This window comes from Mauremys mutica, chromosome 3 (genome assembly GCF_020497125.1).
Source record: "Mauremys mutica isolate MM-2020 ecotype Southern chromosome 3, ASM2049712v1, whole genome shotgun sequence".
Lineage (NCBI taxonomy): Eukaryota > Metazoa > Chordata > Testudines > Geoemydidae > Mauremys > Mauremys mutica.
Window position 1 is genome coordinate 207039109 of NC_059074.1, and position 71598 is coordinate 207110706.

The window sequence follows — 71598 nt, forward strand, 5'->3', positions numbered from 1 at the left end:
CTTTTTTTTTCTGAAACAATTATTATTCTGAATATTCTTGTTATCCATATAAATATCCAATCCCCTTTTTAGTCTTATGTTCTTGATGTCAGTGACATCCTGTGGCAATGAGTTCCAGAGTCTAATCATACATTGTGTGAAAAAAGTATTTCCTTTTATCAGTTATGAATTTGCCAACTTTCCATTTCATTGAATGGCTCCTTGTTCTTGTGTTATGAGACAGGGAGAACAGAAGCTCCCAATCTACCTCATCTAGCTCATTCATCATTTTCTATACTTCTCTCATGCTCCCTCTTATCCATCTCCTTTCTAAAGTAAACAATCCCAACCTTTTCAATCTCTCTTCATATGAGAGCTTTTCCCTGCTCCTAAACAGGTTTGTCACCCTTCTCTGAACATCCTCTAATTCTGCAATAGCCTTTTTGAGATGAGGTGACCAGTACTGGGCACAGTATCCCAGAAAAGGCCGCACCATTGATTCGTATTATAGCATTATAATATTTTGGTTTTATTCTCTATCCGGTATCTTCTGCATCCTAATTATTCTGAATCATTCCGGGATAGAAGAGGTATCTATAATAATGCTGAATGATTCTATGGGGAAAGAAATAGCCATATGGATAATGATAGTACGGAATCCGTCTCTAGCAGCGCCGGTAGGATGTGATTTATTCTGGCTGTAGTGCTATTTTTTTTTCAAACTTCCCTTTTTATTTTATAAATAATAAAAAAAAAATTAAAACTGTTCGAGAGACGTACAAAGCATTGGACTTAGCTGAGCCCCTACAGACTGAATCAGTATTACAAATATTACTAGAGATTTCTGAAATCCCAATTTAATGCGTGCTGGGGCATTACTGACAAACCCTGCCTCCACGGGATAGTTTTGTGGAACACAAAGGTATTTATTTTAAAGGTTGGCTTATATGTTGTAAGCGGGGCAGTGAGGCATTTATCATCTGATCCAAAGCCCATCAAAACCAGTAGGAGCCTCACCACTGGCTTTTATGAGCCTCGGACCAGGTCCTCCAACAGGCGATCAGACCACTCCTAATCATGCTGACTATCATCAAATCCCTTCTCCGCGTGCCACCATTAGAGAGAAGGACAATGAGATCAGGGAAAATACAACTTATCTCCCCACAAACAAACCCCCTTCTGGGTCACACCGTGTGTCTTGTTTTATCTGTTTCTGCGTCTTATGTCTACACTGGAATTGCAGCTTGAGTAGACATACCTGAGCTTGCTGTGATCTAGCTAGCTCCCATACCGGAGCCACGTGGAATTGTTCCCAAGCCTACCCCATGGTGGTGTGTGCCTTTCCGTAGCTTCACTGCTCCAGGATCCAAGCTAACTCGAGCTGTGATTGCAAGACAGACGTCCCCTAAGACTCTAAGCTCCTCCCCTGGACATGTGGCTCCAGAAGAGGACTCCAATGTTTGATGAACATTTGGATGCTGTGAATACAGTTGCTATCTACCTTTCCCAGAGTAGCCATGCATCAGATAGGACAGACTAGGCAGCACTCCTACCTACAAGGGGAGATTGGGCTGCCGGGCAAGGAGAGGATAACCAATCTCCAAATCTCAGCCTGTTTGTTTTAATTCCCCATTGCTGGAATCTGGAACTCACATACATCTTCAAACCCGAGGGAAAACATTTCCCATTTTCCCAGCCGAATGCTCTTATAGGAAATAGGCATTTTTCTGCTGACTACCAAGGCTCTTTGAACTTATGAGACTGAAGATTAGTTGTTGGAAGTGAGGGAAGAGACGACGGGGAGTGGCTGTGGGAGAGGGAGCCTGATAAGAGAATGTACCAGTGGGGTTCATCAGTTCCCCCTTCCTGCAGCCAGGCTTGCAAAGCATATCGACCCTGAGACCCAACCGAGTTCTATGGGTTCCGCATTAACACGGCTTTGTAACTCTTGCCCCTTGTTAGGGTGATTCATGATACACTGTCATAGCTGGACACAAACCTAAATTCATGTCCGAGATGGAAATGGATGGCTTTGGAAGGAAAGGAGATTAAGAAGGGTGTGACTTAGCAGCTCTGGTGTTGTCTGGAGTCCAGACCCCTGGGTTACAATACAGAGACTCTGCTGGTTTCTCTGAGCAACAGTCTCTTTCTGCCAATGCGTAAAAATCATCTGTCAGTGCTAATCCTTTTGGCTCTGTCATCTGATGACCAGGGGTGATTTTCTACTGTGTCAGAGACGGATGGTGTTGTGCTGCCATGGCTGTATTCATGGCTTTTGGAGATTTCACTCAGCTGTTGTAAAGGTTGCCTTGTTGGGGATGCCACGTTCTGTCCTGCTCGTTGGGAGACCATGAAGGGAGATAGCAAGGTGGTTTGGGCTCCAGGTCTCTTTATTTCTTCAGGCAGGAATGGTGCCCTCTCTGCTTTACCAGTGCTGAGGTGTGGATGAGGCAAGTGGGAGCTAACCAAGCCTCTGTCCAAACAAAAGAGCTGGGATGGTGGCGGGAAAGAGCAACAGAAAATGCAGGGTATTTGATTCCCATAGGTCAATATGTTAACTTCCTGTCCATGTGCTCGAAGGCCTGATCCATGTGCACTTTACGAAGCTAAAACCACATAAAATAGCTGACTTAATGGCCAGCTTTCTTGGGTCAAGTGAATGTAAATCTGGTGCCAGGCACCCAGATGGCAGACCTGGAGACTCAAATGCCCAGTTCCCATGGACTGTAATGAGAACTGGGTGCCCAAATCCCTTAGGGAGCTTTGAAAATACCCTACAGCATTGTCTTTATTTACAGAGCGGATCAAGCCGAGAGCACAGTGGACGTAGCCTCACGTTGCCCTTCCAATGTCTCAGCTCTGAATGGAGAGCGACAGAGTTGCTCCCTTTATAACTCCATTCAGTCCCTACTTATAGGCAGCTGAGCTCATTTAGCAACCAGCTTCAGTGGCGGTGTCTGTATCACGTCCATCTGACCACTAGGACCAAACTCATTTCACGCAGGCCACTGAATACCTGTCAGGTGGTTTAGGACTTTGGTCACTACTGCTCTGGATTTGAAATTGACACTTCAAGGTGAAAAGCACCAGCTCCCACTACCATTCCACGGAACCATCCATTTCTTTTTCCAGGGTCTTCTTTTTTCTCCTCTCCTGTCTGGTTTGGCTTCTTGATCATAGAAGGGCCAGGGTGCTCCTGTTGTGAATGTGCTTCCTCCAACCCAGTCTCAGAGACACCTGTGTATAGGATACAGTCCTGCTTAGAAGCAGAACTGCTTAATGCAGAGAATAGTTTATTTTTAATTTCACCATTTTAATAATAAAACAGGCCAGGTATGGACTGTCTCATTCAAAGAGGTGGTGCCTCTGGGGGGTTGTCTACACACAAAAATTGTACCACTTTACCGATTCTAGTGTAATTAAAGTGGGACAAGCCCACCCACCCGTAATGTGGACACAGTTATACTGGTATAAAAGTGCTTAAGCTAGTATACCTCATTCCCATATGTGCAGGGGAATAAATTATGCTGGTCTAAACCAAATTCACACCGGTGTAACTGCATCCTCGCTAAAGATCGTGCTAGCCCAGGGGTAGGCAACCTATGGCACGCATGTCAAAGGCCGCGCGCGAGCTGATTTTCAGTGGCACTCACACTACCTGGGTCCCAGGGCTGGCTCCAGGCACCAGCGCAGGAAGCAGTTGCTTGGGGCGGCCAATGGAAAGGGGCAGCACATCCGGGTCTTCGGCAGCAATTCGGCGGCGGGTGCCTCGGTCGCTCTCGGAGGGAAGGACCAGCCGCTGAATTGCCGCCAAAGAATGCGGCAGTGCAGTAGAGCAGCCGCCGAAGTGCCGCCGATCGCAGCTTTTTTTTCTCTTTGCTGCTTGGGGCAGAAAAAAGCTGGAGTCCTGGCCACCGGTCCGGGGGGCTTTGCATTTTAATTTAAATGAAGCTTCTTAAACATTTTAAAAACCTTATTTACTTTACATACATACAATAGTTTAGTTATATATTCTAGACTTATAGAAAGAGACCTTCTAAAAACATTAACCTGTATTATTGGCACACGAAACCTTAAATCAAAGTGAATAAATGCAGACTCGGTACACCACTTCTGAAAGGTTGCCGACCCCTGTACTAATATAACTATATTGGTAAAAAAAAAAATCACACACACATAATCAACATAGTTATATCAGTAAAAATACTGTAGAGACCAGACCTAAGATAATTTTGTAGCACATCAGCCGCAGGGCACAACCCGCCAACCTTAAGCATATTCTCACCAGCAACTACACACCGCACCATAGTAACTCTAACTCAGGAACCAATCCATGCAACAAACCTCAATGCCAATCCTGCCCACATATTTACACCAGCGACACCATCACAGGACCTAAGCAGATCAGCCACAACATCACCGGTTCATTCACTTGCATGTCCACCAATGTAATATACGCCATCATGTGCCAGCAATGCCGCTCTGCTATGTACATCAGCCAAACTGGACAGTCCCTACGTAAAAGGATATACAGACACAAATCAGATATTAGGAATGGCAATATACAAAAACCTGTAGGAGAACACTTCAACCTCCCTGGCCACACAATAGCAGATTTAAAGGTAGCCATCCTGCAGCAAAAAAACTTCAGGACCAGACTTCAAAGAGAAACTGCTGAACTTCAAAAAGAACAGGAGTACTTGTGGCACCTTAGAGACATAGGCCTGGTCTACACTGCGGGGGGAGGGCTGTCGATGTAAGATGCGCAACTTCAGCTACGGGAATACCATAGCTGAAGTCGAAGTATCTTATTTTGACTTACCTCTCGTCCTCACGGTGCGGGATTGATGGCCACAGCTCCCTCGTCGACTCCGCTACCGCCGCTCGCTCTGGTGGAGTTCCGAAGTCGACGGGAATGCGTTCAGGGATCGATATATCGCGTCTAGACAAGACGCGATATATCGATCCCAGATAAATCGATTGCTACTCGCCAATCCGGCGGGTATTCTGGACGTACCCTAACAAATTTATTTGAGCATAAGCTTTCATGTGCTTCAGCCCACTTCATCAGATGCATGCAGTGGAAAATAAAGTAGGGAGATACACAGAGAACATGAAACAATGGGTGTTACCATACACACTCTAAGGAGAGTGATCAGTTAAAGTGTAGTTCATTTGCAAATTTGACACCATCAGCTCAGGATTAAACAAAGACTGTGACTGGCTAGCCAACTACAAAAGCAGTTTCTCCTCCCTTGGTGTTCACACCTCAACTTCTAGAAGAGGGCCTCATCCTCCCTGATTGAACTAACCTCGTTGTCTCTAGCCTGATTCTTGCCTGCATATTTATACCTGCCTCTGGAAATTTCCACCACATGCATCTGACGAAGTGGGTATTCACCCATGAAAGCTCATGCTCCAATACGTCTGTTAGTCTATAAGGTGCCACAGGACTCTTTGTCACTTTTTAGGGGAAAGTTTGTCTGGCTATTTCCCAAAATCTGTCTGTTCTGCGGATAAATACACAGCCCAGTAATTTGGCAGTTAGTACCTTTTAAAGGCACTAAACTCACTTTAAAAATAAAATGAAATTGCCAAGTATATTGTTCCAGTAAGGGTAACAAAAAGGGGTGTGGCTCTTGCCAGGTTAAGGAGCTCCAGTTAAGTAGCCCCTTCAGGGTTACAGTTAATACCGATTGTTGTTCCAAGCACCTATGTTCTGATTCAGAAGCACCCAGCTTTGAAGTAGGTTAGGCAGTTTTAAGTGCTTTCCCCACCCCCAAAGCCCAAAGTTCATGATTTAGGCTAGAAACAGATTGTTCAAAAGCAACAGGGAAACGTTGGCAGGAGTTAACAGAATAAATCAGATTTTAGTACAAATCATTTTACAAGCAGCATTTTCAGTTGTCTTTATTAATGTCTCCTTCAACTGAAAAAACAATTGGAACAAAATGACCAGGGCTTTCGTTGGCCTGTGATCCAAACGTTAGCTGTTCAGTATACAGTGGCAGTTAATGTAAAAGAAAGCAGTTTGCTCCTGGGACAACAAGAATGAGAGTTCATTCCAGGAGGGCCACTTCTGACTCCCTTTATGTCAGGGAAGGGTTGAAGCAACCTTTAATCCAGACAGCCCTCTGTCCTGAAATCAACACAGGATTGTGGTCTTTGTTCGTCACCTGGAACTGGGACTGCATGGAGATTAAATCAGTGCAAAATCTGGCCTACTGGTTGGAATCACCCTATGCTGCTGGGCTGGTGTCTCTCCAAAAGACCAACTCTGTATTCCTTGTTCATCCCAATCCAATCATATCAGCAACACTAGGACATAGCAATATTCACAATAGTTTATTAGAATACAGGAATATTAGCAAACATAACAATATTGCCAATAAGTTGTTAGGAAAGGTGGCCCAGTGGGAGGGGAAGGATGGTCCAGTGGTTCAGGGTAAAGCCTATGATTTGAGAGACCAAGGCTTAATTCCCTCCTCTACCACACATTTGGGCAAGTTGCTGTGCCTCAGTTTCCCATCTGTAAAATGGGTTAATAGCACTGCTGTACCTCACAGGGGTGTTGTGAGGGTAAATCTATTAAAGATTCTGAAGCACTCAGATACTATGGGGAGAGGGACCTGGTAAGTACCTAAGATAGATAGATAAAGCACATTAGCAATAGTTTAATAGGACATAAGAATATCAGCGATAGTTTACGAGCTGTGGCAAACATGGGTTTGATCATCATTTTTTAAAATTTCAACCTTTTTTTTTTTTGTAAAAGAAGCACAAAATATTGAGTATTTTTAAGTGACCACTAATTCACCTAACAGCTTTCAAATGGTGGGCACGTAGCTTAGGCCTGCACCATTCAAGTCAATTAAAGCTTTGGCATTGACTTCAATGGGCCCTGGATCAGGCCCATGAATTGTAATCAGATCGTTCTGGGAAACAATGACAGAGGTTAGCTTTGAACTTGGCATTTCTCACAATGAAGTAAAGTCAAAGGTGCATCAGTGGTGAATTACAGGTGTGTGCTGCTGAGGCGCCTTGATCCGATGCCCATTGAAGTCAATGGAAAGACGCCCACTGACTTACATAGGCTTTGGATCAGGCCTGAGGAGCCAGTGAACCAAAGGTGGCTGTGAGGGTAACCGTGTGACCACTCGAGCCAGTCAAAAATAAAAATGGATTTTTGTGAAAATGTCTGAAATTTAGAAGCTGTTCTTGTTTGGGGGTGGTAAGAATTTTTTTTATTTTGTTTACAAATATATCCTCCCCCCAAAAAAAATTGTGTTGGATTTCAGCCAATAATTTTTTTTATAATTTTCAAAAAATAAAATAGCATGGAATGTTTAATCAAAGAATGAAAAAGTCAACGATTTTGTAGTTTGAAAAAAGGCTGGGTTTTGAGGGAGTGATGGAATACACCCCTGTATTCACACACTACACACTATTGCAATAATCTTGGTACAGAGTATGCCTTGTAAGGTATCATTTGAAAACTCATAATTTTCTGGTCAGTATTCTCCTGGTAAAATATGTGTGGCAACATTGCATGTAAAGTTGTAGGATTCTCTGTATGGTATTATTAATACATGTTCCAAATCCAACAAACCTGCCCAGGCAGAAGGCAGCTCTGTCCTAAACAAAAGAAGGAAAGAGTGCTTGCCTTAATTTGCATTTAAGCCATAAATAGAGTCATCAAGCAGGAAGGGAAGACAGAGGAAGTTCAAACAGGTGAAAAAAAAACAGCAGGGAACATCCTTCCCCATAGACTCTTTGTCTCCTGGGTCTCAACTGGAAATGTTTTTCAAGAGGGAGGCTGAAACACCCCAAGGCACCGCCCTCTCTTTCTCTCTCTGCCCCTGAGAAGACAAAAGGAAACTGCTGTTGGACTTTGTGGAAGGGGTCCTGACATGAGGAGTTTGATCAGTAACCTTGCTGGTAGCATGTGGTGAGAAATTTTCTCACATCTAATATAGTTTAAGTTAGGCACTAGTAAGCATTCTATCTCTTTTTCTTGTGACCATTTCTGACTTTTACACCTCATTACATATACTCACTTAAAATCGCTCTCTTTGTTGTTAATAAACTCGCTTTACTGTTTTATTTAATCCAGTGTGTTTAAATTGAAGTGTTTGCATAAATATTTAAGGTAATAAACTGGCATCTTATCCCCTTAAAGGAATAATGGACTTAATGTATTGTACTGCCCAGGGGAGGGCTGGGCAGTACAGGACATACATGTCTGGAGGAGGATCAAGGGCTGAGCGGGAGGGGAGAGGGTGTTGTGGTCACCTGCAGTATAACCCAGGCTGGGCAGGCTGCAGTTACACACGACACCCAAGGTGTGTCCTGCATGCTAGAAGGCTGTTTGTGAGCAGCCCAGATGCGGCTACCAGAGCAAGGCATCAAAGGCATCCGCAGTTGCAGGGCAGGGGTGAGACAGACTCCCACTAGTCTGGATTGTGTCCTGGTATGTCACAGATGGGAGGGAAAACACTGTTACCATTAAAACCATTGTAACTATTCACTGAATATGTGCTGAAGGACTTTGATACTGGCCTCCCCAAACTTTGGTGGGTGTTAGTGATGATTAGCAACTTGTATTGCATTGTGTACATGCACAGCACTAGGCGAGCGCTGAACAGATAGTGTCCAGTCACAAAGGGCCTGAGATCTACAATTAGTTAATTCTCATGCTGTCTGGACAGCAGGGTGGCCACCAAACGCATTTTGTGCCTTCATGATGATCTGTCCAGAACCAAATCTAGTGCATAACAAGATGTTTTACATGAAGGGTCGAAACTAAGATAATTCTTGCCAGGAAGCTGGTATGCATTCGGAGCAGGTGACCAGACCGCTTTAAAGAGAATTGGGCAACCATTTGAGAGCACGGGACATGTTGCGTTAGAAGATGGATCTCTTCATCCAACTTGAATTCGAACCATTTGATATTTTCAGTCACTTGGAGATACTTCATCTGAGTGGCATCCAGCTTCCTTTCAATCTTGACCGTGAGGGTGGCATTGTGTAGGCACAAGACAAAGAGTACGTGGGAGAACATGGACAAAGGGCCAGATTGTGCTTGTAAGAGAATGGGCAGAGAAGGCAACCCAAGCCACGCTTCCCCAAGGGGAGCTCAGAAGGGGATTGTGCCCCAGGAGACTCAATTTCTTTCTCAACTTCCCAGCATGCAATGGGAGTGCAAAGGCTGCACCATCTCTTAAGACCACTCTGCTGGTTGTGCGGGGAGATTCCATGATCTGGGTTCCTAACCCTCCAAGGGGCATGAAGGGAGAGTCCCTGAGCTAGTGACTGGCCTAGTCCTCCCCTGGGAAGAGTAGGAAAGGGACGATTTCTTGCACTCTGTCTCCCACTCTGCACCTGCACAATGGCCAAGGACAAGTGAGGAGTGCCCATTAGTGAGCAGGATCCTGAAGGAGAGCTCTGTGTAGCTCAAAAGCTTCTCTCTCTCTCACCGACAGAAGTTGGTCCAACAAAAGATATTATTTCACCCATCTTGTGCCTCTAATATCCTGGGGCCAACATGGTTACAACAACATTGCGTAAGTGAGCTATTCATTTCTGACCTAATTGACTAAGATGAGCACTGGGCGAGATTCAGGAAACTTGGGTTCTAATTCCTGGCTCTGCCACCGGCCTGCTGGGTGACCCTGGGCAAGTCACTTCGCCTGCCTGTGCCTCAGTTTTACCATCTGTAAAATAGAGATAATGATACTGACCTTCTTTGTAAAGCGCTTAGAGATGTACTGATAAAAAGTGTTAGATAAGAGCCAGGTATCATTATTATTATTATGCCTAATTTTGTGTTCAAAATGGAACAATTTTTTTCATTTTCTTAGCATAATTTCTGAAATCAACTTTTCCCACTCTCTCTGCCCATTTTTGCCATTGAGTGGGTTAGCCCACTTTTTCCTGTGTCCTAGCTTTTCAAAACTTCTCCAACTTTTGAGAAGTAACAGAATGGCAAAGTTTCTGTGTTTCACTTTTCCATTTGCAATTCTGTAACTTTCAAATTTGAGAGACTTTTGAAAAGTTTCGGGGGTGGGGGAAGAGGAAAAATATCAAAAGGCAAAAGTAGGCGGAAACCCCCCAAAGTCCGTAAAACATCCTTCATTCTGTTGTATTCCGAAAGCAGAAAAACACAAACAGACTTTTGAAATTTCAGGTTAGCTTTTGAAAAATAAAATGAAAGGAAAATTCCAATTTAAAACTAAATGAAAGGTAGGGTTGTTGGGGGTTTTTTTCATTTCCAGATGTCCCATCCAAAAAATGAAAAATGTTCATAAAAAAACTTTTCCCATGGAAATTTTCATTCTGGATTAAATCCAATTTTTTTGGCTGGAAAATATTTTGAATAAAAAAGTTAAAACAGCTCTGATTTTCAGCCGCGCTCCCTAACTGTACAGAGAAGGAGGAATTCATTCAAAGAGAGTCAGCAGCCCTACTCAGCTGCTTGTATCAAAGCTCTTGCACACAAAAAAAAAAAGATTTCTTATCCCAGAGCTAGCAGGCAGTCAGTCAATCCTCCAAGCCTGCCTGGGTTCTTTCATAGATTACGGTTCATTGGCTTGGTCCTGCACCACTGATGTAAATGGCAGCTTTACCACTAACTTCAGTGGGAGCAGCATCAGAGCATATTAGATCTAGTTGAAAAACGGGAGATAAGCTTGGATTGCTGTGTTCTGGTCTAAGATGAGCCTCTAACAGAGGGTGTGAATTTAAAGTGCACTAGCTGTTCCTGAATAACTCCATTCTGGACAAAGAGTGCCTTCTTCCCTTTTCACTTAGTGAAGTGCAATAACTATTCCACATATGGACACGTTTGAGGGAAACGGGGGGCAGCTTAATTCCCCTTGAAAGTGGATTAAGCTAAAGTGGACAAAGGCACTCTTGGTGCAGAATAGGAGTGTCCACATGGGGAGTTAGTGCAGAATGGTTAGTCCGGGTTATTTCCCGTGTAAACAAGCCTTTCTTCAGGAATAGCTATTCCAGAATAACTCCATCTGTGGCTAAGCAGTGTATAAATAGCTGTGAGTCCCTGAAGGCCTAAAATGTCCCTCTTTCCAGGGCCTATCCTGTGTTCCCCCTCAGTTGTACTGGAAATATTTTGGCCTTGACTCAACAGAGGAGTCCTGTGAAGGAGAAGGGGGGTGGAGGTGTCTCGTAGTGAAGGCTCAGCTGACCTGAGTTTAATTCCCCACTACAGCAGAACATTCCTCTGTGAGGTCTTGCGTGTGTTTCTATGTCTCAGTTCCCTGGGGGTGATATGGGGATGGATACCTACCTCATGGGAGCCGTGAGGCTGAATTTAGTGACATTGTTGAGGTATTCAGCTCTTCTGGTTGTATAAGCAGCAGGTGACAGAGGGCATGGGTCACTTTCAGCTTTAAACTAGTGTAAATGGGGGATTCTCTGTCACTTGAAGTCTTTAAACCATGATTTGAGGACTTCAGTAACTCAGCCAGAGGTTGGGTCTATTTCAGGAGTGGATGGGTGGGTGGGGGAGAGTCTGTGGCCTGCAATGTGCTGGCGATCAGACAGAGGATCACGGTGGGTCCCTTCTGACCTTGAAGTCTGTGAGATGGACAACTGGTTCTAGGGGAGCAGCGAGGATCAGAGAGACTGACCCCAGCTGTGTTGTACAAACACGTTGCCACCTGGCACCACCCAGGGAGTGTCTCCTCGAGCCCCTTCCTCCCACTCAGTCAGGTCCATGCGGAGTCAGTCGCTCTCAGCACTGCTGTGAGTGCTGAGCCTCCAGGCCGCTCACCAGCTGGCAGCCCCTGGCATCCATGCGGGCTCTGCACCACCGGGGAGCTTGGAATCAGGACAGGGTATTGTAGGCGTGGGAAGCAAGGGCCTGAGGGTGGATGCGCTAGAGAGAATGAATAAACGTGGCAGAGGGAGACGGGACAGCAAGGGGCTGGAGAGAGGTAGAAGAAATAAATGAGGAAAAGGAAAGAGAAAAGGATTGTATAAAGGAAGGAATGGGCAGCCTCGTGTCTCCTCTCCTGCCCCGCCCCAGCTCCCTCTTCACACTTCCCTAACCCCACTAATAACAGCACCTGGCTCTTTCCATCAGTAGGGCTCAAAGTGCTTGACAAAGGAGGACGGCAGCGGCATCCCCCATTTGCAGAGGGGGAAACTGAGGCACAGAGTGGGCCAGTAAGGTCACCCAGTAGCACAGTTGCAGAACCCAGCTCTCCAGAGCTCTGCCACTAAACCACACTGTCTCCCCAAACCCGCTCCTGACTAACCTTCCACCCAGGACAAGGGGACCTGGTTTTCCCCCTTAAAAATCTGGCCACCCTATAAATAAATGAGTTTTCTTTAGTAAACGCAAACCCTGTCTCAGCCGATATTCCTGTCCCGCGCTGCCCTCAATTCTTCAGTAAGTTCACTTGCCCACCTGAGCTGGAGAACGCTAGATCCAGGGCAAGTGCTGAGCTGGCGTCTCCAGGGCCGCCCAGAGGATTCCGGGGGCCTGGGGTCTTTGGCGGCGGGGGGGCCCTGCTTCGGCAGTAATTCGGAGGCGGGGGGTCCTTCTGCTCCAGGACCCGCCGACGAAGTGCCCCGAAGACCCACGGCGGAAGGACCCTCCCGCCACTGAATGACCACCGGAGACCCGGCTGCACTTCAGCAGCGGGTCGCCCTTCGGTGGTAATTCGGTGGCGTGGGGTCCTTCCGCCCCGGAGTGGAAGGACCCCCCCGCCGGCGAAGACCGGGAGAGGAAGAAGCTCCGGGGGCCCGGGCCCCGCGAGAGTTTTCCAGGGTCCCCGGAGTGAGTGAAGGATCCCGCTCCAGGGGCCCCAAAAAACTCTCGTGGGGGCCCCTGCGGGGCCTGGGGCAAATTGCCCCACTTGCCCCCCCCTCTGGGCGGCCCTGGGTGTCTCATTCCCTTGGGAGAACTGAGGGTCCAGGCTCCGTCCCAGTGCATTCTGGGCATCTCGGTCCCAGGTTGACAAAGGGCAAGTGCAGTGGCTGTGTGCGGACCAGAGGGATATTTTGGGGTCCCGTTGTGGAAGTGTGAAGGGGCTGGAAGTCCTCCCACACCCCTAGGAGATGCAGAACCGTACAAGCCCACCAAAGCAGCAGAAGAAGGGAATAGTCCAGATGACTGCCCCTATATCGCTAGGAGAGTAGAGACAGCCAGCCAGGTGCTGCCTGACGGATACCAGAGCGGAGGAGTGGGCCACTGCTGAGGATGACCAGATGTCCTGATTTTATAGGGACAGTCCTGACATTTGGGGTTTTTTCTTATATAGGCGCCTATTACCCCCGCATCCCCTGCCCTGATTTTTCACACTTGCTGTCTGGTCACCCTACCACTGCTCCTCCAACCCTCCTTCCCCCAAGGCAAAATAAAGATCAGGAAGGGATCTCTGGAGTGTCAGTGTTTGTCTGGTAGCTGGAGGGTGGGCAGAGTTCCGGCACCTCCCTCTCACATGGGAAAAAAATGGGAAGGTCCCAATGTATCAAAACATTTTGAAATGTCTGAAAGGCTTGGGTCAGTTCAGTTCTAAAAGGGTCACGCCTGCTCTAGTGTGTCTCCTCGAGTGGGAATCACCTCCCCCCAGCCTCAAAATGGAGACACAGCCTAAGGCTCCGTGTGCCTCAGTTTCCCATCTGCTCAATAGGGACAATAGAACAGCCCTACCTCGCAGAGCGTTGTGAGGATAATTACATTAAAGATTGGCAAAGAGTTCTGTGGCACCTTATAAACTAACAAACGTAATGGAGCATGAGCTTTCGTGGGTGAATACCCACTTCGTCAGATGCATCCATCATGCATCCGATGAAGTGGATATTCACCCACGAAAGCTCATGCTCCATTACGTCTGTTAGTCTATAAGGTGCCACAGGACTCTGCCGCTTTTTCAGATCCAGACTAACACGGCTACCCCTCTGATACATTAAAGATTGTAAGGCATTCAGAAACAATAGCAATGGTGGCCAGATAAATACCCTGGGTAGCGAGAGAGAGAGAGCACAATTCTTTTTCACCCTCCTACAGCTTAAGGATTTTATCCAATTTAAACGATGAGGATTTAAAATGCCACCTGAGTGAAAGAGACCTGATTAAAACCGTAGCCTGCTCAGATTTCTTAAACATGCAGTTGCATTGCTATATTTACATTAGTGTCTCCCTTCATTTAAATTCTGCATAACTATATTTGCTCCCTTAAATTCATTCACCAGGAACAAAGCACAAATTACTTTGCATTAACAGCACTCTCTCTTTGTCTATTGCAAAGTGTTTTGGAAATTAGCTCTGTAAGTAACTAGTGGTAAGTGTCATTCAGTCTCTTTAATGTCTCATTAATTAACGTGTCTTAGCTGCAGGAGGGATGACCAGGAACAGGAATATATGTCAGATCAATATTCCATGCTCGGCCAGCTCTGAGCCAGAGCCTTAGTTCCATCGACGTCATTGGAACTTCACTGATTTACAGGAGCTAGGTCCTGGACTCTAGTTTTTAATTAGCCACTGTACAGTTATTTCAGTGTATCCTCATTCCTTTACTTCATACCATCATTAGCTAGACCTGCTTTTGTTAAAGCCGTTTGCCATCGGAAAATGCCCTTTCAAAATAGCCAAAAATTGTTTCGCGAACTCGTATCATGGTTAGTGAAATGTTGTTTGATTTTCAATTTGAAAATGGCACAATGTCCTACTTCAATGTGTTTTTGAAATTCCAAGTTTCAATCCTTCATTATGAAATGAACTTTCCGTTTGAAGTGTATTTTCTGCTAGATCGTAAACATTTTCAAACTAGAATATTGAAATGAAATGTTTTGAATTTATAGAAATGAAATGTTTTGAGTGACCTAAAATAATTTTTGGGGAAGGAGGGGGGGAGGTTGTTTTGTGGGGGAAAAAAAAGATTTAGTTGCCTTTTTTTAATCTTGACCTTTTTTCACATGATGGAAAATCCATTTTGCAACCAGTTCTATTGTTAACCCCTAATGGAAAGAGATGGCTGAGAACTTGCAGAGGTTTAGTTCCCGAGTGGTTAAAAAAAACAAAACCCAGCTGGTGAGTCATTAATGGATGTGCACTGGAAATATGGTGAAATGATCCATGTCAGGACTTACCTATCTGAGAGATCTCCTCTCTCCATGTGCCATTACCACCGCAGCTGAGATCCGTGAAGATGCTCAGCCTGGAGCCCCACTGATACAAAGAGGGGGCTGCAGGCTGTTGGAATTCACTCCCTCGGTTGATCTGTAATAGCGGGAAACTTTCAGGGCTGTTCATCTTAACCAGCCCCCCACTCCCATGGTGTCATGGCACTTTCCAATCTTTAGTGTATTTAAAGGCAGGGCAGTGCGATTGTGCCCATTGTACAGATGGGGAGTGGTGAGGCAGAGGGTATATCTACACTGCAGCTGAGAGCAGGTCTCCCAAGCCATGTAGACAGACTCTCACTAGCATGCTAAAAATACTCATGTGGACATTCCGGCTCAGGCTGTCAAGCCCACTGACCCCCTAAGCTTCTGAGCCTGACCCAAAATGTCCACACTAGCTCCAGCTCTGCCAGCACATGTGTCTACCTGGTCTGGGAGGATCATTCCCGGCAGCAGTGTAGACATACCCAGAGATGCTAAGTGACTCGCCCAAAGTCCCAGAGCAAGTCTGTGGTAGAGCAAGGGCGTGAACTCAGCTTTCAGCTACTGTACTAACCACTGGAGCAGCCTTCCTACCTAGGAAGATGCATAGGCTGGGATCTCAGCTTTTGTGTTGCCTGGTTTCCTGCGGCTGGGTTATATTGCACTGTGCTGCTGTGCTTGAGTCGCGTTGTAACGTTCATTGTGTTGCATTTTTACATATTGTGAAGGCTGGCTAGTGCACATGGGTGGCTCCCTTCTTTAGTGTTTTGTATAAATAAATGTCTCCTGATGGCCAGTGAACCACCTTGCAACTAACGAGATGACCAGTGGGCCCAGTGGGACAGAGATCTGAGCTGTGGTTAGGCAGATCAGAGTTACAAACGTGGACAGGTAGTGACCTGGCAGAGGATCAGTGTCCTAATGGGTGTGCATTCTTTAGTATTGTGCGAGGCACATGCAGCACTATGGGATTAGGAATATATATACAAAAAATAATTTTGTTACAATGTGGTTTATTATATCCCTTCCGGTGGGCAAACTTTACAGTAAGGTAGGGGATGACTTGTTTACAAACCCTTCAGATTTCTGTTTGGAAATGTCACATAAAAGTTTTAATTTTTCAGCATTTAATTGGCATCAGGACATGCAGCCTATTGAAACAGAAATCTGGTTTTATCAGGGTGGGGCACGGTGTGTGACAAAGAACCCAATTACTCATACAGGCCACATCATTCTCAAGACAGTGTGGCCTAATGGCTAAACGACCTCTAGTCCCTCATTTTTCAGTGACCTTGAGCAAGTCACTTCACCACTCCTTGCCTCAGTTCCCCCTTCTGTAAAATGGGGATAATGATTAGCGCTTCCTTTGTAAAGTGTTTTGAGATCTAAGCTGAAAAGCTAGATATTATTATTAAATAACTCTTTCCACAGCTTCATTATTATTATTGGTATCACAGTAGCACCTAGCAGCCCCAACTGAGGTCAGGGCTCCATCGTGCTAGGTGCTGTACATATGCATAATGAGAGACAGCCCCTCACTCCCCAAATCTAAACATGCAAAAGGGGACCAGAATCACAGAGAAGTGCAACAAATCACCCAATCTCAGTGGCAGAACCCAAGTTACCCCGGCCGCAGCCAGTAGCTGCACCGCTAGTCAACACTGTCTCCCCCAGTAAGATGAGTCTGTATGTCTCATGGAAATAATTCCCAATGATGAAAAAGACAGGGACCCCCGAATCTGTGTAGGAGGGAAGCATCTGAAAGGAGCGACGCCCCTCTAAACACGGGACATGGGGGCAGTTGTGATTTGCAATGCTGCCACTGAACTATACTCAGTGAGAATATGGATATGGGGAAAAAACTTTACTCTTTTTTCTCCTATGCAACATGAAGGTACTCGCCTGGTGAAGGGAGAGTTCTGTGCTCCCAGAAGCATGGGATCACTGGAGATAACAGGTGCTTGTCTTCTTTACAGGCACGTGAGGTCAGTTCTTAAGACAGCCTAGAGACAATAGGAGTCATTTTGCTTTTCAGTCTTTCTTCCTGACCACCCAGTAGGGGGGAAAAAGAAACACCCAGAGGTTTCCAAGATTGTGTGAGAGAGAAAGCCGTGTTTAAACAAGGTGTGCTCCTTGACGACCAAGGTTTAAAGTGATCTTAGCAAGCTTGTCCTTTCCTTTAGTGTTTGGCATTTTGCCTTTTCACCCCGTAAAACCTTTCAAGGAAATCAACCCTATTACAACAGAATTAAGTCTTGGATCCCCGCTCCCAAAACCAACAGCGGGGGGTAGGACAACGAGTGAAAATACACACACCACACTGTCAGCGTTTTGGGGAGGTTTGAACTTTCAGCACAACTGCATGGGGGCGGCTGCCGTTGCCACCTACTTATTTTTAATGACAGCATTCGCTGAGCTGCAATGATATCATGAGAGCAAATCAAATTCTGCCCTTCTTGGGTTAGATTGGAAAGGACGATCTTCACAGACAGAGTATATATTATATACATATGTTATAATGGAGAATAATATTTATTAGGTTTTATTTATATTATAGTAGTTCCTCAAAGCTCAACCATGTGTCTCGGGCGGGGGTGTAATATTCTGGGATCACTTTGGAGCTGGCTGTTGGGTTTCTTCCCATTTGCCGCAAACTGAGTCACATCCGCCTGTCTTGTGCGGTGATGCTTTATTTTCTATGGTGACTTTCATAAGTACAGCATCCGCAAATCTGTACTAGTTAGAGAGTTTGATAATCCTAGAGGGAGGGACACCCATTAACAGGTGTAGGCAGGGGAGAAAAACTCTGATTTCCTCGGAGACTCGAGATGAGTCTAAGCAACCCCAAAAGCTGCACTATGGACCAGCAATAACCGTCGCATAGGCAGAGATTTAATTGCATTTGAAAGATTGCAAGTGAATACAGTTCTGGCTTCCAAGTAAATACTGAACCGCATAAAGGAGGGAAGGTCTTTTGCAGCAGAAAATACAGTAAATGTGCCATGAGATTTACGTGAATAAGTCTAAGGCCTGACTTAACTGCAGCTCTGCAGCTGTGTTCTTATCTGGCTAGAGGAAGAAGACGAACAACAAAAGGGCCTAAGGAGCCCCAGTTGATGCATGGGAAAGCCATTGGCCGACCATTGTGGCTGCCCTTCTGCTGAGCAAATAGTTCAAACTGTTCATTCCCATCTTCTATTCTCTCCCTGGTACATTGTTTGTGTCCTTGCATTTCATTCTGCAAGGAAGATTGCTCTCTGGGCCTATAAGCAAACAGTCCAGAAAAGAGCCAACTATGCTCTTCTTTTCCCTGGAGAACTAGCATTTTTATTTCAGCTCCAAGCTGTCAAAGAGCTGGAGAGTTTGTCAGTATCGTGAATTAATTGCTTTAAGCTGGAGCAGCCTATATGTGCCTCCAAATGTCCAGAAGATGTTTATTAATAATGTTTCCTCTGGTTTTGTTCCAAGCTGTTCTTTCCGATGCAGTGGCCTCTATTCACAAGCTAAGCAGCATGCCTGCCTCTGGGTTAGAGGGGCTGAATGAAAGCTGCTTAGGGAGAATTAATAATCGCTCACAAGGTATTGCCAGACTGAGCTATAAACATGTATATGTTTTGCTGCTGCAGGCATGGTTGTCAGGTCGGAAATTCCACGTTAGGACATGACACGGGGAACAAGTCGAAGAAGATGGATGGCGAGGTGGGGGTGACAAGGAGTAAGCCCTTGTTTAAACACAAATATCTTTGATAATTAACAAAAGTGGCAAGGAAATTACCAGAAAAAAACCCACACAAAAGGTAAATGGAGTTGTGTTTAAATATGATATATTTTAAAGAGTTCCCTGGTGTTGAAGTCCCTCTTTAAGGGAATGAAATAATAAAGCAATTTATATACCAATAGAAAGCTGAGCTCTTAAGTGCCATTGTGTAAATTTTCCACTTGACTTTTCATTATCTACCTGAACAAAATCAATCTATATGTATGGGATCAACATACAATTCGAGAGATAAAAGGTGAAATAAATGTGCTTTGCATATCCTGCAGATAAAAGGCCCAGGACTCCATTCTCCTCTTCCTCTTCAGGCAGATGCATTTTATAAAATAAATCATCTTGGAAAGGAAAAGGAGCAAGGCAGTGCTGGATCTTAAGTGTTTACTCCTTTGCTTGAAATATTGATCCTGTCAAATGAGCAGTGGTTAATGAGTAACTCGGAAGGAAAAGCAGCTCTTTTGGCTCCCTGGTCACAGGATGGGACGATCTCTCTCCTTTTCGGCTTGCAATCTGCAGCCCCTTTTATGCTCGCACTGAACTCTTAGTGCTGCCTTCATGGAAACGCATTGCGAAGTTCCAGACCCAGGTACAAAGGCACATTGGCCCCATGGGAAGTTTGTGAGATGATGGGGGACAGGAAATCCAAAGTGAAGGGAGACATTCTGGATCAGATTCTGTCTTCCGTGGAAGACCCCACAGGGAGGAAGGGGCAGGGCTAGAGATACTTGGGAAATTCGGGAGGTGTAATCCTGGCCCTATTGAAATCAATGGGAGTTTTGCTATTGATGTCAGTAGAACCAGCGTTTCACCCCAGGAGCTTACATTCACCAAGGGCCTTATCCAAGGCCCCTGGGAGCCAGTGGGAGTCTTTCCATCAACTGACATGGCCTTTGGATCAGGCCTGGCGTTCCCCGGGCCTCATGCAGTAGGGAGGCAGTTTTCCCACCCCCCAGTGTGGCTGAAGAGAGTGGCCCATCTAATCCCACAGTCATCCAGATCTCCATGGACAAACCTAAGGACTCGGGGCATGTATAGGGTCCCTTTATTCTCATGGAGGGGAAGTCCAAACCCGGCAGCATTTCTCCCTCTGGATCCAAACTCCCACGACCTCACCCAACGCCCACTGGGATCAGTAGGAGTGTTCCCAGCTTCGCATCCAATTTCGTGTCTCTCCCAGATAAGTCTTTTAAGCCAAAGTTTTCAGAAGTGGCCACTGGCTTTTGAGTGCCTTGATTTCTCAGCTCCCCTCTAGAAACCTAGAGAACCCAAGTTTCAGAAAGGGCTTTGCATTTGCAAGTCGGATTGAAATCAACAGGCGCTGTGGTTGCTCAGCACTTCAGGAAAATCAGACCCAATTAGGGTGACCAGACAGAAAAAATTGGGACAGGAGGTGGGGGGTAATAGGAGCCTATATAAGAAAAAGCCCCAAAAATAGGGACTGTCCCTATAAAATCGGGACATCTGGTCACCCTAGACCCAATCTGGGCACCAAAAAGAAATGGAGGCCACTTTGGAAAATGTCAGCCTTACACCCTCTGTGAAATGGAGATGATTATAATGACCCATCATGCAGGAAAGTTGTGAATCTAAGGCCTGGAATACATTTTTCAGAAGTGCTCAGGTGGCGTAGGCTCCTAAATCCCATTTTCAAAAGTGATTTATGAGCCTAAATCCCATGGATTTAGGCTCCCAAAGCCCAGGTCCTTGAGGTATTTTGGTGAAATACCTTCACTGAAATCAATCAGAATTTGGCACCTAGATATCTTTGAATATCTGGACCTAAGTGCCTGGGCCAGGTTTGAAAATGGGACTTAGCTGTCCAAGTCACTTTGACATGGCAACACTGAAGCAAACCTAAATACCTTAAAAATTCTGTGCCCCAAGAAGTCTAATTCCCATGGACTTTCAATGAGACCTAAGATCCACAGTTCCTAGGCCACTTTTGAAAATGGAACTTAGCCATCTAAGTCAGGCACAGTTGAAAATTCTGCTTCTTTTCTATGCAAAAACATTACACCGATTTCACTTAGGTTTTTAAACTGACTTAGTTTAATCCAGTGTCAACGCATTTGGGGATGCTCTTGTTTGAGTTTGAGTGGCTTATTTCAGTTTAACTTCAACTGTTTCCTAACCAATTTAAACATAACCAAAGTAAACCTCCTTTGAATCTGAAATAAATGTTCACACAGCAGTTTGCACCAGCTCAACCAAATCAGTTTAAAACTGGTGGAAGTTTCTTGCGTAGATAAGGCCTTAACGATTCTATGTTATTTCTACACTGCAAAAAACCCCGTGGCAGTGAATCTCATTACAAAATTAAGTCGACCAGCCACTGCGGTTATTAAATCACTTTTGTGTGTGCACGCTTGGCTTCTTGTGTCAGTGATGCATGTCCTCACCTGGACAGATTGTATCAGTTGTACTGTCAGTGTGGGGCATTGTGGGATCGCTCCTGAAAGCCAGTAACAGTCGACGTAAGCAATGCAGTGTCTACACGGACATTGCATAGACCTAATTACATCGACCATGACTCTATGATGCACCGGGAGGTGGTATTACTAAATTGGCGTAGAGAGACTTACATTGGTGGCCAGATAGGCGCAGGGCCAGATGGGTGTTCCAAGGAAAAAAATAGTGGGTGTTCAGAACCCACCAGCAACCCCACCAATCAGCTCCTTCCCAACGCCTCCTGTCTGCTGTGATCAGCTGTTCAGCGGCATGCAGGAGGCGCTGTGGGGGAGGGGAAGGAGCAGAATGAGGTGGGAAGGGGTGGGGTTTGGGCAAAGGGGTTGAGTGGGGGCAAGTCCTGGGGTGTAGCAGAGGTTGAGCCACCTTCCCTCCCGCCCCCATGGGAACTCGTAAAGTCGCCACCTCTGGGCAGCAGCCAAAATTAAAGGAAGACACTTCCACTGCTAGGTCAACACAAGGCAGCTTACGGTGACCCTGTAGTGTAGATAGGTCTCAGACCCCAGGTCTCAGACTCAGGCTCACAAGGCTCATGCTACGGCACTAAAAATAGCCATGTGGACATTTCCTCTCGGGCTCTAAATCAGGGCAGAGAGTGAATATGTCTACACTGCACACTAAGCCCAGGGCTCTGCTCACACACAAATCAGTCTGACTCGGGTCAACAAGCATTCAGGACCCATGTCCTAGGGCCTCGCTACGAGCATGGATCAGAACCAGAATCCTGCTGGGATTCAGGTTCAAGCCTGTAACTTTGCAGTGTGAACGCAGGTCAAGCCATAGATCTGAGTCAGAAAGTCTGCATAGTGGAGTAGAGTTGTGTGAGATCCGGGTCTAGCGATTGTAAATCCAGATTTACACAGACCTGCGGACCCGGCATCGGTGAACAGTGTTGATATATCCATAGTAATGCATGCAGGAGAAATGCCTCCAAATATAAAATGAATAAAGAAGTAACTTTGTGCCTTTGGTTACTCCTGTGCATCCCCCGGTGAAATCAATAATCAATTGGCTGATTTCCAACGGCAGCAGAAAAAGATAAATTAGGGTAAAAAAATTGTTCCTGAAAGGTTATAACAATATGTTTTATTTCTATGAGAACTCTATTCCAGTTTCACAGATCGACATACATCGGCTTAGTCTCTAGCTGGTGGGATCTCGACCTGGGGGAATGCCACCCTCTCCCTTTTATGGCAAGATTGATGGGAGGGGTCCCTATTTGTTTTCCTTTTCATAACATGCAGTCACAGTATGAAATCACACATTTATGAACCTTGGGTAATATAGATTCTTATTTCTGATCAGCTGCCTGTGTACACATGTCTTCCCTGTTGTTGCAGTATCTGAGCACCTCATAGTCTTTTAACCAATTTATCCTCACACACACACCCCCATGAGGTAGGAAAGTGCTGATGGGGAACTGAAGCACATAGCGGCAAAGGGCTTGTCAACAGAAACTTTTAGTTCATGGCAAGATGGTGAGTGAATCTCCCCTGCACTAGCCTGCCACAGACAAACGGTTCCTGTCGAACCTGCTTCTGCGTGTTTATAGTTAATGCGGTTTGATCGTGTCCCCGTCGAAATGGGACTAGAACTGTTAATGCATGTGAATAAGGTGGACGTGGAATTAGAGCACGGCAGGCTAGTGCAGGGTAGGTTCACACCCCAGCTTGCCGTGAACGAAATGTTTGTGTAGACAAGGGAACAGTACTGGTGACTCACTCCCTTGAGGATACGGCAAGAGGAGGGCAGCTTTAAATGAGAGGCAGGGCTTCTTAGGATGGAGTGGCACTAGGTCACATTTGAGCTGCTTGGGAGTTTCTGATTGAAGAAGAAATCCTTGAAATAATCCCTTTTTTTTTTAATTCACACCAAATTTTTTCACCAAAAGAAAAAAATCAAAACCCAGGGGAAAAAATATCCTATGCCACAGGGGTCACTGTAGTTTTGCCATTTATTCCCACAGGAGCTGGATCAAGACATTAAATTCTTACGGTGCTGATCACAGATGCTATATTGGCTCCAGCCTCCTATGGTGTCAGACCGGTTTGCCCAGCAGGGTTAGTGGGGCATGTGTGGAGGAGAGAGATTTGGCTTCCAGAGGCTGATCTTCCATTCCTCACAAACTCAACCTTCCCGCTGAAGTCAGTGGGAGTTTCAGAGGGACAAGGAATGCAGGCCTGGGGGCATCTGGTCCCATTTCATCAAGGTACTGAAGCAGATGCCTAACTCTGCACGCATCAGTGGGACTATTCCTCTATCTAAAATTAGACAAGTGCTTCCATACTTCGCTGAATCTGGACCTCAGCCCCTTGCTCTGCCCATGTGAAGGTGCACATGCATATCGAATTCTCTCCAGGAATCTCATAATGGCTCCAAATATTCCTCTTAAGGAGGCATTTCTTTTCCCCCATCAGTGAAAAATGTATGGCTGTAGATACCATATGTGTTTAATCTATCATATATGACCATGGGGGGGGGGAACAGTTTCCTCAGCAGGTGACCAAAGGTGGAAATCCCCTCTTATCTGGCAGAGGAAGATTTCTTTTTTCCATTAAAGGATCCTCAGCGGGTGCAAACCAGCATACAGTCACTGAAATCAGAGAGAAGCAGAGAAACCCAGTGGATCGGTAAACTGGGATTAAGGAGACTTGGATTCTCCTCCTGTTCTGTTACTCAATCTGCTGTGTTACCTGGAGCAAGTAACTTCACCTCTGTTTCCCTTCCCATCTTTTGTGTGTCTTGTCTATTTAGACTGCAATCTCGTCATGGGGGGGGACTATTATATGTACGTACAGCACCTAGCACAACGGGGTCCTGGTTTGAGCTGGGGCTTATAGGCACTTTTAAATAATAAAAACAAAACAAATCAAAACATCAGTTGAGCATCTGGCTCAATGGGCCTCATTCACACCTGTATCACTGCTGTTTTACCCTGGTGAACCTTCGTTGAAATCGATGAACTTCCACCAGTGTTAACCTGGAGTAACTCAGTGGTGACTCAGATGCTCTTGTTTTACCCCATGCCAGACACTTACTGCAGGTGGGACTACACCAATTTACACCCGCTGAGGATGCCCCAGAGCAACGCATTAGTTCACATTTAAACTTGCAGCTATAAACAGATATAATTAGTCTGTGTCATTCAAAGACATATAAACAGGTATTCAAGGTATTAAAACAAGTCACCATAACAAATACAGACACCAAGAGGCAAACCGAGATGGTCTTTGGGAATTTAATAAGAAATACATACAGCAGCAATAACATCAGTTAGTTACATATTTGCTACAATGCTTATACCTACCATAGACTTCTTCTGGGATTATTAAAATAAGAAATATGAAGATTAAAACATACCAATTAATTAATCATTATCCTAAATTGCAATGGGTTTACTCTAACCTTGTTTCATATTTATGTCCTCAGTCTGAAACGGGAATCACAGCCAAAACATCACATTTATTCTGATTCACTCTATGTAACACACATTTACTCAGCTTTCTTCTTTCCTTCCAGGTGAAGTGAGAGAAATCATTTTTGTTCTGATAATCTTTACATTTAAAAAAATGTCTAGAAAGGAAGCCCATCTCTGTGGAGTACAGTGAACTGCTCTGTTACACATATTGGGCCCGAGTCTCATTTACACTAAGTTCCACTTCCATCACTCTGGCAATGTAAATAAGCCTTAAAGCAAAGGCTGCGGGAAGGGATCATGTGTGCACTCTTCAGTAAGGCCATTCCACACTCCCATAGAGGTGTAAAGATATCTTAGTGTCAGCAAGAACTTACATCCTATCCTGCATGCAGTAAAAATTTATATGAGATTCCATTTTGTATTTAGTAAATTTTCTGGATTGTTAACAGCTTTAGTACAGAAAAATCGCCTTTTATATCAGTGTAGGCATATTTCTGTAATAGCTACAAATGCCGCCCTTTCTAGCAGTTTGCAGTAGCATGCCTGGATTAAAATGCTGTGCAAACGCATTATACAATTAGAGATTGTCGCTGCATGTAGTGATCATGTCAAATGTATTTCAAATGCATTTATGAACAGAATCTTAAAGTTTAGAAATGCATTTCATTTCCCAGGGAGACACCCAAAATATTGCTGCATGAACCCAAGAACACAAAGAGACCCATTAAGTACATAAAACACCCTATGTCACGTCAGTTGTCAATTAAATGAACAGTCTGGGCTGAAATTAGTCTGACTGTAATAAAAAAAGCATTTAGGAGATTAATGTCTGCAGTACAGAAGAGAGCAGAGATATTAAAAGGAAACATATGCGCACTAAAAACAGTTACTTAATTCAAGTTCCTACTGTTCATGTTGAAATCACACAAAGGATATTAATAAGACTGTCACTTTTCCTAGGTAGCCCTTCCTTTCAGTGATGAAAGCAGGAGGCATTTCTACAAACACAAGCTGTTTCTTTTCTTTTCCTAGGCTGAGATACTGGATGATGGGGCAATAAACACATTCGTATCTTTGCTGCTGACCACTCATTACTTTTTAGACTGATAAGCCTCTATTTTCAACTAATGTAAGGGCTGGGAATGGCCATGGTGAAGATATGTCAATACAAGGCTTCCTGGAAACACTGAAGTTGATTCAAACAGCAAACATGGAAGTAGTATTCTATAAAGTGATACTTTTTCCCCCCCACCAAGTAGGACAAACAGTGATAACATTCACTAGGGCAGAAAAAAACTTAGCAGTATCAGGGACCCGATCCTTTCTACCATTTGAACTCAGTGGGAGTTTTGCTATTGTCGTGGGTGTGGCAGGGTCGGGCCCTGGGTGGCAGAATGATTCAACAATGCTGCATTTCCAAGACCTCTTACTCGTTCCTTTCAAATGAACCCCAGTGGAGGTGTTGAATGGCAAATGTAATGATCCACCAGCTGCATGAGGGAAGCGTTCTATACCCCAGGTTGTGTCACGTGCTGTCTGGACACACTTGTATGGAATAGTTAGGACTGGGCTCATCTACAGTTTCCTCCTTTGTTCTCTCTCTTCCTTTCTCCTCTCAGGGTTTGCAGCTTTGGGTTGGTGGGTAGCCCTGTGCCCAGTCTTGCAGCCTGGTGCTGGATCTACTAGTGCTATGTATCAATGGCAGCTAGGGCCTGTTCTCAAGTGGAAACCTCGTTGGGTTCTAGCCTGATGCACGCCTGGGGCTCCCAGAACAGTGTCCTTTGGGGGCTTTCTGGTGCAAATGGCAATACCAAGCCGCCCCGCTCCGCAGGAGTAAGTGTAAGGGTTACAGTGCAGCTCTGGCTAGGCTGACAGGACAATTAAATTAAACCAGGCTCTGGCTCATTGTCCCTGGCTAACAGGCTGGGGGGAATGGCGGCTGCCCAGGGGATAAGGAGAGAAATCCCAGAGAACGTGGGAATTGAGTGAAAACGGTTCCCTGGTCAGTTCCCTGCTGGTCCCTTTACAATTCTGGATCCTCGCTCTGCTGTGAGAAGAAAAGGCAACTCAGCAGCCATGGGGGAGGGGGGACAGCTCCCAAAACCCAGCCCCTGGGCTGTCTCCTCTCCACTTTGCTGGGAAGGTCCCAAGGATTCCTAGGAGCAAAAACATGTTAGGTGGATTCTCTGAATGTCACAGCCATAGATATAGGGAGACTCCCACCTGGCTGGGGGGGGGGGGGGGGTTGTGCGGGGGTTGGGGTGGTTTTGGTTTGTTTTTTGGTTGGTTTGTTTTTGGGGGGTTGGGGCTGGTTGGTTTGGTTTCGTTTGGGGGGTTTGGTTGGTTTATTTTGGGAGTTTTTTGTTTTTTGTTTTTTGTTTGTTGGTTGATTTGTTTGTTTTGCGCTTTTCCTTGACACAGCCTTGTGGCAGGGGAAGGTCTGTTGTGAGAAGAAAGGGCTTTTTGTGGCAGGTGGCAATTCCCATTAAGCTTGGGAGTGAAAACCAGACTGTCCCGAGCTCGGGAGGAGCAGGGTGCTTCTGGAGGGAGACACAGAGGAGAGGGGCTCAGCACCTATTTAAAACTTTTACCACGTGACAAAAGTTGGGGGCTGGGGGGGGGCTGGAATGGAATAGAGGATAGGGGGAGGGAGCCGGGAAGGACCCGTTTTCTCCAGTTCTGAGCAATGAGGGCATTTTGTTAGTGCCGATTTCCCGAAGGGGGGGGTAGGCATTCAGGTGTGATCCGAATTAACCCAAATGTCCTGATATTGAAACAATAAATCCCACGTGCGCTTTCATCCCTTGGGATGCTCCGTTTACATTCACGGCGCTGTATTCCGAGTGCCGGCTGCGCTTTTACCCGAGGCTTCATTCCAAAACGGGGGCGCGTTTGCAGAGAAGCTCCCTTGTCTTCTCCCTCTCGACTTCGGCAGAATGGCTCGTGTCGGCTTTGATCACAATGGGAGGGGCCCGATCCTTCCCCCAGGGGGCGAGCCTGGAACCACCCACTCCCAGGATCTTCGGAGTGCATCAAGTTGCTGGAATCGGGGGAATTCACACCAGTAACCGGTGTGACTGAGAGGAAAACCGACCCTTCCTTATCTTCAGCAGGAGGCTCGCCTGAAATACAATGGTGGAATAAACCCCCAAGTCAGGCGCTCATGTAGTGGGGAGTGGTGGGAAAGAGAGACAGACAGACCTGTTTAGTCTGTGGCGAAGTAGTGCTGGAGACATTGTGCTATCTGGCTAGATCCTGCGGCGACGGGTATTAAATAGTTCTGTATTAATACAACGAATTGCACCCATTGCTTTGCTAGATACTATTTCAAAGCTGGGCATTTCCTAATCCTTGCCAGATTCGTGTTTTAGGATGCACCCACTGGTTCCCTGCCGTCTTCCCTACGATTTTATTTTGCCATCCAAATTTGACTAGCAAAGTTTTTTCCCAAAAAACAAACCCCCATTGCTCTGGTAACCCGTCCTGTGGATTGTTGCCCAATGAACGGCAATGGGGACAATCCATGGTTGTCCTCCTTACCCAGCCTCTACCATTGCAGTCAGAGGACTAAATGGGGGAATTCCCCCCACGAATTGAGCGTGCGGCAGGATCTGCGGAGGATCTGCCGCAACAAACTTTTGTGTGCGGGGAAAGACAACATAAGAACGGCCGTACCCGCTCAGACCAAAGGTCCATCTAGCCCAGTATCCTGTCTACTGACAGTGGCCAATGCCAGGTGCCCCAGAGGGAGTGAACCTAACAGGCAATGATCAAGTGATCTCTCTCCTGCCATCCAACGTGCTTGTAACATTTTGTGTGCACTGAACAGACTGAACCTGCCAGCTGTTTCCGAGGCAGCGGGTGGGTTTGCTGCGCTGTGCTGTCAGGATAGCTTTCCCGAGCCAGACCAGAGGGACATGCGGGGGTAACTCTACCCGGGGAAAGCTCCCCCCTGCTGTGGGGGGGGGGGTGAAGTGTTACTGGCCACCCATGACAATCGCTGAGCGTGCTGGCCTTTTCTGGCTAACTTTGGTCACTTTCGCAGGCTCGCCAGTTCTCCAAAGTGCCTGTTGGCATGAGGGTGAGATCCTCTGTCATGGGGGAACAAAAAATTCGTCTGGGAAAATAGCGATTTAAAATAGGCTGGGTCCCCGATCTCCTTTCCATTTCTCTCTGGGCGCCAATCCCCGGTCAGCTGGTGCTTGTAAATCGGGGACACGCTGCTTCTGTTTTAATGCGATTTGCATTTTCTAAAAACTTTTCGAACATTCAATTTCATGCTCGGCTACACCGGTAAATACAGTGCCACGTCAGCCGCCTTCCGCCCGGCTGTAATGAACAAGCAGAGAGATGCTTATTTAAAATCACGCTTCCAGCGAAAGGCATTACCCGGGTGCTATCAGCAGCCTCCACCTGAAATAGTTTTGCAAGACGGAGCGTATCTGAATTGCGTTCTCCTCCGCTCGTGCACGGCGGGACACTTATGCGCCGAGCTTTGTATGGGGCTTCCTAATGAGATTTTGATCACTTTTGTTTTAACCGTTACTTTGCCGATCGCTGGGGTTGGAGTTGCGCTAAACGCGCACAAACACAGCCACGCGCACCCCAAGTACAACTGAGCAAGGGGCAAACTCGGTCTTTACTGCCCCCAGATCGCATCCAGTCCCGGGCTACTGACTCAGGCAGTGAACTGAGGGACTCGAGCCTCACCCCGTTGAAGTCAATGGTAAAGCGCCCCTGGACTTCAGTGGGGCAGGATCAGTCCCTACATTACTAATGTCCCGTATCCTGTAACAGGATCTGCTGGAACAATGGAGCTAGCGGGTCCCAGTGCAGGATTCGGGGAGGGGGAATCCTTTCCTTCCACACCGACCCCCTGTCTGTCAAGACACATTTAAAGTTCGGCTTAACAGAAATGGACTTGATAACAGGTGTGTGTGTGTGTGTGTGTGTGTGTGTGTGTCAGAACTATACAAAACACGCACGTGTATTGGGATAGCTATGCGCACCGATTAGTTTCTTTCTGCGTGTATAGAGCCGGAGATGCGGGTCTGCTTAAATGTTTTGCTCTCTGTTTAATAGTCCTGGGTGGCAGTTTCCCGCAGTTAGGTTTGGGGTTTTTTTTTTCCACGCCCAGCGCTGTACCAGACACACACAGGCCGCCTCAAAAGCATCTGTGCGCAAAGTCCCGCACAATGCGCGGCGCGGAGAATCCTTCGTCTGCCCCGATGTCACTGCCCGGAGAGGCGACGGACAGATCGTTCTCTCCGATTAACCCATAACCTGCTGGGCTCACGCCTGCTCTTCTCCTTGGTCAGTGGGACCCCCCAGGGGAGTAAAGACCGACATTCGGTCTGGATGGGTTCCTGATTGGCCTCTGTGCCCGGCCGTTTGTGAACGAAACTCTCCTGAGCACTGTCCCCTTCCTATTCCTGGCTGGCTGGGGCGCTCCGCAGGGCTAGACCGCCAGGTCCGGAGTGCTGCGGGGTGAAACCCTATTTCGAATTGCTTTTCTGTCCCGAGGCTCGGCGAACCTGGGAGCTGCGCTACCAGGGTCTTTAGAGGGGTTAAAGGAAAGTGTGAAGGAGTCAGAAAAGACCCTTGAAACCAAAGCCAGGAGTTATGGCATTTCTTGGTTCGGTTTTAGCTCCAGAAGCGGTGACAAGTGTGGCGAATAATGTGCTCCTGCTTTCCCCCTCCAAGTCTGGCCACAGACGTTTATTGGAAGCAGGATCGGGCCCCGTATTTCCCAATAAAACTCCCCAGCAAACCCACCCCATTGCAAAGAGAATTTGTTGGATAGGGGGAAACAGTGCAACTGTCTTGGAAACTCATTCCCGTAAAAAGACAGCTTATCCAAAAGAAAAGTGAATCCCAACGAACGCGTCACCTATAGTCTGCCACAGTTCCCTGCTTTGTGTGTTGCCTGAAATAACGAGTGAGGGATAAAAACTACTCCGTCCCAGCTGGCTTTATTAATCACTCGTCACTGATTATTGCTACTATCGATCATAAGGGAAATAATTGTGGCCGTCGCTGTGTATGCTTCACAAGAGAGAAGTGGGATGAGGAACTACTTTCTGATACGCTAGCAATGCCGTCATTTGATTCCTGGATAGAAAATCTACCCATCTAAGCTAGTCATACTATAGTTTAATTCCCTTCTATATAAAACTAGACGGTGGCCCACATGTCCTCGCTTGGATTTAGCTACTTTCTTGTTTCCGCCGGTAAAAGTGTCGGTTTCTGTCCTGGGGGGGAAGGTTTCCTCTTCCTCGGGCGACGGTTTCTCTGTTTGGCCCTCATTCCACTAGCGATGGGGCGGGAGGAGGGTTTTTGTTTTTTTTAAGGCAAAGCTCCTGTCTGATTTCAGGATTGTCTCTCTCTTGCAAAAACCGAGGGCACCATTACGTCCTCCTCGCTGCTTCAATTCCTTCCGGGATTTTCCCCGCGTGCCCGTCTCTCCCCAAAGTGCAAAGCAGAAAATGTTGCCCGCAACTCTCATGCTAACGTCCCCGCTCCATTGCGGATCCTTGCAGTTACGCAGGGGTTGGGGACTTCAGATGAGGGGTCGTCAGTAAGGAATCACCGTCTACAAACAATCATCCCTGGGCAAAATGTCCATCGGAGGAGAGGCGCGTATTTACGCCTGGCCAGGAGCCGGCTCTCTGCGTTTGGGGGACAGCTGGTTAGTAGGGCGGAGAAGGACATCCAGGGAAAAGCATCCAGACCTCCTGAATTTAGCATCGCTCTGCAAAACAGCTGTAGGGACACCTGAGAGGGTCGTAAAAGCAAAAGCCACAGCAACCTCCGTCTCCTCCGCTGTTCACTTCTCTTTCCAAGAACCCTCCCCTCTCCCTCATCGGATCTGCTACTTAATTCTTGGTCCCTTTTCAATGTATTTCAGCCCGCAAACGAGACACCGGGTGCACGCCCGGAAAACCGGCGCCGGCTGAAAGTGAGAGAGGCCGCGATTCAATGGGACGGAGGGGGGGACAAGGGCAGGTGACTTTTCGTTGTTGGCAAAGGAAGGGCGGAATCTAAACACCGCTGCAGACAATCAATGGGCCCTTGTCTCGGGTTACGGAGCCGAGCTCTCTCAATGAGTCTGGCAGGCTGATAACTTTTATTAAAGTTTTTATTCTATGCAAATATTTTTTTTTTAAAAACAACAGATCTTAGAAAAAAAAATTTTTCTTTACACAAAAACCAGGACAATGTTGAAATGGCAGGTGAACAGAAGAGGGACATTCTCCTTCCTCAGTACTTGCAGGTTAGGCACCTGAGATCAACTCCTTCCCAGGGCTTGATGGCGCAGGAGATAGAGAAGGATCTGGGGCATGATCAGCGGCTGTGGGGAGGCGCTTTGATTTGCCGGCCCTGGCCTAGAACGGAAGAAAGGCCGGTGCGCGGTGTAAGTGACAGCGGCGCAGTTGTCATGAGCCGAGGAGAAGAGCCGGGCGCAGAGGTCATGGTACCCTGTGCCTATTTGCAGGGCTGAGTATCGTTATGGGGCTGTTTGCCCCATAGCTGGTTCCCTTGCAGTGGCCAGGACTTCTGCAGGGCCGGCACAAAAGCTCTCCCTAGCGAGCCCTCTCCTGACACTTTCCGCCTCAGAAGCATTCGGCCCTGCTGAGGGTAGTGGGGGCAGCTTGGGGTGTCGGGAATACCCGCTCTGAGTTTGGGTTTCCGGGCCAGAAATGTAACGCGACCCCCCCCCCCCGGGACAAACGCACAAGTCCAGAGGTGGCAGTCCGCGCTTGGGGGAGCTGGTGGGGAACACGCTGAACTCAAGGGCAGTCATGTCCTGATTGCCAAACCTCCAGAAACTAGTGGGAAGGGAAGTCCCTTGTTTAGCGCCCTGCCCTGATCCGAAGCGATCAATGGTGTAAATGGGGTCCCCTCTTCTCTGCTGCTCAGGCTGACGTCTTGAATGACACCGAGTCAACGTGTTGCTCTAATAATCTCTTCCTCTTGCAGGAACAGCAGCATCTAGCAATGGGAAGACCCCGGTTCGCTCGCCCTAGCTGCCTAAATAGCTCTCCTGGGCGCTTTAAGGTCCCGAGGAGTTTATGAGGCTGCAGGAGGAGGTTGAATAGACGCGGCCACCCGCGGGTTTGCGTTTGATTTTGGAAGCCGGGGAGCTCCTAGGTATGACAGCCAGATCCACGCGCAAAGCCTCTCCTGGTTTGCAAGGCGATTAATGGCGCAGCCCTTATTTAGCAAGTCTTCCAGGTGAGGGTCAGGCAGAGTTCAGTGGGAGACACCTCTCCCATCGCCCATTGAAGCAGCCTACAGTTTCCATCATGCCCTGCGCGCACGGATCGACAGAATTTTCAGATCTAAGACCCCCCCTCCTCCCCATACACTTCCAGTGCGCTCTCCATGAGCCAGATGTTCCCCAGCTGCTGCGGTTGGATCCATTCCGCTGAGTGATTTTTTTCAGCTTGCCATCTACAACATTTTCAATTCCACACACACACACACACAAAACCAACCCTGCAAATCAATCAGGGCTGCCCGGGGGGGGCAAGTGGGGCAATTTGCCCCAGGCCCTACAGGGGCCCCCACAAGAATACAGTATTCTAGAGTATTTCAATTTTTTTTATAGATGGGGGCCCCCGAAATTTCTTTGGCCCAGGCCCCCTTAATCCTCTGGGCGGCCCTGAAATCAATCCATAAAGGAGATGAGAGAGCTGGAAAATAAGAGCGGTTTATGAGGGGGGAGGTTGTTTGTTTGTTTTTGTTTTTTAAGGCTAGTTTTGATGCCTTTCCAAAAAATAGCAGCGGGATAAATGGACTGTATCAATACAGGGTAAAAAAAACACCCTGATTATTCCACCCCCTAGAACTTCCAGCCCGAAGCAAATTCTGTCTTGTCCAAGCAGGTGTTATGCCTGGGATTTGGGGATAGTTAGCCACAGCATGAACAGCGGGAGCTTGTGTTTTGCGCGGTCCTCTTCTGTTTTGCATATAATGGACCGCCAAGGTAGAGTCACCGCTACAAAGTGGATCTAGACCTCGTGACAGCACCGCATCATTTCCAACCTATTGATTCAGGAACCAGGAGGCACAGGGGTCAAAAGGAGCCCCCAGATTTGTGTCCCTGATGGCGGTGGGGAGGGGCAGAGTGTTTAAATACGCAGCAAAGGAGGTATTTACAAATAAGGTCATTAGCGGGGACACGCCATTCGAACCTTCAGTAGCATCATCTGAATTCTTTAGGGCCTGATCCAGCGGCCACTGAAGAAAATGTTGAGAGTCCTGTGTTGTTCACTGGTCTTTGAGACCGGCGCTTTCCAGCCCTAGGTCTCAAAGCGCTCGGTGTAAGGATTGCTCGTCCTTCAACACATAAATACGGGATTCCGGATAAGGTGAGGAGGGACACTAGGAAATGCGGTGTGAACAAGAGAACAAAACATGAAAACGAATTTACTCCGGTGTCCTATTCTTGCCAGCTCAAAAACTGAAGCGACCTGTTGAGTCATTAATTTTAAACACAGCCGAATACCCGCTGTGTTCACCCTTCTGGTTTCATATCACGCCATTTCCCAAAGCACCAGCGTTTTTCGGGTTGTTTTAATATAATTGCCGTTAGAAGCAGCAAGCCTGGTACCATCTCTTTTTCTACTTCCGCAGAAACCTGCACTGAGATCAAGGAAGATTTCGCCTTTAAACACTGACGGGAGCATGTCCCCTAGTGTAATGATTTTCAGTTTAAGTTTTTTGTAGTCATTTGCCTGTGTAGTTTTTGAAGTGAGATTAATGCTTAACTCAGCAAAACTGCGATTGGAAAAAACTCCTGTGTTATATGAATTTAGAAATGGTTTTAACTCAGATTTTGTATGTTTATTATCAAGGACGTTAGGTTTAAATCCCTGTATTTTAAAATGACGATTTAAAAAAAAACTTTTTTCCAGTGCCCGTAGATTCATTAATAGTTTTAATGGATAAATCATCTGTAGCGAACGAAAGACAGAAACTCTGCGTGTAAGATGATAACTTCTTCTATAGTCTCCCTTCCCCATATTAATTGGAAGTTTATTTCCTGCGCTGTCTTGTGCTTTTACCGACATTCTAACGAAATTTCTTCTTCAAAAGGGACTCTCCTTATTTCCAGAACAAAATCAACCCGCGCAATGTTTTTTGTGCCTATTTCAACTCCCATCCTCCTAAATTGCAAAATGACTTGGAATCATAAAGTTCACACGTCCGATTCGAACGCAATCGGGTTCCATTTTTCTCCGGATGAATCGTTTTCCGCATGTTCCCCACAACAAACTATTTCGGTTGCCTTGCCTAGAGTTCATGAATATTATCACGCCCCCGGGAAAGCAAAAAGCCCCCAGTAGAAAAATAGCAATTAGGTACTCCTTTCCCAGCAACCATTTTTAGCTATACTGGCGAGGAATCTCTCAAGTGAACAGGGCAGCAGACTATCCATCACCACATGGCATGCTGTTTAATATTTACTTGTTTGAAGGTTAGACACTGCAGAGGTAGCAAACTCGGAGGCTTTGGTTTCCACTCTCCCCCCCATACCTGGTTTTAGGCGGTTTACGGATCAATATACCATGGAGGAGAAGCGAGTTTCTCCCCACCGAAATATCGGATTAGGAATATTTCTAGAAGAAAGAGGATAATGTGAACTGACTTTAGCCTGCAATAGTCTAAAGCAGAATTACAGCTTGTAAAATAGTCTCCATCAGTCTCCCAGGAGACCGGCTCAGCTTCTACTTGGGTGTTCCACTCCTTGTTAGCCCGACAATAATTAGTCTCATCTTACCCCCAGGATTTTTTAAGATGATCAATAAATGCATGTTTTGCATAGAATTATAAAAGGCCTGGCGGGGTGGCTTCCCTGGCTGTTTAGAGGGCAACACACTTTGCAAAGTTTGACACACTAGGTACACAGCAGAGACCCAGGCAGTTCTCTGTAAAAGTTGGAAGTGTGACTTTCTTATCAAACTGCTGGATGTGTCATCTTCTTTGTGCTTTGATGTCTGGTGTCTTTTGAGACCATCGCTGCATGTCATTACCCGGCTCAAACAATTAAAGAGGTGGCTTTTTTTCCCCCCTTTGGACGGGAAATAAGAAAAAAAAAGTGCTGGACACAATTAGATGATTTTTGGCCTCAGATCTTAACTCTGAATAGTGAAACTCACTATTAAACTGGCTTTTCATTTCTTAAATAGACAAGTTAAATACACGGAGCGCTTCGGATATTTGGGGCCTTAGATTTTCACTGTGGGGTGTTAAACTCGTGATTAAATTCATAAATAGACACGTTTAAATACATGGAGCCGTGATTGTAGCGAATTTTATCCTCTGGGATGACTTCGGCCGTGGAGAGCTAACCATGATCGCTAGAGAAAGTCCTTATTACACTTTAAACTGACTTTTCGTAGCAGGCGAATTTGAATACTTTGATTACTAGGCAACCCAGCTGCAGTACAGCCAGCTCCTCTAGCCAGCGTTACAGCGCTCGATTGTTGCCTTTAATCTAGCTGTGATGATTAGAGAAATTGACTTTGCCTCTTCAGACAAGTTTTAATGCAATCTGGGCCCTTTTGGCGGGATGAGCGGAACGAACTTTAGACTTCACAAAAGCAATTAAGTTTGATTGGATGGACCCTGTACTCCCCCCCACCAAAAAAAATCACCCTGATCCTGGAGCATAACCAGTTCCAGGACTGGAAGGCTGGGTGGAACTAGCGGGTCAAACAGAGTCCTGTGTCTCTGGTGCTGCTTCCTCCAGCGAGAATACAGTCTGGGGGAGGTGGGGGCAGCGGGAGGTTTCGGATTTTGTTCGCTGGAATATGCAAAGCAGAGGGCGGGGGGGGGGCAAACCGTGTGATTGAACCGAGTTACCAAGTTAAAGGGAAAAGGTTGCACTGGCCTGGGGTTGCCATGGCCCTGCAGACGCGCCAGCCTGAGATGTCCCCGGCTAAAGGCATTCGGGGCCTGCGCTGTGACATTTGAAACCCGGCTCCTCTTATTCTCTTCGTGTGAGAAGGGAGGGGGGTGTCGGGCGGGTGAAAAGTGCCTTCTCCCCTTCGCTTGATCAGAGTGACCTGGCACATCGGCAATCCAGCTGGGGGGGCGGGGCGGGTCCCTTCTTTTTGCTAGAATCAATGAAAATGGGGGGAGGGGTGAACCTGAGGTGTCTTGTCAAGTCCTCTGTGACTTAGGTGCATCCGCGTGCGCCCCACTTTGGAGCTCTTGGTTGTGCTGGTGGAAACCTGTCTTAATTGGGGGGGAGGGGCGCAATTAGTCCGTTCTTTCTCACCAGAAAAGGAGGCTGGGGCGGCTGCTTTCTTGGGGTGAGGGGGCTCTCACACGGACCCCACCAACTCAGGCTGCCGGGACTCCTTAGGGAGCAGCTGATGGCCGCCTCGAAACGCAGCCGGTGCTGAGCGCCGAACCCTAGCCGGTCTCTGCGTCCTTTTTCTGACGCGGCGCGAAGCGAGGATGTATTTATTTGTGTCGTATTAATAAAAAGAAAACATCCGGGGGCCGAAGTGGGGGAGAGCATGGACACGATACAGATCAGGCGCGTAAATTGGCCATTTGGCAGATTAGATCTCTTTAAAACGCTAGCTTTCTTCCCAAAGTGCCACTGCATTAAGGGACCGCCTAGCTGTGAACCAATATCACAAAGGCCATTCCCTATTTAATTCAGTCCTGGAGTGGGCTTGACTTGAGGTTAATTCCCCCCCCCAAGACACACACACACATTCGCTCCCCCTTCCCCCCGCACCCCATCAAAAGATCCCAAGTGCGGTACGTGGATAGACACTCGTTTAATGACAAGTAATTGAGGAATCCGAGGAGCAGCATTACGCGTGGAACCGGGAGGTTATTAATTATTTAAAAACCATTAGCCTCTCTGTGTGTCCTGCCCAGATCTCATCTCGTCCGGGAAATAGAACCTGTCACATCAGTCAGAAGCGACTGGCCCCTTCGCCTCCCTTTTCACGTGGAATTTATTAATTGCCATCTCACGTGGGAGGGGGGGAGAGAAAACTCCCTGGCTGCCCCCACCGCCCCGGGGCCATTTTCAGAACGGTATCACACTGGCCCCTTTGTATGGCCGATCTGTTGTGCAGAGGGCCCGAATACCCCGTGTCAGCCGCCTTCAGTGTCTCACCCAGCTTGCTTCGGCGTGAAACGAAATCCGCTTGCCAAAGTCAGATCAGATCGCGTCTGCAGAAACCGCTTGCAAACGCGCAGCTCCTGGAACCCGTTCGCAGGGGGATAAAGAGATCCCCGAGTCCTGCTTTTCTCTGCGCCTCGATTTTTAATAATAATCCTTCCTATTTCCTCTTGGGAGAGAAAAGACATTTACTTGCGACCTGGAAACCCTTTTCTGCAAGCTCTGAGCACTCCGGCTCCTAGGCACAACCCAAACACGTTTTAAAGAGTGGCGCTTGCTAATGCTATTTTTAATGTGGTCACTTCTGGGTTTTGTGTTGGTTTTTTTGGAGGACTCCCCCCTCATACCAGTTAAAATCGATTTTTCTGGTGTCCTCTGTCAGGGTAATTCAATGCATATGGATTTGTATATCCTAAGAATGAGAATCAATTAAACATTTTTAGAATCTCCTTTGCCTTTTCATATGTAGTGAACTCTATTACATATGCACGTATGCCTAACACGAATTCCTTTAAATTCACCGCCACCGCATTGAAAGTGATCACCGAGCAAACTGAGGGCAGGTGTCGGGTCTGTACAGGCATTTCTCGGCTATGCCTTGCCTGAAGTTTTCATAAACTGGCAGGCTTCAGGAATTGCTGTGGAAATGCATGCTCCGATTTTCTCCGTAAAGCTTTCATTCCGCAAACCTGTGTTTAGGATAACACACCCGCGTGTGTGTGTGTGTGTCGGGGGAGGGAGGATTCAGCTAGCTCGGATGTGCATTAACACCAAAGAGCATGTTTTAGATCAATCAGCAGGGAAAAAGCGAAGTGAATCGATATGAAAACAATTCCATGTGCTATAAAACTCAATCGAATGCAACAGAGCCTCGCTTGCCTCGGAAGGAGCTGGCTATGGCCAGTTTGTTTTCCGGGAAAGAACTCGCAAACGAAACGCGAGCGAGACTCGTGGATTTTCAGCGGATTAGTCCCTGAGAAATCAGTTTCTTGCAATGAACTGTCCATAAACTGAGCCGTAGAAAGACCCTGCGTAGGGTCAGGTTTTCGCTGCTTCCTCCTCTCTCGACCCCCAGTAGGGAGGGTTCCCTTTTAATTGAATTTAAAAAATTCAATTTAAATTTGTAATCAACCACTACTTAATAAAAAAACAATCCTCCCAAGATCATGAAGCGTGGGGTGTTCCCTGTTTCAACCTCCTCCGCTTTCATCCAAGAAATTACAGATGGCAAAAGCCCTATTCGATTCCCCAGGATCGCCCCCCCCCCTGTTTATCTCGCTGGGTTTAATTTGAGGGGGGAGTTAGAAATGGGGAATCTGGAGATTGGAATTAAAAAAAAAAAGTTCTGGAAATCACCTACCTGCTGCCCCCTGAGCTGCACATGGCGATGACAATCCAGCGTTAAGCAGCCTCGAGCAACTGCCACTACTAGCGGCATCGCTGCATTTATGGGAGCTCAAATTGTGCGGCTGTTGACTTTAGCACAAAGCAAAGATTTCACTGCCCGCTAGTTTAAAAATGAATATTTTACCAAGATATCGATCAGCTTTATAAAATTCAGTTAAGCACAATGGCTCAAAAGGGAAAAAAACGGAAAGGGACGCACTCTAATATCTGTGTAAATTTGCTGAAGTATGACGTGGTGTTGAAAGTTTACCCTCTTGGAATTTGGATCTAGATTTTTTTTTTTGGTTGTTTAGTGACTTTTGTTTATTCGCCGCTCACGGTTACTTAAACCACCAGCCGCAGCAGCAAGAGCTTGATGTGGTGGAGAAATAAATATATCGAGGGGGGGGAGGTTGTTTGTTGGTGTGGTTTTTTTTTTCCACCCTGGGTGTGTGCACGATCCATGGGGAACGGGAGCGGAGCACATAAAGGATCCGCTTCTAAAGCAGGCATCCAAATGACATCCTTTTTATGTATGCGGCCAGGACTACATCTTATCTGTTGGGATCAGCGGAGTGAGAGACGCTCAGTAGTTTAAAACGGCCATTGAACAATGGGCATGTGATACAGAACATAACAGGTTAGAGCATCGCAGTCTCGCGCCATTGTCCCCAAATCAGCCTCATTCCCTGCTGCTATTCTCCTTCCCTGCGGGAGCCTTTTATGTGATAATGAAACACATTTTATGCTTTGGTTCACAACGTGTGTGTCCTTGCAGCGGAGAGACGGGGCAGATTTCTGGCTGGATCCTAGTTTGGTTTTGTTTTTGGAGGTTTCTTTCCACCCCCCGCCCTCTCTCTCTCTTCCCCCGAACAATGGCGAATTTTAAGAAGGATTTGAATGTTATTTTGGGCAACAGATCTATTACTCCTTAAACGCGTGGGAAAACAACAAGTGCCTGGGAAACGGGGTGAATTTATTGCGTGAAAAAAACATTTCAGCATCGGGCTGTGTTTTAAGCAGGCAGGCAGAGGACTTGCTTTCAGGGCGAAATGTTTGCTGGATTCAAACCACCCGAAGCGGTTTTAAAAAATAGCACCTCATTCTCGGTTTGTAAAATAAAACTTGTGGGTCATTTGATTCTACTCTCTGAAAAACAAGTGATCACCAGTGTGTATATTAGATATGATTTATTCCCTACACAATGGCATTTTTATACGGCCCTGTAGTGGTGCGTGTCTAGATACAGACGTAACAGTACTCACACAAACACTAATTATATTCTAATCAGATCCACAAATCTCTCATCTATTGATATGTAACAAATCAACAATTAGACGGAGTTTTTTCAGTGCAGCGTCGATTATTTTTCTTGTCATATTGGGTTAAACCCTCCATGTGTATATGGATATTTCTGGGTGTGAAAAATGCAAATCTACCCTAGTTGAACGTTATTTTTCCTCTAATAAGTAAAATATGTGAAGAAACAGACGGTTGGCCAGGTAAACAACAGAAGTCTGGGGACAGTTTTTTCCCGCAAAATAAGCCATACATGAAATCCACTGTATTTTCACAGGCGTCGTTACAGTGAATAGATTTTCACATGTTAACTTGTTTCACTGTCTCCACTGGTTCGTTCAGGGATTACGGATTTGAAATTATACACACATGCACTGCTCCTGTTAATTGTAGTGTGTGGGTATGTATCTAGCAAACTGTTTTCATCATGGTCCATAAATATGAACATGTTCATTATCCCTGCCAGTTCTCTATATACACAATTAACAGGAGGAATGAAAACCTATTCAGATCTATGTAATATATAAATAAAAACAGCTTTCCAGAGTTGACTATACATTACACCCTCTCCTTTTTTATCACCTCAGTAGATTCAGCCGTGGAATGTACGTTGGCGGCACATTCAGGGTCTTCCTCAGTTGTTGTGTGATAAAGGGAAAGTATCTTGCCCCAACAAATTCGACCCCAATCCTGCACGTATCGAAGTCACGGGTAAAAATCTGTGATTTGGGGGGGGGGAGCCCTGCGTTTATATTGATGGGTGTGAAAATATTTCGCCTTCTAGGGCGCACGGTCCCTCCCTTTTCGCCCCAAAGTAGCCCCAGTGAGTAAACCGAGAGAGGGATTGTAACATGGTGTGTGCGTGGCCAGGCCTGGACAATGCTCAGGGTCACTCAGAACTTTGGGCTGCGGGGGCTCAGTCAAGGCGAAGAAGTTGATTGTATCTGGGTTAGGTACTAGTCCCCTCAACCGCATCTTGCCCAGCCTTTAGGCTCATCCACCTTCCTCCAGCCGCCCCTCTAGCTTCTCAGGGCCCGGCGACTCGAGCAACTCAAGGAGTTAAGGGAGCTCTCGGCTGCCCGTCGCTCAACTGATCCCTGTCAAGGTTTCTACAAACTCCAAAGTTCATGACATGAAGGACAGTCTATGCAGCGTGTCACCTGGCGCCATAGAGACCGACCCAGTGTGGTTTACACGGCTCCTGCCTTTCAGACGGAATTCCGTGTCTTTGAACAGTCTGGATAACTAGCGGGGGCTGGGAGAGGGTTGTGTCAAGGGGAAATGAGGGGGGGTGGCTTTTAGTAATCAGCTGTAAATTCCTGATTTATAAGACTAACATGATCTATAATGGCTGGAAGGAGCCCAAGGTAAATGCGGGTTTATTAGTAATGACGCCTTGTTTCGTTTTCTTGCTTGCTTGTTTGAAGAGTGAAATCCAATATCAAATGTTCCTTTTGGTTAGAACTGGAGTGACTACAGCTTGGGACAAAGCCGGGGAACTCGTCAAACATTTCAGCTACACGTGAAAAATATCTAAGATGCACATATGGGTATAAGACAAGTCATTTACCTCTCTTATGTGTGTATTTTATATATATCTAGCTTATACTTATATACATATATCTCTTTTAATCGATGTGCATTATATCTATATATATTCTTTTCGTAGATGTATGTGTAGAGATATAGCTTATATTTTCATATGTGTATATATTCTATATCTTATATAACAAGTTATCTTACATTCTTTTCCCCACTATATATGATTGTATACTTATACAGAGAGAATAAATATACACAGAGCTACAGGACTATGTAGAAATATCTTTTTAAATTATTAAATAAATTGAGCCAATTTGTTTTCCATTTTCCCTGTCAGTGTTTTCCCCCCTCAAGTGGGAAAAAAATTGGAAAATCCGAAGAAAAAGATTCAGGGGGAAAAAACGCCAATAACACTTTAATATATTTGTGTGAAAATCTGGCTGTTTGGGACCAGAGCTCACATTTATAAGCCATAAATAAAGCATACAGAAACGATAAATTAATCAGATCCAAGCAGTTTACTCTCCCAGTAACATCAAACGTTTGTATCAATTACAACAATCTATCCTGACTTTTTTTTTTCTTTTTGTGAATTTTTCTCTTTTTTTTTTCTTTTGTAATTTTTTTTCCTCTCTCTTTTTACAACGTGACAAGACTTTTGGTCCCCGGTTTAAAAACTAGCATTGTTTCACACTGAATAAGTTGTTTCCCGTCACTTTCACACACACGCACAAAAAAAAATAGATATATTTATAACTCCCTGCAACAAAAAAATTACCCCACCCCTCTGCTGCCCATGACATAAAATACCCCCTCCCCAACAAACCAACCAAATAAACCAAATACCCCCGCTTGAAATCGGGGCTTAAAGAGGCCGGGGCAATTCCGGGGCCTGATCCCACAGCCCCTCGGACTTTGGAGCAGGCTGGCTGGGTGGAAATGTGTCCTTTGAGGATGGGGTTGGGAGCTCGGAACACAAACAGACACAACAGCTCGAGCCAAGGACCTGAGCAGCGCGGTCCAAGCTCCGGCCCCCCCGGGCCGGCTGGGCTCGGCAGGGGAGCTTCAGGAGGAGTTCATGATGGGCCGGGAATACACACCTTGGTAATAAGAGGTGTCGCCGGCCAGCGGGGAGGCTTCTAAGCCACTTTTGTTCGTGACGGGGCCCATGGCCAGGCTGCCGGGCATGGGGGAGCCGTACCCGGAGTAGTGCATCACCTGTTCGTAGGCCTTGAGGTCCATTTTGTGGTGGTGGGGGTGGGGGTGGGGGTGCGGGTGGTGGTGGTGGTGGGGGGGCGGCGGCTGCTCGGAGGAGGACATCAGGTTGTTGATGGAGAAGGGGTGGTTGAAGGCGTAGTGGTGCTCGGGCTTGAGGTGGGCCTCGTGGGCCAGGTGGTGGGGGGCGAGCAGGTGCTGGGCCGGCGAAGGGGCCTGCTGCGGGGGGGTCCCTTTGAGCTCGGCCAGGGCCCGCTTGTGCTCGCGGCAGGGCGAGGCGCCGGGGTGGGGGGACTCGGGCCCACCCGCCGAGCTGTCGGAGGAGCCTCCTTCCCCGGGCAGGGGCGGCTGCTGCTGCTGCTGCTGGGGGGGCTGCTTCTTCCCCCCGCCGCCGCCCCCTCCGCTGCCGCCGCCGCCGCCCCCTTCCTTGCTCTTCTCGCACTTGAAGCGCTTCTGGCGGCGCAGGTAGCAGCCGTTCTCGAACATGTTGCCCGAGTCCGGGTGCAGCGTCCAGAAGGAGCCCTTGCCCGGCTTGTCCGGCGAGCGGGGCACCTTGAGGAAGCAGTCGTTGAAGGAGAGCGAGTGGCGGATGGAGTTCTGCCAGCGCTGCTGGTTCTGCCGGTAGAAGGGGAACAGGTCCATGATCCACTGGTAGATCTCGCTCAGCGTCAGCATCTTGTTGGGCGACTGCTGGATGGCCATGGTGATGAGGGAGATGTAGGAGTAGGGCGGCTTGGCGTGGGTGTAGCTGCGCCGGTAGGTCTTGGGGTCCCGCGAGCGGCTGAGGTTGCCCTGCCCGTACATGGGGCTCATGGAGTTCATGTTGCTGTAGGGCACCAGGGCGTTCATGGAGCCGGCCTGGGCGCCCATGGGGCTCATGCTGGGGCTCAGGTGGGGGCCCATGCCGCTGCCCATGCCGGCCATGCCGCCCGGGCCGGGGGACATGCCGGCCAGGGACGGGCTCATGCCGCTGTTGCTGTAGGACATGCTCATGGAGCCGGCCCCGCTCATGGGGGCCGGGCCGCTGCTCATGGCCGACATGCCCATGTAGCTGTTCATGCCCAGGCCCGGGTTCATGCCGCCCACGGAGGAATAGCTCTGCAAGGAGAAGGGGGGGGTTAACCTCGGCTGCCACGCAGTGCCCGCCACCCCTAGGCTGCTCTAGCGATGGGGCTGCTGGCCGGGCGGGGGGCGCCCCGCAAGCCGCCCCGCGGCGCCCGGGGTGTGTAGGACGCGGCTGCCGGGGCGAGCTGCTCTCTGCTGGGTCCGAAAAGGCAGCAGTCAGCTGGGGAGGGGCGGGGGTTGCTCCCACCCCAAAGCGCCGGGAAGGGGGAGCGCTCGCCCCCGGTTGGGAACTGGGCTTAGGGACTCGGTGTGGGGGATGCTACTGCCCCGGGCTGCGGGGGGGGGCGCAGGAGTGTGTGTTAAATCGTGACGAAATGTGCCGGCCGCTCGACCCCTGGATCAGCAAAACAACCCTGCGATCCCGGGGGGGGGGGCTGCACTGCAGACTACGTGGGGAGGGAATACACCGCGGGGCAGACGAGCCCCACGCGCGGGGAGCCCCACCCGAGGCGGCGCAGGAGGACTCTCCGCAGCCCAGCGAGGCGCGTGTCCCTCTCCCACGCGTCTCAAAACCCAGCTCTCCAGCCCTAAACTTCCCCCCTTCTGCCTTGCCCCCCCCGCCCCCCTGTTTTCTTCAGCCACCCCCCCCCTTCCCGACAGTCCCACGCCAAACACAACTTTGTTAGGCGAGCGCGGCGCGGGCAGGGCAGAGGATTTGGAGGCGCCGCAAGTCAATATTTGATCGCAAAGTTAATATTATCTCAAGGCTAACAACGGTGTCGTACCAGCCCAGCGCCCTGTTTTCGCCGAAGGAGGGGAGAACGGGCGGCGGCCGGGGGACGGGAAGGGGGTGTGGGATGGGCAGGGTGGGGGGACAGAGACTCACACAAACAGAGGGAGTTGTCGTCCCTACCTCGGGTTCTGCATAGTAGCCGCTCCAGTCCGAGTGCTCGTGCCCTTCCATTTTCACGGCTCCCAGCATACTGGAAGCGGAGTGCATGGCCGTTTAAAATTTAACAGCCACAACAACCGACGACAAGAGAGAGAACAACCCAAAAAAAAAAAAAACCCAGCCCTCCCCTCCCCTCTGCCTCACTCCCTCTGCCTGCGCCGGGCGGAGGGGGAGGGGGCAGGAGCGGCGGCTGCTGGGGTGGGGTGGCTGCGTTCCCCCCCCCCTTGCTCCTGCTGCTGCTGCTTGGGTGGGTTTGTTTTTCTTTCTTTTTTTTCCCCCTTCTCCCCCTGCAGCCCAGAGTCGCCCGGCGGCGCTGGGGAAAGCAGGAGGCGGAGGACGAGCGCTCCCGTCACCCAGTGATATAGCGCCGGGCGCCCCCGCGAGCCTCCAATCCCCAGATCCTGGGCAGCCGATTTGAATAATCAGCTCACACCTAGGCGGGGGCCTCCTCGCCTTCGCCCCCCGCTTGCGCACACCTGCCCCGAGCTGCCCCGGGCAGAGCGAGCCAGAGAAGGAGCGAGGGGGGCAGCGGGACCCGGCTTTATTGGGAGCCAGGCTGGGGGGAGCGGGGTGCTGCCCGGTGGGCAGGGACTGGCAGGACGGGGGTCTCTGCGCTTGTGACTGCGGCTGGGGAGGGAGCGGGGCCTCCCCCTGCCTGGCTGCCGCTGGACTGCTCCTTCCCGGGGCTGGGGGCCCTGGTTCGCCGCCCGCCGGGCTCCGGGCTGGGTTCTCCAATCCGGATTGATTTACCCGGGGCTCTTTGCTGGCTGGAGCTCGCTGGCTGTCAGCACGGCGAGCGGCTCGGAAGCGAATCTGCAAAGCCCTGTCCCCGGTGAGCACGAGCTGTTTACACACCTGTAACTCCCCCGGAGCTGTGCCTTGCCGGAGCGCCCTGGCTGCACGCGAGATCCAGAACAAAGTCACGGGAGAGGGGGGATTTTACGCAGCATTTACCTCGGCCAAGCCATGCCCCGGGCTTTCTTCATTTTTTGGTAAGGTGCTAAATGACTTGGGATCACCCGTTTGTCTGTGACAGAACAGACAGTTCCAAGGTTACCCAGCCACAGCCGAGGCGCCTACAACATTTCGTAACTAAAACAAACAGGGGGAAGGTGAGAGGGAGCCTGCAGCCCTAAGCCAGGAAATCACTGATTTTCTACCACCGCCCCTGAGCAGCCCGTAACCCCATCACGTGCCAGTCAAACTGTGGCAGTAACAGCAAGGCCAGAATAATAATAGTAATAATTAATAATTAATAATAATAAAAAAACCTTAAGACATCAGGAAACTAGACAGAAAATCCCAAGACTTCGACCTCGAAACTATCTATACGCATGGCCAGCACACAACAGAATCCAAAGGAAAGGTGATGCTACGTAATCTGCTTTGTACAAATTCTGCCAATCGTTCTCGCTATGGCCGCTAAGTGTGTGTTCATTTCAAATCTAATGATAGAGGGCGGGATAGAAAGATAGAAATAAGCACCCATGATTTACAAAACCCACACGACGACCTGCTTGCTGGTCCCGCGTCGCTATCTGACCAAATGCTGAAACCTGTATTTATTCTAGAGGATACCTTAGCCGTTTGAGATATTAAACCAAGTCAAGTTTATTTAACAGTGTTGGTTCATCAAGGATTTAACGGGTTTTTCTCATGCAATAGAAAACAGCGATTCTGTGCAGTGGAATGAATCTTGACTATTTCGTTGCTAATAGCCCGCAGACAGTTCCACTCCATCGGAATTCCGCAGTTCTCCTTGTAAAGAGAGAAAGTGACTCAAAATTCTGTCATAGGAAACGGAACTACGCCATTGCATCCGTTTTCTCATGTACAACTTTCCACATCCATCTATCTATCTATCCCCGTCCACTCTCTCTCTCTCTCTCTCTCTCTCTATCCCCGTCCACTCTATCTATCTATCTATCTATCCCCATTAGGGTGACCAGACATCCTGATTTTATAGGGACAGTCCCGATATTTGGGGCTTTTTCTTATATAGGCACCTATTACCCCCCTCCCCTTGTCCTGATTTTTCACAATTTCTATCTGGTCACTCTAATCCCTATCTATCTATCTATCTATCTATCTATCTATCTATCTATCTATCTATCTATCTATCTATCTATCTATCTATCTATCTATCTATCACTTTCAAAATGAATGGGGCAGTGTGGCCCATTTTTTCCAGATAAGACGAACACTTCTAGCTCTAACAATGAAGGTTAGCACTAATATAAAATGCTAATATAGCATCCCCGAGGGGGTTTCGTTTAATCGCAGACACTCATCAAATGATTCATATAAACAGGGGTATAGACTTTGCTAAATAAGCCACACAGTATATTAAATAGTAACTTTAAAAGGCGTCAGAAAAAATACCCGTCACCTTTCTGATTTAAGCGAGGGAATGAATATTTTGAAAATAAAAAAAAATAATATAAATTTTTGTTCTGCAAAATTAGATGCTTTTCTTCTGGCTTTTTTAAAGCCTCTATTTATTTGTCAACTAAAGATAACAATAAAAAAGCCAAGCTACTGTGTCCTCTGGTGAGTGAGGCCAGAGGAGACCTTTGGGGAATGAGTGTGGAGAACCAGGATCTGATTAACACTATTTAAACAAAAATGGATAGACTGATGCTTCTCCTGTATCTTGCCTGATGGAAATAGACCATCTTCCAAGCGTCCGTTCAGGGTCTTACAGATTGAAAAATGGTGGTAGAGCGCCCCCTGTCGTTTGTTCAGCGGAGCGCCATATTGAATCTGATGCGGGGCCTGATCCAAAACCCATTGCGGTGAGTGGAAAGACTCCCATTGATTTCACTGGGTTTGGGATTAGGCCCGAAGAGAAGGGTGCAGAACAGCCGCCGCCTTGGCTTTTAAACAATGGTTTGCTGCATGATCCCTTTAGTGCAGTCAGAGGCTTGTACAGTGCTTTGAGCTCGTCAGATGAAGGGCACCTCCAGTATTAGCATTTTCTATCTCATTAAGACTAAACTTTTAAAGAATCCTTGATATTAAACAGCAGCCATATCCCTACAAGACAGCTACTTAGAATGAATAATCATAAATCCGTTAATTGGGCTATTTAAATAGCCCCGGCACATGAAAACAACGCAATTGTACATTTTCAACGTGCCTGTTCCTGTTAGAGTGCTCTTCTCTTCTGAACACTTTGTCAGCCACAAGTTATTTGACTTGATGAACTCACTGGGTAAAATTCTGTGGCCTTGTGTCGGGCAGGAGGTCACAGTAAATGATCAGAATGGTTCATTCTAGCCCTTAAGTCTAAGTCACTCTCTTCAAAGGGGCTGAAACAGCAGCAAGGGTCCCTAAAAGCTACCTGTTCCAGCTAGGGTGGCTTCATCCTGCAGAGGTTTTGAGGAAGACAGGTGAAAAGCCACCTTCTGAGGACACTCTTGCAAGCTTTGGTGTAGAGGGCATGCCAGGGACAGGCCTGGAGGAGGAAGAGGCATGTTGGGCACATAGCAGCAAAAGATGGAGGAAAGGAAGAAATATTATCCCCATTTTACAGATGGGAAACTGAGGCCTAGTGAGATGTGAGTTATGGGCTCTTCACATAAGTGGCAAATCTGGGGCAAATAAGTGTCTGTTTTCTGGATGGATCAACTTTTTTTTTTGTTCTTCTAATACACCACATTAGAACATTTCATAAGGCATGCACTTAACCGTTTCCTTCCCCCCCCCCCACAGTTTAACAGCATACAATACAACAGACAAAATCATTGTTTAGAAGGGAAAATATAGGGAGAATTACTGTAAGTAAAATTAATTAAGAGGCTATTGCATATAAATAAGGGTGATCAATCCAAAGTCAAAAGATCATCTATATTTAGCTTAGTGTTTGTAGTTCAGTTAAATCAGTACATACACATTAGATCTTTTTTGGTATGGTTCTGGTGGGAGTGCGGGTTTTTTTTCCCTCCGTATGAAAAAAAAATGGCAACAATACAATGAGGAATTATTATGCAATCTTGTTCTAACTGGGAATAATTCCCATTGAATTCAATAGTAGTAGGGGTAAGACCTTAAAGAGGATTTTCTAGCACCAGTAAGATCTCCGAGCACACACCTGCACTTTCACAATGCATGAAGTTAAACACATATATAAGGCTTTGCCGTCACAGAGCCTAAATTGATCCTAGGTCTGGCCTGCACCTAAAAGTTAGATCAGCCTAACTACATCACTTAGGGGTTGTGAAAAATGTCACCCCCGGTGTAGATGCAGCTAAGTCTTCCCTTGACCAAGCAACCACCTCTCTGGGACGTCCATTAACTACAGAGATGGGGAAAGCCTTTTGCTGTTGTAGGACACGTCTACGCGGCCATGCTACAGCGGCACAGCCACAACTGTGCTGCTGAAGTTGTTGTAGTGGAGACATACTTGTAGCCTCGCACAATCCATTGTATTTTACTAGGTTCATTTGTTTTGTTTTTTTCATTCAAATTAACAGGAAGTTTACAGGTAGAAGATTTTGATTGTGCACACACGCTCACCCCAGACTGGAAGCCCCAGTGGGGTCCTGAAGGCAGGCATAGTATCTTTAACCACTGCTAAGATTTCTGCCCTGAATATTTGAGGGCATTTCCCAACTATGGAAGAAGTTCCAACTGCTGTCCCTGCATTCAAGCCATCAGAATTCAATGTTTAACCAGAAGTGCTCTGATTTCACATTTTGCATTGTTGGCTTGTACTGTGCAATGTTACGTACGCTCCAGAGGTCAAGAGCCAGTCCTGAGATCCCAAGGTTCTGGTGCTCATTTTTACTAAGACCCCGTTACATGAATTTGCCTGTGTAAAAGTATAATTTGCACCTTAAAATAGGCGTAAATTGCATTTCCACCAGTTTAAGACCCCTTTACACTGCCAGAGAATGTAACGGTGCATTTGCAAATCGGGTCCTAAACCTTTATAAACTGATCTGGGAGAGCTGCTGAGTAAGATATGAGAGTCCGAACTTTTTATATCCTACACTGTGGTGCTTTTCAGAGTGCATATGCTGGAACTCTCAGTCCTAGCAGGTTGACAGACAAGCAGCTGGTGCCTTTCCATTGCCTGTTACTACATGGATATGTGGTAGTAACTGTACTGTTTCAGAAGTGTCTAGGAACCTCAGTCCTGGACCAGAGCCCCACTGTGCTAGGGGCTGTACAAACACAGAACAAAAAGACCGCCCCTACCCCAAAGAGCTTATTCTCTGTCAAACATTCTCAATGCAATGAAATAGGATGTAACAAATTCCAAGGGCCTGTCGCCTTTTAAGTACAAGATCCCATTAATTTCAATGAGGAGTTCTGCTTAACAGAGCAATGGCACAGTTTGTCCTGGTAGCTCTCTCTGTACTTTAAAAGCGTGAGAACTCATTAGCCTGCAGGTGTCTGTAATCGCCTGGCCCCCTAAATGCATGCTAAAGTTAAAACACTGCATTATCCCACTCAAGGGAAAGGATCTACCGGAAGTGTCAGAAGGAAAACAATTGTACCAGGAAATTTCAAACCAAGGCCCCTTTTCTCCTCAAGGAAGCTTGTCCTCCCAGCACCCCCAGGGAACAGCGGAGGTGTTAATCTTTGTTTTCTTTCCACTTTCTGCATACAGTGACGCAGAGATTCACATCACCTGCTTTCCATGAATGCAGCCCCAGGGGGTCATTTGGGAAGTAAAAGAACCCATCATGCCCATCCTATCAATGGTATCCAGAGACTGATTAATCCTATTATGGTTTTGTTGTTATCAATAAACATTTGAAATAAGGTTTGTGTTTCTCACTTTGGAAAAACCTCAAATGTCAAAAGGTAGGAGGAAATTATTTCCTTTCGACAGTGAAAGCTTGAACTTGCCCTGAACCAGAGCTTCCTATCATGTGGAGAGAAGAATGGAAAAATAAGGGCCTGATCTGAAGCCAGTGCTCAGTTGGGAGCTTTTCCATTGGCTGACAGCACAAGGGATTGGCATTTATTTCATACTGTAGCAGGAAACTTGACATACCAGTCTAATGAAAGGCAGCTTAGGGCTTGTCCACACGCTGCTACCAAAGAGCACCAGAGGGGTGTGATGTGTATAGCACACTAATGTGCTTCATTCTAGCTGCCCCTTTGTAGACCTGGCTGGTGTGCTCTAAAAGGGACTCAGTTTACATTAGTGTAGACAATGTTAATGTGAATTAGGTACCTTTTAGAGTGTGCCAGCAAGGTCTGCACAAGGCAGGTAGAGTGTAGCACAATGGAGCACTTTATAAATCACCCCTCTGGCACGCTTTGCCAGCGCCACGTAGACAAGCCCTTAGTTTCTCAGGGCCTGATGCAACGCTGACGGAAGTCAAAGGGAGTCTTTCCATTGACTTTAATAGGCGTTGGATCCAGCCCTCAATTGGCAATCTCTTGACCCCACCAGATTGACAGGTGCTGTAACGTAATAGACATTAAAGCTTTTTAAAAAAATCCCAGCTCCAAGTGTTTCCATGGTATTATATCTCCACGAGGGATTCCCCCTCCCCTGGAGCACTGTTTGAAATGTGAATAAGATACGAGGCAAATTTAAATTACGATGAAATCCGTATTGAGCTCTTCCTGGTTCTAATGGACGCAGGGTGAAATTCACCATGGTGAGGAATGGCAGGAGAAGGTCTAGGCGCCGCTTCAGATACATCTACACAGCACAAACAAACCCAGGGCAGGAAGTCTCAGAGCCTGAGTCGACTGACTCAGGTTTGCAGAGCTGGTGCTGAAGAGTAAAAATAGCAGTGCAGACACTTGGGCTTGGGCTCAGCCTGGGCTCTGAGACCGTTCCCCTTTGATGGCCCTAGCTCACGCCCAAATGACCACATGGCTATTTTTAACTCCACAGCACAAGCCTCGTGAGAACCAAGTCCCATGAGATGGTCTCTGAGTGTAACTTCCACAGGCCTTCTTTGCTGTGTAGATATGCACCCTGAGACCTCATTAAAAAAATGAGGAATACTCGTGGCACCTTAGAGACTCCACAAGGACTGCTCATTCTTTCTGCTGATACAGACTAACACGGCTACCACTCTGAAACCTGAGATCTCATGTAAGCCTCATTTTGGGGGCTGAAGGGAGATTTTAATGGCAGTAGGTCTGTGTTGCCCCTCAGCACGGAGTGAATTGTTATTAATTTATTTCATATTTTGCCCTGTAGTGACACCTAGGAGCCCCAGTCATGGACCAGAGCCCCATTGTGCTAGGTGCTGTACAAGCATAGAACAAAAAGACAGCCTCTGACTCAAAGAGTTCACAATCGAAGTATAAGACAAGAGACAGATGGAGAGAGAGATGAGGCGTAAAATGAATCAATGAGACAACATTGGTCATGACTGGCAGTGGTCATACCACCCCAGTTGCTTAATTACAGCATAGATCGCATTCTCTCCTTCAAAAACATACGGCGATTGTGAAAAATCGCTACTCCGCTAATTATTCCTGTATCTATTGTTTAATTAAAATGGCTGAGAAACATTAGTTGGGAATTTATTTTTTTTTCTTTGGGAAGAGTGAGAATGATGCAGCCTTAAAAACAAAATGGATTGTATTTGGCAAAAGGATTTTGCTTCCTGTTTTTAGAAGGTTAGCCCTTAGGTTTGTAATTCTTCTTTCTTCCACCTGTCCAGGGCTTAATTTGTGCCAGGACTTGCCAGAGCTAAGCCCCAGCACATCTAGGCTTGACCAGTCATAGTTCCAGCACCTCTAGTCTGCCTGCATCAGTTATGAATGTAAAAAAATTGCTTGAGTCCCGGCACCTCTTTCATTACAAATTAAGCCCTGCACCCAGTCTCTCAAGCTAATCCCTTTGTGTTCAATACATCAGCCTCACAGGCCTGTCTACACATTGTTTTTGTACCAATATAAATCAGGGGTGTGATTTTTTTTTTAACTATAATAGTTACCCCTGATACAGTCCGTAGTGTGGATGCAGTTGTACCCATATAAAGGTGGCTTATTTCCCTTCCCATATGGGAACAGCTGTACTAGAAAGCACCTTTATGCAGGTATAATCTTATCCACACCAGGGAGGGTTGAATTACCTTAACTGTACAAGGCAGAGCTAAAGTGCTACTGTTTTTACACACACTCTGAATGCAGAGAAGGAAAAACAGGAAGCTCTTCCAAAACATAGTTAGAAACATATGAAATAAAATAGGCCAATCATTGCAAACAGACAAGTTTGTGCCTTAAACCATGGACCCTAATTGTACTGAGAGAAGCAAAGAAAAGGCTGAAATCCATTATTTTAAAAATACTTCGGGCCATATTGTACCATCAGTTTTTCAGCTTGGAGACGGGGCCATATCAGAACGTTGGCCCCCTAATTCGGCAGCGTACATAAGTACGTTTACCGGCTGTCCTGAATTGGGAGGCTTTTCTGAAGCAGAGGGTCAGGGGATAAAGTTAAACTTTTGCTCACTGAATCGGGACCTAGATAGAGAGATTAGCTAAATGATAAAACGTCTTCATGGCTTTGATGTGCTGGAGAGACAAATTGACCTCTGGACACAATTACGCTGCCTTCCTCACCAAGGTGGCTTGGAACTAAGGCCTAGCTCCTGACAGGTTCCAGTGGGGATTAGGCACCCAAATACCTTTGAGGATCTGGAACTAAATTCCTTTTTATTTCTCCACCACGATGAGCACAGGACGTGTACTCCCAGCAAAGTCAGGAAGGCAGGCAAAACAAACAGAGATGACAAAAGATATAGATTTAGGCCTCGATCCTGCAAAGTCTTAAGTCTTTGCAGGATCGGGGCCTCCTCTACAATGTCTCGTGTCATCCCCAGGCACTTGACAGAGCCCAATCACAGGCGCCGAAAGGGTAGAATGAGAGGTGGACGTTGTTTCTTATTATGTCTGTTTACTACTGAGAGAGAGAAAACATCACTGGCTTCCAGGGGAGGTGACTCACTAATGAGTAAGATGGCTAACATTTCAGGTCACCAAAAATCACTATCAATCAAACCTAGATTCCTTTATGTGACTGGATTTTGCCCTAACTAAAGGAGCTCCCAGTTTATGGGCTGAACAGCTACTGTATACGCCAGACAGAGGCTAGACACTGGCTGTGTGAGGTGGGATTGGTACAGACTTAGGACCTGCTCACCCCCGACCTTGGAAATACATTTGAGGTCACACTTCCACCATGGTTTCTATTATCATGTGTTCACCATTGCACAAGCAACTGGTTTTGCAAGCATACACATAATTAATCCTTTCCCACTTTGCACACACAAAGCGTTGTCCATATGCGTCCATGAGGCACTTAGGTGCCCAAATACTATTGCAATGAGCACAACAGATATATATATATAGAGAGAGAGAGAGAGAGAAACAGCATTTCTTACATCTATGTGAGTTTGTAAATGCAGGCTAGGCATGCACAAAAAGGGTACCTTGCCACTTTTGGGAGCACAGTGGTTTGAATGCATAAAAGTGGGTACACTCAAATGGAGGCTGGTTTGAATGTGCTGGAAATACGGCCCTTGGGTTTGTAGGGCCAGGTTCTTCAATGCTTACTCTCACTGAGTAATACCTTGCTCCTTAGTCCTACTGATTTTGGTATGGCTACTCAAGCAGTAAGATGTATGAAATGTAAGGATGGGAGAATCTAGCCCATATGAAGTCTGATTTTTCAGACGTGAAGGGGAGAAAAATTGCCCTTTGGAGGAAAGAGCAAAGAAATCCCGGGACCTGAAAAACAAACCTCTTCTTGAACCAGCATGCATTTTTCAGATGCTCCTTCTGGCAGCAAAGGGTGTTTCTGCTTCTTTGAGAGGCATATTCCTTTTTACAGCTTCTACCTCCTTATAATTTATTCTATAAGAGCAGCATTTATAATGGCAGCTTGAAGAAACCTGTTAAAATTAACATCAGTTTTAAAAAAGTGTCATCTATTCTTGCACTGGAAGAAACATTATTACACACATCTTAAGACAATAAAAGTGAAATATTGTAGCAGTGTATACACAGCCTGACATTGCTTTATTTAAATGTATTTGGTTGGTTGCTGAGAAATGATTTTTCCTCTTCAATTTTTAACTAATATTTAATTTAAATTTAATTTTAGTTTTTATTTGCATTACAAGTCATTATAGGAGCACCCATCTTTACTGTAACAAGAAAGCCAGTTGTAGTAATGACATTTTTAAAAAATGTGCTATTCTAAAAAATCTTCATATTTTCTCTTAGCTGGCAACACTGAAAATTTGTTATCATTACACACTTCATACCACCCAGCGTCTGAGGGTATATAGCCATCTTTTGCTCCTCTGTGTGTGTGTGTAAGAGAGAGAGACACACATCTTGGATTGCACCTGGGAGATCCAAAGTTAACCCTCTAAACTGTAAAACTGAGGAGTCCTTGTGGCACCTTAGAGACTAACAAATTTATTTAGGTGTAAATTCGAAAGCTTATGCCCAAATAAATTTGTTAGTCTCTAAGATGCCACAAGGACTCCTCATCGTTTTTGCCAATACAGACTAACACAGCTACCCCTCTGAAACCTCTAAACTGTGTCTACCCAGGAAAGGTGGATTTTGTTTTGTTTTTTTGTTTGTTCATTTTGATTCATTGAGTGGCTTTGTTTGTTTTGTTTTCTTTGTTGTATAACCTAAGGCATGAATGTAAACCAATATTGTTATAAAAATCACATTTTTAGTTAATATCGTTTTTTCAAACTCTACAAAAGATTTGCTTTAATGGTTGATGTAGGGCTCAGGCATCTTTCACATTATCCAAGATGTGATGCCCATCCCTAAACAAAATGGTGATAGGACGTGTCTAGTTGCCAAGCCTAATAAATTGTGTTCATTTAGGTTTGTTTTAGAGGGGAAACAAACCTTTTTCTTGCCTTTTTCTTGACAACATACAAAGTAGTTAACTTCCTTCTGCCAGTAATTATAACAATTAACCCAAGATAGCGAACGCTCCCAATTGCACTGGTGTTGAATAATTTCAAAATAAATGTTCCTTGTACAGAGGAATTTACTCTCTCTTCATTGCAATAGAAATCAATTATTTGCCAGTAAGTAGTATGGTATTTTAATAATGAAAGGAAGCAGGGAATGAGGACAAAAGAATCATCGTTGAACAAGTAGATGAGAAAGGCATCATCGTATTCTTGTACAGTGCTGTAAACGTTATTGTCAGGATCAATTGAGACGTTCATCTGATAATGTATTAACATTATGGCTGAATCGACTTATCTGGGGATTTGAGGCAGTAATCAAGCTGGAGTGTGATAAATCTGATTAACAATGGCAGCAATTCTCTCGTATAACAGCACCCTGCTTCACTGGTTTTATAGATACACAGGGCTTAAATTCGCATAGAGTATTTCCCGGAGCCCAGCACATGCACCACCACCCCCAACATACACACACACACACACACACAACATGCTATGGAAACTCCAGGGGGAGTGGAAATATTTACCAGAACTCTGCTCTGAACAGCTCCAGCTGAATTTAAGCCCCACATGTACATGTAACTTTAGATAGCTAGACATGCTCCACATATCCCCAGCCCTACGCCTGTCATGCCCTATTCCAGGGCTTGCAAGGTGGTCCTCAGGAGACAGCCTGCCACTGTCTTCCTCAGAGCCTGCTCTGGAAGATTTCTGCCCCAGCCAGATCCCGCACTTTCAGAGCCCCTTTATGTCACTCTAGCCTATTACCCAGCATACAGGGACTGGAGCAAGGACGAGAATCTGAGCCCTTGGTTATATTCAAAGTTGTACTAGTTTAAATACATAAATACATATATATATATATATATATATTAGGGTGCTGAGCCCCAATTTCCAAAGGTAGAACGTTCTCATTGCTAGCCTATCAGAGCTGAAAGATACCTGACATTTGTAGCTATAGAAAAGCTGGTAGTTTTGATGTTGGCTGGCAAAAACCCAGTGGTGCTGGTTTCCTGGGAAATGCAGAATGGTTTGTACATCTCTGTAGATCATGTTGCCACAACACAGAGATTTTGCTACAATGGCGCAGCATCGCATGCAAATTGGGGCAGGATTCAGCCCAGAAAGCTGAAATGGAGCTATTTTGGATGCTGTATAAACCTGCCACAATCAGTAGTAGTATTGTTATTTTTATGACTCGCTATTCACATTACAATCACACTAAAAAGCCCATAGTGAGAGGGCCCTATGGTGCAAGGCCCTATACATACCCATAGTAAAAGACAGTCCCTGTCTCAAAGAGCTTCTCATATAAATAGACAAGACAGGTGAAGGAAGTATTATTATCCCCACTGTACAGATAAGGAACTGGGGGAGAGAGAGATTCAATGACTTGACCAAGTCCACATAGAAAGTTTGTGGCAGAGAGAGACCTGAACCAGTTCTCCCAATTCACAGTCCGGTGCCTTAATCACATCTGCCTTAATCACATTACTGATAGATGACTCCATATTTCAGGACTGTTTTTCAAGGAGATGTTTGTACAATTCCTCAAATATATGCTTATTTCTGAGAGGTATGTCAGAAAATAACTTTACCTGGCCACTTACAGCTCTCATCGATTCAAACCGGGAACTACTTCAATACGCGACACTCTGCGGTGGGTAGAATTTTTCCCATATCTATGGAATTACTCTGGCAATAAGAAAGGTCCCTGACTGTGGCACCATAAGGGAATTACTACAATTAGATTGTATAATATTTACTTAACTATTTGAAGAACTCCACAGCCAAGTCTCTCCTAATTAGATTCAACATTTAATGGGGCTTCATAATTCGTGAAAACATTTTCTGAGGCTTTAACGAGGCTGAGAAAGCAAGAGTCTGGCGTACGCAAAAATTTTATAATTTAAATACTTTATCAAGAGTGCAAGGAAGGCTAATCTCCTTAATACATGTGATGTTCCTGCTGGTTGCCACGCCTCGCCTGTGTTGCCCCTGCAATAGCCACAGAGAACATGGGCCATACTTCTTTTGCATTATCATGAGTTTCCCATTCACGTTAAGGGTTTATATGATGGTTCTTACGAGCCGGAGCTGGGTTGGAAAGGGTTGGGGTCTGACTCAACTGCTGGTGCCAGGAGGTGTTATGATTGATCGACGCTCCCTCGATTCGAGGATGATCCCTACCATGGATTTACATGTGGGGCCTGAGATTGTTTCTCAGTGATGCCAGATCAGATAGGCGCTGCTCACAAGACAAAGCTGCCTCACTAACTGCCAGAGATCTGCATACTCAGCACGGGGTATAGAAGGCTAGTTTTCTTCCCCCTTCCCCTCCGCAGCTTTTCATGCTTCATTGCCAGTAATGAAGAATCTTCAGCTCAAATGAGGCCCTCAGTGGGGTTGTACAGGTGTCTTTGTGGGGCATGATTTGAAAACAATGGAGTTGCAAAAGATAGGATTGGACTGGAGTCCTCTCTTGCCGGGGGATGATGTATAACAGGGGTGGCCAATCTGTGGCTCTGGAGCCACTTGCGGCTCTTCAGAAGTTAATATGCGGCTCCTTGTACAGGCACCGACTCCAGAGCTGGAGCTGCAGGCGTCAACTTTCCAATGTGCTGGGGGTGGGGGTTCGCTGTTCAACCCCTGGCTCTGCCCTAGGCCCTGCCCCCACTCCACCCTTCCCACCTTCTCCCCTGAGCCTGCAGTGCCCTCGCTCCTCCCCCTCAGAGCCTCCTGCACGCCACAAAACAGCTGATCGGGAGGTGCGGTGAGGGAGGGGAAGGCACTGATCGGCAGGGCTGCCGGTGGCCAGGAGGCACTGGGAGCGGGGTGGGGAGGGGAGCTGATGGGGGGCTGCTGACGTATTACTGTGGCTCTTTGGCAACGTACACTGGTAAACTCTGGCTCCTTCTCAGGCTCAGGTTGGCCACCTCGATGTATAAGAAGGAAAGAACCCAACCTGAGGTTTAGAGTCCAAACTGAATTTATGGGGATTACAAAACCTTTTTTTCCTGTGAAAACTAGAGCAACTTTGTCTCTCCATGACTTTTAGCTCAATCAGCATGAAACGCTGATTTTTATCAAGTCACTTTTTAGAGAACCACAGTTTAAATTCCATTTAACATAATGCACAAGGGAGAAAAAAAATAACATTTTTACAGCTATGCTTTTTTTAACCAAATGCACATATGTGGAAATGTGATCATGTAATAAACACGTATGTTGCCTCTTGCATGTGAAAATTGCTACATGCTCCAAAATATCCAATTAATTATGCCGCATAACTTGCGTTGAGCAAACAATTCAGATTGTTAATGAATTTAGCCCTTTTTCCGACTGAGGAATTGTCCACAAACTGACTCCACTTTTTGCAAATTTGCTGAGTATTCAGCATTGCACAACAGCTGTTTTGCACAAACAATCGTGCTTGAAAACTGTTCACCAGTGTGCCTGTGAAAGCGAAGTGGTATGATAGGTCAGCTAAGTCACACGGTGCTAGGACTGGTCAAACTATTTTGGAATTTGGAATTTCAGTGGACATTTTCATTGACATTTACAATGTCAGTGAAAAACAGGGAGGTGGAGCATGAAATCTGCTTTGAGCAGCACATAGCAGAATGAACAGGGTTGAGGATCTGGTCCTATGTGTGGCCATAGCATTGCTGGAGGAGTGGCTGCTCCTCATACACCATGTTTTTGTTTTATTCTGGATTTAAGTACATTTCCAGTTCATGTGGGGCCTTTCCTTAAGTGACCACAAACGTAACATAACAGCAAAAATACCAGCAGGTATCACTATCTTAGGTGTAGTCAATGTTCCAGGCACCACTCTAATGTTCTTCCCCTCTGTAATGATTGGAAGTCCCATAGCAGCAGCTAACTGAATGAACTGCAGGATTCAGTGCTGGCACCACAGGGTAAAATAAGGCACCAGAACAATTGGAGGTGCCTGAGTTACATGAATATACAAAGTGAAGATGTGCCAGCTGGGTCCTGTTGCCTGTCTGGATATATTGCTTGTGTGACAAGAAACTTTTGGGGGCTGAGGGAAGAAGAGAGGTGGACTCTATAAATGTCTGATCCAAAACACACAGAAGCCCTAACGCTTAGATTCTCAAAGGTATTTAGGCACCTAACTCCCATTGACGTCAGTGGGACTTCAGTGCCTAAATACCTTTGAAAGGAAGGATGGCTCAATGATTAGGCCTGAGTTCAATTCGGGGCCGGCTCTAGGTTTTTTGCCGCCCCAAGCAAAAAATTTTTTGGCTGCCCCCGCCCCCGCCCCCAGACATGAGCCCCCCCCGCCCACCAGTACCCCCCACTCACACCCCCTGTTGCCCCAGCACTGGCCTCCCCCCCAAATGTGGGATCCGCTACCAGCACACTGCAGCCGAGCCCTGGCCCAGCTGCGACTCTGTCCCCATGCGGGTGGAGCTGCTGGGCAGCACGGAGCGGGAGTACTTCCAGGTGGCGGCACGGCTACGGGGTGGCGCAAAGAACACGGCCCCCTCCCTGGGCTTCGCAGCACTGCTGGTGGCCAAGGTGGATCAGTTCGTGCTCACCGCCCTCACCCTCGACATGCTGGCAGCCAAAGACCTGGAGAGCCCCCTGGACCTGCTGCTCTTCAGCCTCACGGTGCCCTGGCCCAGCCCTGGCAGGAGGGAAGGCGAGGATCTCCGGCTGCGGGGCTACCTGCTCAGCACCGATGAACCCAGTCGGCCGCTCACCTCCTCACACACTCCAGGAGCCCCTCGCCACCATCGCAGCCCAGGCTCGGCTCCAGGGGACCCCGTTTCCCTCCCTCCCCGGCTCCTCACACACACTGGGTAGGGCCGCCCAGAGGATTCAGGGCAAAGCAATTTTGGGGGCCCCTTCCATAAAAAAAGTTGCAATACTATAGTAACATGTATTTGGAAATGTAAAAAATAACTAGTGAAAATTAATTTGTAATAATTTGAAAATACACCAAATACATTATTTAAAAACATTAAATGCTTTACTGGTCTGTATACATTTGCAATTACAAAATGGGCTGTTGCTGGGTGATGGTTGGTGCCAATGGGCTGTCACTGCCTGGAGGTGGTGCTGCTGTTGCCCAGGGCTGGGTGGGGAGCTGGGCTCTGGGGGGTGCCCGGCTCACAGGGGCTGGGCTCAGGACTGTGAGGAGATGGGGTCGGAGGTTGTCTGGCTCAGAGGGGCTCGCCTCAGAGCGGGGGGTCTGGGGTGGAGGGATGAAGCCGGAGGGTGCCCACCTCAGAGCAGCTGGGCTCAGAGCTGGGGGTCAGGGCAGTGGGGGATGGGGTCGGGGGTGTCCGGATCAGAGGGACTGGGCTCAGAGCTAGGGGTCAGGGCTGTGGGGGGAATGGGGTCAGGGAGGTGTCCGGATCAGAGGGGCTGGGCTCAGAGCTGGGGGTCAGGGCAGTGGGGGATGGGGTCAGGGGTGCCCAGCTCAGAGGGGCTGGGCTCGGAGCTGGGAGTCAGGGCTGTGGGGGGACTGGGGTGCGGGGTGTGTCTGGATCAGAGGGGCTGGGCTCGGAGCTGGGGGTCAGGGCTGTGGGGGGAATGGGGTCAGGGGGGTGTCCAGCTCAGAGGGGCTGGGCTCGGAGCTGGGGGTCAGGGCTGTGGGGGGAATGGGGTCAGGGGGGTGCCCGGATCAGAGGGGCTGGGCTCGGAGCTGGGAGTCAGGGCTGTGGGGGGAATGGGGTGAGGGGGGTGTCTGGATCAGAGGGGCTGGGCTCAGAGCTGGGGGTCAGGGCTGTGAGGGGGATGGGGCTGTGGGGGTGCCCAGGTCCTAGGGGCTGGGCTTGGAGCTGGGGGTCAGGGCTGTGAGGGGGATGGGGCCGGGGGGTGCCCAGGTCCTAGGGGCTGGGCTTGGAGCTGGGGGTCAGGGATGGGCCTGGGGGGTAATAATGGGGTCAGGGGGTGCCTGACAAACACCTCCCTGAGACCCCCCCAATCCAACCCCCCTTCCCTGGCCCCTGACCGCCCCCCCCCGAACCTGTGCCCCCTCCCTGCCCCCGGGACTCCCTGCCCCTTAGCCACCCCCGCCCCGGCTGCTTACCCCAGGCAGCTCAGCCCCGGCTCACGGCGCGGCAGCCGCATGGCTCCGGAGGGGGCTGAGCTCTTCCCCGCTCAGAGCCGCGTGGGGAGGGGGCGGGGCCGCAAGCTCCAGGCTGAGCTCAGCTGCCTCTGCTCGGCCCGGAGCTTGTAGCCCCGCCCCCTGACCACGCAGCTCTGAGCGGGGCGGGGCTCAGCCCCGCCCCCAGCCAAGCTGCTGCCGGGCTGTTTAGGACCCGGGGAACAAGCGGAGGAGGAGCGGCCCGTCTTCTGCAGCCAGGCGGGGCCACGCTACCGGTAAGGGGCCCCCCTCTCCTCCAAGCGGAGCCGGTAGCGCGGCCCTGCCCGGCTGCAGGGGACGGGCCGCTCCTCGGCTCGCAGCGGCAGGATGAGCTGGGGCCCCAGCCCCAGCCTTTTGCCGCCCCCTATATTTTGCCGCCCTAGGCAGCAGCTTGTTTTGCTGGTGCCTAGAGCCGCCCCTGGTTCAATTACATGCTCTGCCACAGGTTTCCTGCATCACCTTGGGCAAGTCTCTTAGGGTATGTTTACCCTGCAGCTGGAGGTGTAATTCCCAGCAGGACAGCACGTTCGGGCTAGCAAGCCAGTTGTCTGACTACAATCTTAGCCGAGATGCTAGGTTCGTTCTCTGGTCACAGGCGGTTCACCTGTGCTGCCACCACTGCTGTTTTTAGTCTCTTTTGGGGAGAGAAGGCCACGGGTTGACAAAACATACTTTTTGTGTGAAAATTGTTGACCGGCTCTAATAAACGGAATGATAAACAGCCCTGTATCAACCAGGGGAGAAATGCCTAGTAAGACCCTGCAGCACTCAGGGCTACGCCCCAACTTCTTACAATCTTCATTTATGATCGCAACGTGGGGATAAACAGCATGTTAATCATTCCCCTGGACTCATTAGACGCAGTGCCTGAGATTCTGTGCGGTGCCACTCAGAGGTAGCTAGGAGAGCCCTGAAGGCCTGTCTAAGATACAGCAGTCTCCCCAGGTGCAGCGCTGTCTGGAATCCCATTCAGTGCTACATGCATCAGTCCCACCCCACCCCATGTCTCCCAGCCCCAGCACCCCCCCAGGCCGGAGCATGGTATGTCTCTGTCTTCTGCAGTGTCTTCTCCAGATGGATATGGGGTCACTGTACACCACTCCAGCCCTTTTACGTGGTGAAGGACTCACTCTTTGACTTCAATGGAGGGACCACAGTTTACACCAACTAAGGATCTGACCCATAATGCTTATGCCTGGGGAGTGTAGCCAGTCGTCGGCTCATGCGACAGGTGGGATCCCATGGGCTGCCTCCCGTTTCTGTCATAAGCGCTGGCAGAGGAGCAGGACAGGGTGCGGGTTATGCTGCCTACACAGACCCACCCCATCGCCCTGTGCAGAGCAGGAGCACAGTGGTCGTGGACGCAGTAGAGAGCCCCACTCCCTGGGGACGGAATTCCAGGGTTTGCCCATTGTTGTCATTGGCTCCTACAAGAGGATTTACAATTAAGATCTGGAAAAGCAACTTGGATCTTGTGCTTCATATGAATGGACTGTTTCCTGGGCTATTATAATAGAAGACCAATGTCAAAGTGATGAGCCGACCCTTCCGCTGGTTTCAGTGGGCACGGTGGATCCTTTGAAGTCAGTGGAGCAATCACACCAGCTGAGAACCTGGCCCATTCTTATCTCAATTTGGCTCTCCTATGAGCACTATAATTCAGCTGGGTGCCGATGACAGGTGCCCACTGTGCTTTAGGAAGCTGGTACAGAATAAAGGCCCCTCTGAGGAGTCTATAAGCAAAACAACTGTTGTGACTTATGAAAAATTATGAAAAGGCTCTACAACAAAATAAATACCCTGCATCTGTTGGCTGTTTACTGTGGCTCACATGTTCTCCTTCTATAAGTACTCTCAACTACCACATTTAGTTAGGTAAACAAGATGTACAGGCGGCTGGGATGAGGTCCGGAACAAAAGATTTGGTATTAAAAATATAAGGTTAACATATTCATCAAAGTGGCTGTGTCATGCGGCCATTTTATATATATTAAAGAATTTAAAAGTGTTAAAATTAAGGGACCATCTCCTCATCTGGTGTGACGTAGGACGCTCCATTGACTTCAACCCCTTACTAAGATAGATAAAAAGCATCCGCAGAAGATGCTGAGAGAGGCATTTGGTGTTTCCAAGTTTAGCTGAGTAACAAAGTCTCCACAAACTTGTTCAGAGTCCTGGAATGAGCTACAGACACTTTTGGTTTTCAGCAAACAAAACCAGAAAGGTGTCAGGAGGTTAGGAAAATGGCTTTGATGAATCCAACATTTTTTTTCACCGGGCCACTAATTTTTTTTGTTTGCAGTTGCTGAAAACAGAAACATCTCCAAAAATGTTTCATTTTCAGTTCCCAGAAACTGAAATATGTTGGGGTTTTTCAATGAATAGCTAAAATATTTCATTGACAATGGCCTTTTAGACAAAACAGCCATTTTTCACATAAAAAAATCATTTGGATGGATAATTTCAAGGTCGCTCTAATTCAGACATACCTTAATCTTCACCTGGGTCGTGGCAGGAATCAGGGGTGCATTCTTTACCTTTCACTGAAGCAGTAATTCTCAAACTGTTCCATGCTCAAACTGTTCCAAACTGACTCAAACTGTTCTTGAGTCAGCTATTTTTTCATGAACACTTTCCATTTCAGCTGCCAGATCCCACACTCCTTCCCTGCTGCAACCAGAGTGCATGGCTACAGGCAAAGGTAGTACCAGGGCAGCGTTAGGGTGATTCAGTGACAATAACCTCACTGTCATGGAAGGTGAACTGGCCAACTGGTTACCTCCCCCTACTTTTGAATCTGTGCTCCTTTGTCCTCTTCCATCTCTTTGTGCCAAATCTCCGGTTGTTGCCTGCATTTCCCCAGTGCTCTGATTTTTCCATGTTATTTAACAGTTAAGTTCTGTCCGTCAGTGGGTTTGCCACCCTCCCAGCATTGGTGGCCTCCTCAGATTTGACCCTGCTTGAATTTACGCTGAAAACAAACCAGACACTGGGTACATCTACGCCGGAGATGTAATTTCCACCTGGGATGCAGAGGCAACGTGTGGAGGCAGGGGGGCATATGGGGTCACATGCCCTCCCCCCGACTTGCTGTTTGGCTTGTACTGAGCATGCGGAGTAACACTGCTGAAGCCAGTTGCCCTCACTCTGCCCTGCCCACGATCAGCAGGCCTGGGTCGTCTCTGCTAGCCACCCAAGTACAATCCGGCCTGGAACCCGAGGTACTTACTCGGCAGCCCACCATCCGCGCCACCGCAGCTGCGGTGCTATTTTTCAGTTGATACTAGACTGTGTGTACATCTGCCTGGGCTGGACATTGCCCCTCCAGCTGGAGAGCCGATGTACATGAAGACAGATCTCTGTAGCAGGGACTGTCTACACTATAGACTTTTGCCAGCACCTGTTTGAAGTGCTATTGTCCCCAGTGGCTCACGGACCGTGGTTTGAGAACTAATGCTATGAAGCACCAGATGTAGGCCAATGCCGGAAAGTGGAGAGCATACTTGATTCAACTCCATTGTTCCACTGTGATTTGGCAAATTTGCGTTCTTATGCATGTGAGCATCTCATTCCATTGCATGCCAAGTGGGCTCTTCCACCATTTGAAACATGAGCACCACATGAGATGATGTTGATTAAACTTGGAATATTTCAGAACTCATTTTTACCATACTGCATTACTATAGGAAATTTACCAGTTGTGCCTCTTTAAGAAGAGCTTTGTTACTGGGAATCCTTTTCCATGGAACATTTAAAATGAACTGAAAATTGTGGTGGTTTTCTGAGAAATCTCTCCACCCCTAGCCAAACATGAAATGTTTACTCACAAAAAGTGGAAAATTTCAATGACACCATTTTTTTCCCAAAAAAATGTTTGTCTCGTTTGAAAAGCCAAAGTATTAATGATGGAAAAAATAAAAAATAATTTGTCAAAAATATTTTTGATGCAACGTTTGAGTCAGGAACTGTAGTTAAGGTGTGGTTTTAGTTGTTCTCCATTTGAAAAATGCTGCAATATGAGCAATTATCACACAGAAAATGTAAAGCCCAGAGAAAATGAGAAGAAACTGGCAGCAAGGTTACTGCAAGAAGGGTGCATTTCAGTGCTCATCGAGGTCAATGGAAATCTTTCCATTGAGGTCAATGGCCACTGTAGCTGTCATAGATTCCAAGACCAGAAGGGACCACTGGGATCACCTACTCTGACCTTCTGTACAACACAGGCCGGAGAACTTCCCACAAATGATTCCTAGAGCAGATCTAAATCCCTAACTGTGTGCTGCTTAGCATCACTGCGCAAACATGAGTGTTGTTCCTAATGTGTGGTACACTGTAAATAAGTTCACAAGCAGAGCTGGCTGGAAAACAGGATTTCCATCCCGTGAAAAATTTTGAGATTTCAAAAATTTGTTTTGTCCCAAACTGTGACGACAAATCAACATTTTGAAACGTCTTGCAAAAAAAAATGTGGAGAATAATAATAATTTCAGGACAATCAAAATGTTCCATTTTCTTAAAATCAAAATGTTTTGTTCCGGGTTTGACTTTTTAAATATGAGAATATATTATAATGAAAATAAATTTCCAAATGAAAAGTTGCTTCAAAATGAAAAATTGAAATGTTCTGTTCCGATAATGCTCTTTTCCAATGCTTTAAAAATGCCTCCCCCCCCTCCCCAATATTAGCAAAACAAAATGTCATCTAAAGCTACACAGTGATGCTGAAATTTTGAATGTTGACAACATGGGATTTTCCAGTGAAAAAATGTGCAGTTGGAAAATTTTTCAACCAGTGGAGTTAAATGGAGGGATGAATTTCACTCTTCCTCTGAACCAAGAACTAGACTAAATGGGCCTGATCCTCAGCTGGACTAACTCCATAAAGCTATGGTGCTTTACACCAGAGGAGGAGCCTGTGGTGTACGGAGGTTTTTCCAGCAAACTATAGAGGGGCCAGTGTAGCTTCCCTTCCTCTGCTAGGCACCTCTCCTGGGCAGATTGTAAATTATTATTTGTTATTATTACTATTGTGGGCCGGGACTCCGTTGTCTCTGAGTTTTAACTAGAAGATGTAAAGTAGATTTGCCTCTATAAAGATGTTTTCGTGTAAGGCTGCATCCCTTCATTCACAAAATACAAGCTGGACTCAGCATGAACTCAGGGGAAGTGAGTGCAGAGATAGTTGGACACATCACAAGTTACTACAGTTTTGTGTCTTAGCTCCCGACTCTGCTGGGTCCTGAACTTCGCCTCCTCTGTGGAACTCCTGAACGCCGGTTTTAGTGCCCTGGGCAAACTGGAAGACGTCTGTCCTGCTACAGCCCAAGTCACACAATAAACAGTGACTGAGTATTATGCAGCCTCTAACGGTTTCCATACAGATCTGGCTCTACCATGCAGGAAAAACAGGCCGTCCCTTGGCTAGCAAACTAAGAAATACAGGCATGAGATAAACTCAGGGAATTTGATTGCATGTTGAACGGAGCCATTAAACGGCCAAAGAGGAACAAAACTAACCAGAGCTCTTTAAAGCCCTTCCATCTTGTCTCAACAGCTCTTTAGAGTAGGTGTCTCCTAAGCATTGGAACAAGAAGGCTACAGAGCCAGGCTGTCAGTGCTCTGTGTGGAATATACTATGAGACCTTTTACTTGGTACGCAATGGAAAATATTTGCTGCCCACAGCTGGTGGTGACAGCAAACATTCCTAAGCAGGCTTGGCGTTTGGACGCATCCTTACAGGCCACAGCTGTGACCACTCTCGCTGGTTATTGGTTTGCGGCCTGTCACGGTGTGTTTACCTGCAAATGAATCTGAAAGGCCCCGGGGCTTGGGACTGTGTACAAGGGGGTGGACTAAAAAGTAAGGAGCTATTTTAAAGCAAAGGACTGTACATCTTGTCCACCGGCTCCCATTCACATGGGCAAACAGCACCTACCTAAGCAGTAGGGATTTCTTCAAATAAAAAGTCTTTACACTTAAAACTTTCAGAATGAAGAGAGACAAAAGCAGCTCACATGTGCCTGCCATAAACAAGGCAAACATTTTAAGGTGGTCCGGGCTTTCTCGTTCTTACTCTGCCCACCCAGTCTCAGAAGTTAACAAAACGCACACAGAAAAGGACTTTTCAGGGCTAGATCCTCAGCTGGCGTGAATTGGAATAGCCCCATGGAAGGGGAACCAGCTGAACTGCTGAGAGTGTGACCAAGCTTCAGTTTGAGTTAAGGAGCGTGAATGCTGAAATAGGAAAAACTATTCCTGTGACCCCCTGTGAAGCAAAACCAGGTAGTTTAGCAACGATCTCATTCATAGAGCTGCATTTTGCATCATGCAATACAAGCCTCCTTGACTCCTGCCTTCAGAGCAGTTTAAATATTACTTTGGGGGCTTCGGCTGACTCAAGTTCCCTCGAACGTCACCGTGAGCCCCGCAGGACAGCAATAAATCTGAGCTATTTTACCAGGGAGCATACTGGGGGAAAGGTATTCTACTCTCAGCTGACTAGCTTGCCCTAGTGGTTATATCAGTCCAGAGATTTGCATTTCTCCATTTCAGGGCTTTTGTTTTTTAATGCTGAGGTTTTCCTTATGCAAACTGCCTGGCTCTGACGAATCGTTTATTCTTTTGAGGTTTTTCCTAATAGAGAATGTTGGAGGTGGTTGGACTCCATGTTGCCAATAATATTTTGTTACAATGTAGCCCCATTCTCCGTTTCTGAATCATTTGCAGCCCAAGCCCTGTCTTTTGCCAGCATGTTCATTGTTCGTAACTATTTGCCAGCTCATTCTGACAAATACTTTGCAGCCAGTGGGTGGTTCGTGAACCAGTCACTTTAAGCTGTTCATCAAGAAGGCCCCAATCCTGCAAAGACTTACCTACCTACTCAACTTCATACACTTCATGCGCCCGTGTAAACGCTCATAGCTCCACAGAAGTCAGTGGCGCTACAGCCAGGACAAGCCTATCCCCAAAATAATGCTATTGCCATGCAGGCGACAATGAGATCCTGGGGACCAATCCGAGACCGTGGAATAAACTCTCCCAGAAAGTAAGGACCAAATCTCACCACCTTCTGCCCCAACTGCAAGGGACATTTATTTCACCTTGCCCTCTCTGGCAGAAACAGAGCAACCTGTGGGAAAGAGAGAGAATAGAAACAATTCCAAAACAAAACCCTGGGGAGAGGATGAGAGAACAAACGTAACAGATGTTAGTCATGTCACTTAATGCACTTCTAGACGGTGCTCAGATACTTATGGTGATGAGCCTGGTACAAGAACCTATATAGAATAGAATCAAAAGAAAGAAAGGAAACACACCCAGGCATCGTTTTTACTTAGCCGGTAAACACTTTGAGGCATGGATTATTTTTCCATTCTGTGTCTGCACAATGCCTAACACAATAGGTCCATGCCTGGGACTTTTAATCACTTGACAATTCCCTGTTCTGTTCATTCCCTCTGGGGAACCATTGGCCACTGTCAGTAGACAGGATACTGGGCTGGATGGACCTTTGGTCTGACCCAGTATCGCCGCTCTTATGTTCTTATGTAAAGTGCTATGGAACAAACAACAATAATTTTTCAGCCATAAGTTGATTGCATTTCAACAATCAATGTCCTAGTCCTGTGGCCCTTGCTCCCTTTGTTTAAATGGGAGTTTTGAGTGTGCAAGATCTGGTGACAACGCCAGCGTGGAGTCGGGTGTGTTATATTTTGTTAGCGGGCGCATTCTGATTTATGTGCTTTTTAAGCTGGTGGAGGGATAGCAGCTCCGCACCCTCGGCAGCAATATGCTTCTTTTCAAGGGAGCTGACATTTAAATGATGTCCCCCTTACAGACTGAATTAACAAAGCACTGCACAGCTCCAGCCACATGGAGAGTGCTGTAGTGCATGTCAGTTTGATTTACATAGACATCTGGGACTGGAATTCCCAGAGCACATGTATAGGAGCATTTCCTTTATGTATGCAGTGTGTGAGAGTGGTGAGCGGAGGGAGGAATCGGCTTCTACAGCATCCAAAAAGTCAGACGGATAATAGGGGTGGGTTTTTTTTCTCCTTTTAAAGTGAATGCAGGGCTCAGGAGAGGTGCCAGACTGACAGCCATGGAAACAGAAGTCTCTGTTTATGGACAGAGGGCCCCCATCCAAACCCCGCTCAATGGGAGCCTTTCCACTGACTTCAATGGGCTCCGGAGCAGGCCCGGCACAGCAAAAGCACCATCTCCCCAGCGTGCCTCTGTTCTGCCCTGAAACTCTCACATGTAGGGAGGTGTGAGTAGTCCAGTCTCAGGGCTGATTCCCTCCTTGGCCTCCCAGCACAGCCTGCTAGATGCACATGCCACCAACTCCTTACACCAGGGCCATCAAACAGCTGTCCAGGGAACCAGAAACCTAACAGATATTCACCAGATATCCCAATGCGAATGGAACTGTAACCAGGGCCTGCCTTTGCGTTTGTTACAATTTGAGCTCCTCAGGAACGTCTCATGCAGCTCGTTCAGGACACAGAAACCGTCTCCACGTTCACCAGACTCCCACTGACTTAGCCAGCTTTGGATCAGGTCTCAGATCTGAGCTGGTGTAAATGACGTTCAGGGCAGCTACTCCAATTGGCACTAGCTGAGGACACGTGAACTCCTTTACTCACACCAGCAGCCCTTGTTGACTTTGTCGGGACGAATTCTGTGCACTGTAAGTTACCCACGTGCACAATTGTGGCTCTGGCGTCTACTCCCTTAGCTCCCCATCAGTTTCCCTAACGTCAGTGGCTGCAGATATAGGTCACTGAGGGCTTGTCTACATGGAACAGTAAAGCGGTCTGGGGCGGAGTCATTTCCGAAGCACACACATACATTGCGCATTCATTAGTCCAGCTGCATAGCTCCTGCTGGTGTGAGCTAGAAGTCCCCAAGGGCACATAGGGGGGAGAGATCGCTCAGTGGCTTGAGCATTAGCCTGCTAAACCCAGCGTTGTAAGTTCAATCCTTGAGAGGGCCATTTGGGGCAAAAATCTGTCTGGGGATGGGTCCTGCTTTGAGCAGAGGGTTGGTCTAGATACCTCCTGAGGTCCCTTCCCACCCTGATATTCTGTGAAAACTTAGTTCACACCAGCAGGATCTGAGGAGACCAATTAATGCACAACCAGTTAGTTCACTT

The 71598-nt window shown here is 47.2% G+C and overlaps 1 protein-coding gene and 1 long non-coding RNA gene across 4 annotated transcripts; both read right to left on the minus strand.

Moving 5' to 3' along the window:
* Positions 1-24573: 24573 nt before the first annotated feature.
* On the minus strand, positions 24574-39359 carry LOC123367417. Its single transcript, XR_006578454.1, has 2 exons — positions 39284-39359; positions 24574-27889 (listed from the first exon to the last, which is right to left on the minus strand). It is a non-coding gene; the product is annotated as an uncharacterized LOC123367417 (long non-coding RNA).
* Positions 39360-42649: 3290 nt separating this feature from the next.
* Positions 42650-46405, minus strand: FOXA2 (forkhead box A2). Of its 3 annotated transcripts, none has more exons than XM_045008445.1 (3): positions 46238-46405; positions 45344-45413; positions 42650-44463 (listed from the first exon to the last, which is right to left on the minus strand). In XM_045008445.1, the coding sequence occupies exons 2-3, from the start codon at positions 45410-45412 to the stop codon at positions 43216-43218; spliced, it is 1317 nt and encodes a 438-aa protein (XP_044864380.1). In that variant the 5' UTR covers position 45413; positions 46238-46405; the 3' UTR covers positions 42650-43215. The 3 variants fall into 3 exon arrangements, with proteins under 3 accessions (XP_044864380.1, XP_044864381.1, XP_044864379.1); XM_045008446.1 differs by lacking the exon at positions 46238-46405 and adding an exon at positions 46133-46155; XM_045008444.1 differs by lacking the exon at positions 46238-46405 and having other exon boundaries at positions 45344-45562.
* Positions 46406-71598: the final 25193 nt, after the last annotated feature.

Excerpts from the sequence above, each read along its gene's own strand:
- FOXA2 (XM_045008444.1), bottom strand. The coding sequence starts at position 45,430 with ATGCACTCCGCTTCCAGTATGCTGGGAGCCGTGAAAATGGAAGGGCAC. Across the intron at positions 44,464-45,343 it reads GCTACTATGCAGAACCCGAG|AGCTATTCCTCCGTGGGCGG; the intron begins GTAGGGACGACA and ends TTCTCCTTGCAG.